The sequence below is a fragment of the Ascaphus truei genome, chromosome 1, assembly GCF_040206685.1.
Source record: "Ascaphus truei isolate aAscTru1 chromosome 1, aAscTru1.hap1, whole genome shotgun sequence".
NCBI classification, from domain to species: domain Eukaryota; kingdom Metazoa; phylum Chordata; class Amphibia; order Anura; family Ascaphidae; genus Ascaphus; species Ascaphus truei.
The window spans coordinates 474,074,129-474,146,217 of record NC_134483.1 but is presented as its reverse complement, the minus strand read 5'-3'; the positions used below and the strand labels follow the sequence as shown (position 1 = coordinate 474,146,217).

General features: G+C 43.7%; 1 long non-coding RNA gene across 1 annotated transcript; it reads right to left on the bottom strand.

Moving 5' to 3' along the window:
• Nucleotides 1–21,275: 21,275 nt before the first annotated feature.
• On the bottom strand, nucleotides 21,276–41,742 carry LOC142472020 (uncharacterized). The gene is made up of 3 exons (XR_012789568.1): nucleotides 41,367–41,742; nucleotides 26,614–26,704; nucleotides 21,276–21,745 (listed from the first exon to the last, which is right to left on the bottom strand). It is a non-coding gene; the product is annotated as an uncharacterized LOC142472020 (long non-coding RNA).
• Between the last annotated feature and the right edge of the window lie 30,347 nt (nucleotides 41,743–72,089).

Below are 72,089 nucleotides of genomic sequence, written 5' to 3'. Positions count from 1 at the left end.
GCCCTAGTTTTTTAAGTAGGATATTGTAATCGCTATTAGATTTGCCTCGTTTTAATATATATATAATAGTTCCATTTTAGTTACAATAATTTTAAAACCTGCAAATGAACCGAAATCTGATATTGTCCTTAATTATTGGCTATTATTTTGTCTGGATTTGATACAAAAAGTAAGATATCCTCCACAGTCCCCATTTTGATCCCCTCAAATTCCTCCATTTGCCTTAAAAAATGTCCTAGTGGTTCTATTGCTAAATTGAGCAACAGGGGAGACAATGGACATCCCTGTCTAGTCCTCTATGGAGTGGAAATGCTTCTGATAAGCAACCTGCTGCTATTGTTTTAGCCATTGGTTTGCTGTACTTGGCCTTCAGCATATTATTAAAATTACCATGAAACCCAAATTTGTCTAATGTAAACAAGATATGTTCCAATATATATTGTTGAAGGCTTTTTTTAGCATCAATTGAAACAAGTGCAGAATTTTTTAGATTATGTGATTGTACCCACTGTATCACTTATAGTACTTTTCTAATATTTTTCACCGCATATCTACCCTTTATAAAACCTAATTGATCTGGGTGTACGAGTGAAGGTAACATTTTGGCCATCCTGTCAGCCATAATCTTTGTAAATAGTGTAATATCTTGATTTATCAAAGATATTGTTCTGTAAGATTCCGGCAGAAGAGGATCTTTTCTGGGTTTATGTATAGTTTTGAAATGAGCCAGATCGCTAGTGTTCGTGGTTGTATTACTGTACCTTCCAGAGTTTCCTGAAAACCCTTCTGCAAAGGGAGAGTTATTTCCTCTTTACGTATTTTAAAGTATTCTCCTGAGAACCCATCAAGCTTTTTAGATTTTCTATTGTAACAAGGTTGTTCCAAGAAGGATCAGAAAGAGACCCCACAAATTGCACTCATACTGATATTTGTAATATGTAGTCGGAACTAAGTGGATCCCTGAGATATAATATCTCTTTGAGGCAGAGCTAATGACATATGGATCAGCAGATAAAGAAAATAATAACATTTTAATTACATATATCAAATATTACAATGTGAAATATATATGCAGTGATATTTAAAATCCCCAGAGTGGATTGGAGACACACATGAATATCAAGGTAGTCTATGCCAATAGGCGCGTTGTATACTATTATAAATGAAGACTATCCAAGTAAATCTAGTTGATGTCCTTTTTGGTGAAATACACAGCTAGTTAGTGTGCAAAATCTATACACAGTCTGTCTATCTGGTCTAAGCACTCTCTCACAGTCAGAGCTACAGTATGTGCCAGAAAATCAGGAGACCAAGTATCAAATAAATAGCTATGTAACAAAACATAGATAAATGTGTATCTAAGTGTGAGTGTATGTAGTGACAAGGGTGGCATACATAGTCTCTAAATAGAAAATACACTCACTGGGTATAGATGTAGCAATGGTGCAAAAGCAAACTACCATACAGGTCTACACATAATATATAGCTCTCAGGGTGCAACAGTGTCAACTAGCCTTAGCCCAGAGGCACCGTGGGATACATGTTATATAGGGTACAGTTGTCGTAAGGTAATTGCAAGATAGCTTAGTACCAACAGGGCTGTTATTTGGTGTAGTGCGGTCATGGAGATCCCTGAATGGAGAAGGAAGAAACCGGTATACAAGCCATGTATGGTCAGGGATGTCAGGACTGCGTCACCCCTCCACGGATGTCACCATCATGATGCGTCTACTGCAGACCTAGGTTTCGCGTGAAAGCCACGCTTCTTCAGGGGTGTGTCTGATATTACTTTTGGGGTTATTGGAGAATTTACTCTTTCCATTTGTTCTTTATTTATTTTTGGAATATTAAATTTCCTTAAAAAAAAAAACATTTCTGTGTCAATAATTCTGGTTTTATCGAGTTCTTTATAGTAGTTTTTGAATATTAAGCTAATTTCCTCCGGGTCTGTTGTGATTGATCCTCCTGGCGCTCTTATTTGGGTAATAGGTTTCATGTTATTAAAACCTCTCGTGAGATTTCCCAGAAGCCTCCCTGATTTATTGCCATATTTGAAAAATAATGCTTCTTTTATTGATTTCTTTTTTATTTCTTGTTTTTATAACCAAATTTCACCTGCCCCCTTTTTTTGCCAATATTTTTCTCTATTGATTTTCAAATCGTTCATTTTGAGCTTTTTGACTAAGTTCCTTGCTAGCTACATTAAAGCCTTTCTTAGCTTTCTTTTTGTATCTGTTTACATAGGCTATGATCTGGCCTCTCATGACCACCTTTGATGTTTCCCAAAATAGACTTGTGTTAGATTTATGTTCTTCATTATTAGTTTCAAATTCCCTCCAGGCCTTTGTTAGATATTTTCTGAAATTTTAATTTTGAGTTAGGTAGTTTGGGAATCTTCAAATATTAGGGCCTTTTTTTAGATATACCCATTTCCAAGTCTACATATACTGGGGCATGATCTGAGATAATGATTTCTCCAATTTCTGGGTTAGAGACTCTGTTTAACATCCCTTCGTTTATCAGTATACTATTATTCTTGGAAAGGAGGAATGCACGTTAGAGTAAAAATTATATTCTCCATCTATGGGGTTAAAAGTTCTCCATGAGTCAACCATCCCTAAAGAGTCTTTTATAAATGTCATATTTTTGGTTTGGCCCTAGTTCCTGATCTGTCCATATAGGTGTCCTGGATAGCATGCCAGTCCCCCCACAGAATCAAATTGTTACATTTGCAGCTCTACAGACATTGTGCGAAATTTTTAAAGTATTGAGGATTATGGTCGTTAGGTCCATAAACATTTCCCAGCATATATTCTTTTTCCAGTACTTTAATAATAATAGCATGTTCTTGTATAGCGCTGCTAGTTTTACGTAGCGCTTTATAGAGACATTTTGCAGGCACAGGTCTCTGCCCCGTGGAGCTTACAATCTATGTTTTTGGTGCCTGAGGCACAGGGAGATAAAGAGACTTGCCCAAGGTCACAAGGAGCCGACACTAGGAATTGAACCAGGCTCCCCTGCTTCAAACTCAGTGCCAGTCAGTGTCTTTACTCACTGAGCCACTCCTTCTCCCTTTGCTATCATCAGTCTACCCTCTTTGACTCCTTTTGCTGACAAGACTTCAGCTGGGAGGTTTCTATTGATTAGCTACTCCAGCACTTTTTTGCTTTACTGGGGAAAACAGGCCTTGTCCCACCCAATCTCTTTGGTGCTTTAAAGATTCTTTGGCATCTAAATGGGTTTCCTGCAAGAACGCTATATCTATCTTTTTCAGGTACAGTAATTCAATACGTTTTTCCGTTTGATAGGATTGTTAAGGCCCTTGATGTTCCTTGTAATTCTTTTTACAGGCATTTATAATTGTTACTGGCATTCACTTTGTATGGCTTTCCACTGTCCCAGAATCCTAGATCATTTTTTTAATATCCATTATAAACCCAGATTAAAACACTTCTAACAGGAAAAAAATTAACAACCTTAACTTTAACAATTTTAAATTTATCCATGTGGTGGACTTCTCTTTTTTTTCCAGAGGAGTGATCCCCCTAACATCATCATAGCCTCTGCTACTGATGATCTTTATCTCCGCGTTCCCATGGAGACTTAACTACCCTTATTTCTATATCTCTGTTTCTACTATTCATCAATTTAATTTCTTTATTTTCTTGTTTAAGTATTTTTTCCCTAAGCCAGGCACCCCGATCTTCCTAATAGGACAGGGTGTTTATTTCTCGGATTTTTAAATCTCTCCCAACTCCTTTTCCCGGCGATTCCTTGACAGGTTAATCACTATGAAACATGAATTGGGGGGGGGGGGGCAATGTTTACTTGCCTCATTGACGCGCTCCTATCTCTCAAGGTCACCGCCACCCCCAACCTCTTGCTCCCCTCGCCCTCATCCCGCGAAATCCCTATTATTATACAATAAATTTAATAATGCACTTTGCTCGTAGGCTATTAACTCTTTAAGTATGTGTTTTGGATACATATATTAGACAGCCTAATTAAATTAATTGGGATTGATATGCTTATCCTCTCTGCCCTTTAAGGATGAAGTCTGTTGTTAATCCCTGTAGGAGGTCTGATCATAGAAGAAGTAGAGAATTAAAGAAGGACAAATGGGGCAAGCGGCAGTAAATTCACCCCCGCCCCCCAAAAGGCAATTCCAGGGAAGGTTTCTTGTGTATCTGGTCTTTTATTAGTTCATCTTTTATCCAGGAAATCTTTAATATTCTTCCCTTTCTCTGGGTCCCTTCTCCCTCTGCAGATTACACGTGCGCGTTCTTCACAAGCGCCTCAGCTTTCTTGTGCGAGGTGAAGATTTTGAGTGTTGCTGGGTATGTTAAGGCAAATGTCCTTTTCTTATTATATAGTGTTGTACACACTTTTCCAAATTCTCTCCTTTGTAGGGAAACATTTGCGGAATAATCTTGAAAGATCATCAGTCTTTACCCCTCATATAGCAGCTGCTGACAGTTTGTAAAAGCCTTTAGGAGATTAAGGTTATCATTAAAGGTCAGACTCTTCGCTATGATGGGTCTTGGTTTAATGTGCTGATCTTCTTTTGGTTGGCCCTGTGTGTGGACTCTTTCTTACCCCTATAATTGCGGATATTGTTCCTTCTTCAGCGATTCTCCAGAACATCTAGCTTTTTTGCACCCAATTTCGGCCAAGCTTTAGCTGTCGGACAGATGGCCTCACATTTGACTCTAGAGTACTTTGGTATACACAGGAGTTCATGGTCGACTCAATGACTGCAAGATTCCCAGGTCCTGTGGCTGCAAAACAAACCCCAAATCATCACTCCTCCACCACCGTGCTTGCCAGTTGGTATGAGGTGTTTGTGCTGATATGCTGTGTTTGGTTTTCGCCAAACGTGGCGCTGTGCATTATGGCCAAAAATCTCTACTTTGGTCTCGTCTGTCCAAAGGACATTGTTCCAGAAGTCTTTTGTTTTTTTTCAGATGCAACTTTGCCAACGTAAGCCGTGCTGCCATGTTCTTTTTATAGAGAGAAGAGGCTTTCTCCTGGCAACCCTTCCAAACAAACCATAGTTGTTGAGTCTTTTTCTAATTGTACTGTCATGAACTTTAACATTTAACATGCTAACTGAGGCCTGTAGAGTCTGAGATGTAACTCTTGGTTTTTTTGCAATTTCTCTGAGCATTGCACGGTCTGACCTTGGGGTGAATTTGCTGGGACGTCCACTCCTGGGAAGATTGGCAACTGTCTTGAATGTTTTCCACTTTTGAATAATCTTTCTCACTGTAGAATGATGGACTTTAAATTGTTTGGGAATGGCCTTATAACCCTTCCCAGATTGATGGGCAGCAACAATTGCTGATGTCTTTCCTCCTTGGCATTGTGTTACACACCTGAATGCTCCTGACCAGCAAACTGCTAAAACTTCGGCTTTTATAGAGGTGGTCACACTGGCTGATGATCAATTAATCAAGGGCATTTGATTAGCAGCACCTGTCTGCTACTTAGCATCTTGCTTCCTATGGAAGCAGTAAGGGTGTACTTAGTTTTTCACACATAGCTTCTCCATTTTGGCTTTATTTTTGTTAAATAAATCATGACACAGTGTAATATGTCATGTGTTGTTCTTCATCTGAGGTTGTATTTACCTAATTTTAAGACCTGCTAAGGAACAGATGATTGGCATTATGTCCTGATATGTAAAACCAGAGAATTCAAAGAAGGTGTACTTTCTTTTTCACAGCACTGTATATTATAGAGAAAACATTCCACAGCACTCCTTCTCAATTTAAAGTAACAGTTCAGTTTTATCCATCAAAACAGAACATCAAACAAATGGGCAATGTTTCGGGCCAAAAGGACATTTGTCAAGCTTTGTGCGCAATCTCCTTGGCCTGTGTTTTCCTTGATTGGGGAGCGGGACAGGTTACAGGGAAGTGGGGGTACTGCCAGGGCTGGACAGTGATATTTTGATGGCCAATGACCTAGCATGGTTCGTGGGTGAGTATGCAGCCAAACTCAAGCCAGGAATCTCTGGCTTTTCTGGAGATGGAGTCCGAGGTCATTGCTCCTTGAGTTTTGGAGCCAACGTGGTTACATGTCCCAGAGGAGACCAGGTATTTAAGCCAAGAAAAGTCTAACATGACGGACCCCCCCATCCCCTTTGTGAATAAGGATGAGGGTACAGAGCAGAGCCATGCTTTATGGGAGGCCCAGCGGTCTGACCCAAGAAGTGAGCTGTGTATGCTGTAACATCTGCCAGTGCACTAAATAAACTGATCCTGTCTAAAATATATCCTCTTGCCTGAGACTGCAATCTATCAAGGGGCCCACTTGGTTACTCCTGACCCGTGTTTTGGGGTCCTAGAGTGTCAGCTCTTGGGCCCAGGCATTGTGTATGCATTACTATGATTGTGTGCAAAATATGAGACAACTGCCATTTTTGTGTTTTACCTTTTCCAAAGGTGCTGGGACCAGGCGATGTTCAGGAGGTAAGTTTCAGGGTGGGTTTGATGGAGAAACTGGTTGCAGAATGTTGCTATGTATCGGGGTGCCGGAGTTACAGAATTCCCCAAGGGTGTACCCAGGAATCAGGTACGATTCTTGGATACACTAGAGCACATTGCTCCGGTCAAACTTCCATCCTGAAAACATTCCTGCGACTCACCACTAGGACGCCCTGCTTCACACAGAGCAGGAAAAGGTAAAAAGGAGGCACAGGGGTTCCTGGTATAGAGGAAGTTTGTTTTATTAACATGGGGACACAGGGGGTTAATGAATCCCCACATTCTACACAGGGTCCCTAGGATTAAAGGGACATGGCCCAAGTAATGCCCAGGTACCCTGAATCCAGGATAGGGGTTCAGGGGAGAAATCATATCATGTGTTAAATGAATGAATTATGGTAGCTCCCGCTAATGATAAATCTGAGAGTTTATTGGGAGGGTAAGGAAAATGTTTAATTCATGTTAAAATAAAACTGTGTGAGCTAGGTTTTAAAGTATAGCAAGGATGGGCTCGTAAGTGTAGCAACAGTTAAGGTTTTCATTCTCTCTCACCCCAACAGACTTAGTGCATGTTAATACAGAATTGTAGAAAAGTATAGGTTATTGAAACCAGTATATTTTTAAGCAGCAGTGTTTTAAGATATGGTTAACCTTTATGCATTAAATTAGACAGGATCTTTAGTCTACAAAGACCCAGTGGGGGGGCTGAGGGCTAATTGTTCAAAGGGACATTTGTCCTAGAAGTGTGAACCATTTGTTAGCCTTCCGAAGTGAAGTGAAACACTAATATTCGCAGCTTCAAAGAGTCAGTTCAAACGCAAGGAACTAGAGGTGTGAATCATTTGTTAGCCCTTCCATGCTAATTGAGGCCCGTATCCTCAGATCAAAGAAGCCATGTGGCCAAGGCCACACTTAGTGGCATTTGAGCCGGGGGGGGGGGGTTTCGAATAGTGAGTGGGCAAAATGGGGGTTCGGGCACATGTTCTCTTACTACTCTGAAGCCAGGTAACAGGTGGGGGAAGATGAAATTTTTGTTGCACATGCTCAGTTGCAATACTGAGGCTGTGTGCCAGCTGTTGCAGTACTGGAAGAACCTGACGATAGGTGGAGAAATTGGTTCCCACGCCAGAAATTGGCTGTACATTAGGGAAATAGGAGAAAACACAACAAAAAGGAAACACACTAAGTGCAGACAATATTGTTCAAGTGTGAGATAATATGATGCTTGGCCTCTATGTGCTGCCTACTCACAGAATGTCAGTAGGATAACTACAGTGGCGGGATATGTAGAGTCTGGTGGGTCCCTCTGGACGTAGACCGGAAGCAGCTGGGACTGGGATGTCAGTAGCAAGTGTACATGGAAAGATAAAGACAGACCTCCATGGTGCAGATCAATGGTAAACAGATAAACTTTATGTAGTAATAAAAAATGTGCACTCACAATGTATAAAATCAATATAAGCGTTTTGTCACTATATAAGTCGAAAAAGAGTGACACGAATCCAGATAGCTGGCTCCAAACGGGAAAAGGTTTTTTCGGCTGCAACAAATGCAGGGCATGTGAATTCAAAACAGATAAAAAAAACTGAGTTCTGTTCAAATGTGACAAACGAAGTCTTTCAGATAGAATCATGTTTAACATGCAGGACAGATCACGTAATCTATGTCCTTGAGTGCCCGTGCAAGTTGCAGTACGTGGGTAAAACAGAAAGACCAGTAAGAACCAGGATACTAGAACACCTTAGCAGCATTAAGAGGCAACTAGTCACTCATAGTGTTCCGAACCATTTCTTAGAAAAACATCAGGGGGATCCCAAAGGACTAACGTATATGCCCATAGAATTAGTCAAACAGCACTGGCGTGGAGGAGATAGGAACTTAGAACTTATCAAAAGAGAGTCCTTCTGGATCCACAAATTGAGATCCCTCCATCCCAGAGGACTAAACATGGAGATAGACGTGGCCCCCTTTCTGAAATAAAATCCTTGCACTAATTTTATATGCTTTTTATATTACATTTTTTATACGAATTTTATACGAATCCTATATGTATTGTCATATGTATTCTAATGTGGCTTTCTTTCCTTTCCATTCACCCCCTCCCTCCGTACTGCTGCGGCCAAGTTTATTCGAGCATTTGCCCGTTGTTGGCCGCAGCAGTAGCCTGGCGCGCGCCCGAGAGTGACGGGCGCGCGCCGAAGCAGCGGAAGAGCGCCCTCCGATCGGGGCGCTCTCCCTACCGCTGCCGGGTCCGCCGGGTCCCCCGGAACCCCCTGCCGCTGTCCCGCGATCGCGGGACACCAGGGCTCCCTCTGGGAGCCCCTGGACGCGCGTGCAGGGGGCGCACGCTCCCGAAGACGCGTGACCGCGCATCTATGACGCGCGGCACGCCGAGGGGCGGCCACTAGCAAGCCGGGAAATCTCCCGGCTTGCGGTACCGGCCACACTTTAATAAAGTGTGTCGGTAGTGTAGGTGAAAAGAAAACTCCGTTTCCATATGCGTCGTTTATATGTTTATATGCTGTTTACATGTTTTTTATATATATAACATTTTTAATCTCAGTGTCATTTAGGAAGAGTCTGTGTATTAGGTCCGGTTCAGAAAGGATCAGAGTTTTTTTGAAGTATTATATAAACATGTGCAATAAGCAGAACTATTATAACCCAACCATTAGGATTGTAATGAACCTCTATGCTGCTACTACACTATCCCTTTAATAAGAGCTATAACTATGCTGATCATTTAGTGTGCTGGAGCATTGCCTTGGGGTGTATTCACATCCTCATTATCATGCAGATGGACTCAGATCTATTTACACTACTGAACTTTATTTAAACACTTTTAAAAATTGCTTCACATTTTTGATTAAGTATATTTATTTATTTTTTAGTCGACACATTTTTGCGATTTTTGTATATCTCGTATCTTTTCCCCCCCACTCCAAAGAGCCTAATTAATAAATTAATTAATTAATATAATCTGTGGACTTGTATTTCATATCCCCCAACTTTAACCCTGGTTTTTTTTCAATGATAATGTGAACACATCCAACCATGCTCATAGACCTCATACCAGCACTGCAGGGGTTATTAATACCATCAATTTAAAAAGGTATATAAGGTAACACTAGAAGGGGGGGGTCCATACTCCTGACGAAGCCAGCCATTTCATTGGCGAAACGCGTAGAGTGGACCCGCCCAGGAGGTGAGAGGATTGGTGCCCGCAAGCTGTCAATCTGCTGCCGAACCGGAAGTGACGCGACGGAGCTGATCGTGCCCACCGGAAGTGACGTGACGCGCCGGAGATACCGCAGCAGGAGATCCCCACACTGTTATGGTGTAGAGAGGAACACAGGGAGCCTGCGGAGAAGAACTGTCCGGGACATCGGCAGTGCGGTGAGCTGCGGCAACCACCCTTACCTTCCTATCACTTATATAGTGACAAAACGCTTATATTGATTTTAAACATTGTGAGTGCACATTTTTTATTACTACATAAAGTTTATCTGTTTACCATTGATCTGCACCATGGAGGTCTGTCTTTATCTTTCCATGTACACTTGCTACTGACATCCCAGTCCCAGCTGCTTCCGGTCTACGTCCAGAGGGACCCACCAGACTCTACATATCCCGCCACTGTACTTATCCTACTGCCATTCTGTGAGTAGGCAGCACATAGAGGCCAAGCATCATATTATCTCACACTTGAACAATATTGTCTGCACTTAGTGTGTTTCCTTTTTGTTGTGTTTTCTCCTACATGCTCCCCCTGGGTTGAGAAAATATCGTTTGATCATCTGGGACCAGTCAAGACAGTCCCTTCCAGAGGGTCTGAGCAGGGGGTTACAACCTTTATTATATTTTCACTATTACACTATTTTTAGTTAAAAATTTTTTCTTTAAGATCACTATATGTGTGTTATATATATTCACTGTATTTTAAGTGATCACTAGTATTTAATTAGCGCCAGTTTTTTCACCAATCACGTTGTCACATTATGGAAATAGGACATTTGGAGTTTTTAAAAGTTGGTGCAGTCAGTCAGACAGTTAGTTCCATCTAAGAGTTCCATCGGTTATATCATGTAAATAGATTCATCAGTTCCATCTTGTGTGATTCACCTGAGATTCAGTCCCATTTGAGAAGTTCCAGCTCTGAGTAAATTGTCTAAATTTCTCAGAGGATAAGTGATCAGATTCCAACAGCAAGAGGCTACGGGAATGAAAAGTGGCCGGGATTATTTTGCTGTGTGTTTGCAACTAAGAAAGATTAGTTTTGTTATCCCAGTTTCCAAAGTAAGTGTGTCTTTTTCCTGTAATTTTTGTAATATAGTTGTGTACGTTCTTTATGTGAATAAATCGCAATTTATTTTATCTCGCTGCTTTCTCAATCAATGATCCCGGTAATTAAGAAGTTAATAAGCTTGGTCTACCATGACAGAGTGGAAGTGAGCTCTCCTGCAGGGATTGTATCCACATCCCTGGAGCCTGCAAGAGATGGAGGCACTGACATCGAAAGAATCAGATCCTACCCCAGAAGCCTGTCCTGTTCTCCTCCACAACACCGCTGGAGACGAAGATCTACTGTAAGCCAGCAAGTATGAACCACACGACACCATGTAGTAGTGAAATCTCCCAGAGGGTGGGGGAAACACTGCTACACATAATTTTGTTTATGTTCCTTTATGTGTTTTATTGGGCTTGGGATCGGAAGTGTTTGAAAATAATACAGTAGTCTCGGCAGGATATTCATCTTAACAGATATGATACGGCTCATCCTAGAAATATGATATCCATTCCATATTAAAAGATCATGTTTGATTTTGGTGAATAGCTCTGGATAATTATATTTATATAATTATTGATGATTTTTAGTTAGGAAAATTCCAAGATATTTTGTGTTTCAATTTATTCCAGTGATAGCTAAAGTTCAATTTCATTAGTTTCACTTTTGTTTCTGGGAGTATTAGGTAAAGGGCTTCAGACTTTGCTGTATTTATTTTGTACCCAGAGAGAGTGCCATATTCAAATAACACTTTTTGCAAATTAGGGAGAGACGTTATTGGATTGGATACGGTCAGGATAATATCATCCGCAAATACTGTAGAGACAATTCAAAATTGTCTCGGCCAATCTCAATGCCCTCTATATTAGTGTTTTTCGGAATAGTCATTGCTAGCGGCTCAACCGTTAAAACGAACAGCAGAGGGGACAGAGGACAAACCTATTTAATTCCATTTCCGATTTTAATTTGAGTTGAGGTAGCCAGCGCTTCAAAACCAAAAGAACCCTTCATAGAAAACTAAGTACCGCCTGGACCTTGGCACTGTATGGGGTAAATTATGTAGCTTCCCTTGCAGGGGACAGGGATGAGTGCCTAGTGCTCACAGGCACACATATATAGCACAAACTGTACCCCAAATGCTGACTTAGTAATAAGGTGTAAGCCCATAATGTAACTCACAATTAGTTGTCCCTTGTATCCTTCAGTGCGGTCCTATGCGGTGTATCCTTAGAGCGGCGTGCGATCCACCAGTAGAGTTGACCATATGAAGAAGAGAAAGCAGGCAGCGCACTGCCAAAAAAGCAGGAGGAGGCTCACAGGTTAAAAAAGAAAAACCTTTTATTTCATGATGGGATCAAACAAAAAAAGCCCCTAGACAACTCCAACAGCACCTGTTGGAGTAGTCTGGGGGCTTTTTTTGTTTGATCCCATCATGAAATAAAAGGTTTTTCTTTTTTAACCTCTGAGCCTCCTCCTGCTTTTTTGGCAGTGCGCTGCCTGCTTTCTCTTCTTCCGATTTTAATTTGGTTGAACTCTCTACCTGGCATTTTTAATGTTGCGGTTGGGGAATTGTAAGAGGCCTGAACCCCTCTCAGAAATGGGCCAATGAAACCAAACACCTACATTGTTCCATCTAGGAAATCCCATTTAATCTTATCAATCTGTTATATCTATGATCTTGCGTGTAATATCTGAAGCTTGTTGAACGATTATAAAGCTGACTTGATCGCTACGTACAATATTAGTCGACGAAGAATTGGATTGATTCTGTTCCAATTCTTCGTCGACTAATATTGTACGTCATACTTTACTATACATTGTTACTGTAGGTCTGAATTTAGGAGGGAGATTGGCCTATAGCTGGGACAGCTCATTAGGTCTTTGCCTTCTTTTGGGATAATTACTATATTTGCTTTTAACATTTGTGTTGGAATTTGTGTTCCCTTAAAAAAACTATTAAACAAAGCTAACAAATGTGGGGCAAGAATTTTGAAATACTTTTTATAGTAGATATTTGATAGCCCGTCCGGGCCGGGGCTTTGATAGACCACCTGGGCCTGGGGCTTTAGAGGGTTTCAAAGCCTTAATGGACTCTCCCAGTTCTATGAGACATATTTGCATTAAGACCTTTCAGGTCTTCTGCAGACAACCTAGGAAGATCGTAATCCTTCAAATATTCATCAATTTAGATGCTTTTTTTTTTTTTTAGCATTTGGGGTCTGTCGAGTCCAGGTTATACAATTTATTATAGAATCACTGGATCTGGAACACTCCAATATTTGTCTGTAAAATTCGATCAAGAAGATTAGCTGTAACAAATATGTAATCTATTTTAGATTAATAATCATGAGGGAGGATACATTTTATAATCTCTTTGATTCTTGTTTTTAACGTGCCAGGAGTCTTCTGGTGTTAATTCCTTTGTTAGGTTCCTAAATTTTGCTGCTTTGTTGTATGCTTCTTTGAGAGGTCGTTGGTTTGGTGACGTGGTCTTATCTAAGTCAGGATTTTGGATCATATTGAAGTCTGCCGCAATTAGCATAGTTCCTTATTGGGTTTCCCTAATCTCTTCTAGTGTCGATTTGAAAAACTCAATTTGCTGATCGTTCGGGACATATATGTTGACAAGAGTCATATAACTCTCGATAGAAGACCGTTTACCATGAGGAATCTACCTTCCTGGTCTCTCATAACTTCTCTCATTTGAAAAGGGACATCATGTTTTATTAAGATGCCTACAGTACTCCTCTTTTTTTCTTTGTATAGGATGAGTAATATGCCATTGGGTATGTACCCCGAAAGGTATTAGGAGGATCCTGATTATCAAAATACATCTCTTGAAGAAACAAAATATCACCCTGCATTTTTTAAACTCTCTAAGGGCCAGTCTCCTCTTTTTGTTTGAATTGAATCCCTGTGTCTGACCAATTCTTCATCTAGAAGGACGAATCCTTTTGCACCCTCAAGTCTGGGTGATGGTCTCAGGCCCTTTCGATCTTTCACCTCTCGCTTGTCCCTCTCCTCTGTTTGCATCTCTTGATGCACTCCCGGTTCTCTGTGCTTTTGGTCTCATCTGCTAAATGCAGGCCCAGGGCCTCCAGAATGACTTCCGCCTTTTCCTGGTATCTCAGTGAAGCTTGCTTCATGCCTTTGCTTGCTACTTGGTGGAATGGAAATGACCATTTATACCAAATCTCATTTTCTCTGAGGTTGTAATTTGGCAAAGGCCTCTTCTTCTCGAGTTAGTGGATCTGGAAAGGTCTTGGAATATCTGTAACTTAGAATCCTCAAAGTCTAAATATTCTTGTTTCCTGCATTCATTTATTATTTTCTCCTTTGTAGTATAATAGTGCAGTTGCACTATTACACCTCTGCTTTTCTGAGGGTCTGTAAATCGTGGCCCTGGGGTTGGGTATTACTTGGGTTCAACAAAGACCTTAAACTTTAGAAAGGCAGATTTTAATAAATTGAGGATTAATCTACAAGTAATACATTTGGACGATGTTTTTGCAGGGAAAAATGTAGAAGATAAATGGACAGTCTTTAAAACATTGTTACAAAAGCACACTTATCAGTGTATACCCTTGGGTAATAAGTGTAACACAGGTACCCCCCCCCCCCCTCCTCTGGGAGATACATGGCTAGTTTCTGTCTCTGTGTGGTGCTGAGGCATACCTGTTAATCCAGGAGAGCTGAGTGGATCTGCGATATAGTGGAGATCAGGACAGGCTTTTGATGTCATCTGGTTCGGTGTCAGTGCCTCCAGCTTCAGGGGGTATCCTGGAAGTACCAGGAGCCGTTCCCTCACCTCCTCATTGACTCAGTCCAGGCAGGTATATCATAGAACAGGGACTTTATTGCATCACTGCATAAATGTTACATCAGCGGTTACAGGGTCTCAGAAGATTCCAGGCTTCTGGAGGATGCATGCTCTCTTTGAGTCTGGAGCCTTAGATATTGCAGACCAGTCAGCCTTGCGGCCAGACTGGCCCCTCACACTCGCAGGAGGGGAGGTGAGGAGACTCACGTCCACTCCTTACAAAGGGTGAACACAGACTAACTCCTAACCTTTGGCTATGCCTCTTCCTCAGGAAGCAGGGGCGGGATCTTGATCTTTACCTATCCCTTATAGGCTGCACACAGGCCATGAGTCATCACCGCACTCCTGTCCATCAAATAGGAGCACAAGGGGGCCAAGAGCCCACAGATTTAACCTGTTACTGCCTGCAGCTAGCAGGGCTTACATAACAGTGAGGGGAAAGAAAGGTATAATGGGACATACCCTGTTACATAAGTATAAAAGAAATAAGTCAAAACCAATGTATCTAAATAATTAGGTAGGGATGGAAATGGAAAAGAAGAGGCAGGCATTTAGATTCTTTAAGTCAGAAAGGAAGGAAGCATTGTATCAGAATTATAAGGATTGTAACAAAAATTGCAAAAGGGCAATCAAATTAGCAAAAATGGATAATGAAAAAAAGATTGCAATAGAAAGTAAGATCATCCCTAAAAAGTTCTTTAACTACCTTAATAACAAACAAATTAGAAAAGAGAATATAGGACCCTTTCAGTGTGAGATGGGCAGGCATATTATTGGAGATAAAAAAAAAGCAGAGGTTTCAAACAAATTATTTGCGTCTGTGTTTACCAGGGAAGAATCTTTTTCAATAGTAGTGACACACGAGGAAGCCACAACCTCCATATTAATGGAAGAAGTTCATAGGCGGCTTGAAAAAATTAAAGTAAATATGGTACCTGGCCCCGATGGCATACATCCAAGAGTTCTCAAGGAGTTAAGTTCAGTAATAGCCAAACCATTACATTTAATATTCAAGGACTCCATTTCCACAGGCTCTGTACCACAAGATTGGCGTAAAGCAGATGTGGTGCCTATATTTATAAAGGGAGCTTGATCACAACCGGGGAATTACAGACCTGTAAGCCTGACTTCAATAGTGTGGAAACTACTTGAAGGTTTAATACGGGATAATATTCAGGCATACCTAATGGAAAACAAAATTGTTAGTAATAGTCAGCATGGATTTATGAAGGATAGATCATGCCAAACTAACCTTATTTGTTTCTTTGAGGAGGTAAGTAGGAATTTAGACCAGGGTAATGCAGTTGATGTGGTCTACTTAGATTTTGCAAAGGCTTTTGATACGGTTCCACACAAGAGGTTAATGTACAAAATAAAGTAAATTGGACTGAGTAAAAATGTATGCACCTGGATTGAAAGGTTGGGCTAAGGTCGTGAGTGGAGTACCTCAGGGATCAGTTCTGGGACCCCTGCTTTTAACTTGTTTATTAATGACCTTGAGGTTGGCATCGAGAGCAAAGTCTTCATCTTTACTGATGATACTAAGTTGTGTAAGGTAGTAGAATCAGAGCAGGATGTAATTTCTCTCCAGAAGGACTTGGAGAGGTAAATGCCAGATTAGGTTTAATACAGATAAATGAAAGGTTATGCATTTGGGAAGCAAGAATAAACAGGCGACTTACAAATGAAATGGGGATAAATTGGGGGAATCCTTGACGGAGAAGGATTTAGGAGTGCTTGTAGACAGCAGGCTTAGCAATAGTGACCAAAGTCATGCAGAAGCTGCAAAGACAAACAAGATCTTATCTTGCATTAAACGGGCAATGCATGGAAGGGAAATAAACATAATTATGCCCCTTTACAAAGCATTAAGACCACACCTTCAATATGGAGTACAATTTTGGGCACCACTCCATAGAAAGGACATTATGGAACTAGAGAGAGTGCAGAGAAGAGCCACCAGATTAATAAAGGGGATGGACAATCTACCTTATGAGGAGAGGCTAGTTAAATTATATTTATTTACATTAGAAAAGAGGTGTCTAAGAGGGGATATGATAACTATATACAAATATATTTGGGGACAGTACAAGGAGCTTTCAAAAGAACTATTCATCTCAAGGGCAGTACAAAGGTTGGACATCTTTTTAGAAAGAAAAGGTATACAGGGATATACCAAATAAGTAAACATGGGAAGGATGTTGATCCAGGGTGTAATCTGATTGCAAATTATTGGAGTTAGGAAGGAATTTATTTTTCCCTTTATGAGATATCATTGCATGATATTTCACTGTACGGATATAGGATAAAGTATCTGTCTTCTACATTTAGCACAGGTTGAATTTGATGGACGCACGTCTTTTTTCAACCTCATCTACTACGTAACTATGTGCTCTGTTCATGTATATTGCGTTTGTTTGTAAGTAGGGGTCTATTTGTGTAAATAGTCTTGTTAGTATGGTTGCAATTCGTCTAAGTCGATTGCTTCTGGGATGTTTCTTACCCTTAGATTCTACCTTATTTCATGATTTTCCAGATCGTCAATGTTGTTCTTCAGGTTTCTCATCCCATCGTTGAGTCTGAACACCTCATCTTCTGTTGAGCCCTGGCTCTGCAGGGATTCCTCCATCTTATTTTCAAGCTGTTGTCCTTACCGTCAGAGCAGTCAGATCTGACTTAATTTCAGCCACAGCCTTGTCCAATTCTCCCCCCTGCTGACATCACTCTCCTGGCTTCCTATCAAATCCCACATCTTATGCACTTCTTTTTACCAGCCTCAGTATGTCTCTAACTCTATTCATATATCTCCATCTCTCCTTCCTTCACCACTTCTCTTTTCACATGAACTCCTTTCTTACCTGCGTCCTCTGACACCACACAGCTATATCCCCTGCACTAAAACACACCCTTACAAATCATCCTCACACATCCTCTTTCTATCCATGCTTCTCCTCCTTGCTTCTGGGGATATCTCTCCCAATCCTGGTCCCTGTCTTATTCCTACATGCGCTCGTCCTCGCCTGCCAACTGCAACCTCTACTCCTTCTGGTGTCAACCCCTCCAACCTCACACCCATCCCCTGCCACCCTCCCTCCTCTCTCCCTTTCTCCTGTGCCCTTTGGAATGCTCGCTCCCTCTCTAACAAGTTCCTCTCTGTGCATGACTTCTTTCTCTCTCACTCCCTGCTTCTCTTTGCTATAACTGAGATCTGGCTCACTCAGTCTGACTCTGCTCTGGAAGCTGCCCTCTCCTACGGTGGCCTTTACTTCTCCCACACTCCACGCACTGATGGCAAGGGTGGAGGCGTGGGGCTCCTGCTCTCCTCTCTCTGTCGTTACCGAACCCTTCCTATTCCTCCCTCTCTTGCTTTTCCCTCCTTTGAGGCTCACACTGTCCAGATTTTCTCTCCTCTCCCTGTTCATGTGGTGGTCATCTATCGCCCACCTACCTCTACTCATCCCCCTTCTGCCTTTCTCTCTCACTTTGAATCCTGGCTCTCTTTCTTCCTCTCCTCAGACTCCCCTGTTCTTCTCCTTGGGGACTTCAATTGCCACATTGATGACCCCTCTCTCCCTTGGGTTTCCCGCTTTCTTTCCCTAACCTCTTCTTTTGGCCTTCAACAGTGGACTGCAGCCAGCACCCACAAGGATGGCCACTACTTAGACCTGGTTTTCACTAAAAACTTCTCTCTCTCCGATTTCACAATTTCCCATTTTCCTCTCTCTGACCATCATCTCATCTCATTCTCTCTATCTCGCTTCTCCCCTTCTCCACATCCATCTACACCCCGGTTCTGCAGAAACCTGTGCTCTATTCACTTACCTGACTTTGAGTCCACTTTACGCTCCTCCCTCTCCTCTCTCAGCTCTGCTACAGACCCCGACAACCTGGTCAGGAACTACAACTCTGTCTTGTCCTCCTCTCTTGATCTACATGCCCCACTTTCTCTCTGCCGCACTCGCCCTTCTAACCCTAGACCCTGGCTAAATTCCCACACACGCATGCTGCATTCCTCCACTCGTTCCTCTGAACGCCTCTGGAGGAAGTCTCACACTCTCGCAGACTTCCTTCACTACAAATTTATGCTATCCTGTTTCAACTCTGCCCTCTCGCAAGCTAAACAAGCCTACTTTTCTGCACTAATCAACATGCACAAGTCTAACCCACGCCGACTGTTCTCTGTCTGTGATACTCTACTCAAATCACCCTCAGCTGCCTCTCCTTCCTCCATCTCCGCTCAGGACTTTGCTGACTATTTTAAGGAAAAGGTGGAATCCATACGTCAGAACATCCCCTCTGTTTCTTCTTCCCATCCTACACCTCTTCCTAACTCTCCTCCTGCCTTCCTTGACTCTTTTTCCACTGTCTCAGAGGAGGATGTGTCGCTGTTGATCGCCACTTCTCCCTCTACCACTTGCCCTCTTGACCCCATTCCCTCCCATCTCATAAAACCTCTTGCTCCTACTATAATCCCTACGCTCACACACATTTTTAACTCCTCCCTCTGCTCTGGAACCTTTCCATCCTCCTTCAAACATGCAACAGTCATACCATTACTCAAAAACAGCAAGCTTGACCCTACCTGTCTTTCTAACTATCGACCTGTCTCCCTCCTGCCTTTTGCCTCTAAACTCCTTGAACGTGTTGTATTCTCTCGCTTGCTCCATTTTCTCAACACCTATTCTGTCCTAGACCCTCTACAATCTGGCTTCCGCATTGCTCACTCCACGGAAACAGCCCTCACTAAAATAACTGACGACCTCCATGCTGCCAAAGACAGAGGTCATTACACTCTGCTCATATTACTTGACCTCTCTGCAGCATTTGACACGGTGGACCACCCTCTTCTCCTTCACATTCTCCATACTGTCGGAACAAAGCTCTATCCTGGATCTCATCCTACCTCTCCCATCGTACTTTCAGTGTCTCTTCTGCTAACACCTCCTCCTACTCTATTGATCTCTCAGTGGGGGTACCCCAGGGCTCTGTCCTGGGACCTCTTCTCTTTTCTCTGTACACACTCTCTCTAGGTGACCTAATAACATCTTTTAGGTTTAAATATCACCTCTATGCTGACGACACACAAATATACTTTTCAACACCTGACTTTACACCTGCTATACAGACCAAAGTTTCTGAATGTCTCTCTGCTATATCATCCTGGATGGCCCTCCATCACCTTAAACTCAACATGGCTAAAACAGAGCTCCTCATACTTCCTCCCAAACCTGGCCCTTCTACCTCCTTCCACATTACTGTTGGAACTACGATCATCCACCCAGTAGCCCAAGCACGCTGCCTAGGGGTCACACTCGACACCTCTCTCACATTCGCCCCTCACATTCAAAACATTTCTAAAACTTGTCGCTTTTTCCTCCGCAATATAACAAAGATACGCCCTTTCCTCTGTTGCTCGACTGCTAAAACTCTGACTCAGGCCCTCATTCTCTCCCGTCTTGATTACTGTAACCTCCTGCTGTCCGGCCTTCCTGCCGCTCACCTGTCTCCCCTACAATCTATCCTAAATGCTGCTGCCAGAATCACTCTACTCTTTCCTAGATCTGTCTCAGCATCTCCCCTCCTGAAATCTCTCTCCTGGCTTCCAATCAAATCCCGCATCTCACACTCCATTCTTCTCCTCACTTTTAAAGCTTTACACTCTTCTGCCCCTCCTTACATCTCAGCCCTAATTTCTCGCTATGCACCATCCCGACTCTTGCGTTCTGCTCAAGGATGTCTTCTATCTACCCCCTTTTTATCTAAAGCCCTCTCCCGCCTTAAACCTTTTTCACTGACTGCCCCACACCTCTGGAATGCCCTTCCCCTCAGTACCCGACTAGCACCCTCTCTATCCACCTTTAGGACCCACCTTAAGACACACTTGCTTAAAGAAGCATACGAATAGCACTGTGAACATTCTGAACACATGATACATAAAGCTTGGCCCCCTGCAGACGCACTTACCAGAACTCCCTCCTACTGTCTCTGTACGTTCTCCCTACCTACCAATTAGATTGTAAGCTCCTCGGGGCAGGGACTCCTCTTCCTTAATGTTATGTTTGTCTAAAGCACTTATTCCCATGATCTGTTATTTATATTATCTGTTATTTATTCGATTACCACATGTATTACTACTGTGAAGCGCTATGTACATTAATGGCGCTATATAAATAAAGACATACTGTACAATACAATACAATACATCTCACACTCAATTCTCCTCCTCACTTTTAAAGATTTACACTCTTCTGCTCCTCCTTACATCTCAGCCCTAATTTCTCACTATGCACCATCCTGACTGTTGCGTTCTGCTCAAGGAAGTCTTATCTCTACCCCCTTTGTATCTAAAGCCCTCTCCCGCCTTAAACCTTTCTCACTGACTGCCCCACACCTCTGGAATGCACTTCCCCTCAATACCCGACTAGCACCCTCTCTATCCACTTTTAAGACCCACCTTAAGACACACTTGCTTAAAGAAGCATATGAGTAGCTCCGTGGCTGATACTATACACATGATACATAAAGCTTGGCCCCTTGCACTTACCAGAACGCCCTCCTACTGTCTCAGTATGTTCTTCCTACCTACCAATTAGATTGTAAGCTCTTCGGAGCAGGGACTCCTCTTCCGAAATGTTACTTTTATGTCTGAAGAACTTATTCCTATGACCTGTTATTTGTATTATTTGTTATTTATATGATTGTCAAGTGTATTACTATTGTGAAACGCTATGTACATTAATGGCGCTATATAAATACAGACATACAGTACATACATACAATGCTGTTTGAAAGACCCTCTGTATCTCTTTGAATAGCTCTCAGAGCTCTTGGGATGATTTGTGTGTTTTCCACTCTTTCCTGCTCCTGATCTTACTCAGACTCACTTGCGCATGTGCGTTATGCGCACACGCGTACCGCCGCCATTTTTGGGTTTACTACCGTCTGGCTGCTCTTGAGGAAGAAAGGGGTCAATTCCGGTGGCTGAATTTTCTTCTCCTTCTTCAGTGGCATCTTCGCTAGTTCCCACGTCGGTAGATGTACTTTTAAAGAGCAAATTCTTAGTTTTGGAAGGTTATTAGTGGAGTCTATGTAGCCGAGTCCACAGAGCTGTTTTTAAACACTCCCATTCGCTCTGACGTCAGGTGCGCGCCCCTACAGTTTTTTTTTTAATCAAATAAATGTAATTTTTTACTGCCCCTAACAATGCAATCTCATTTTTATTCAAGCAAAATGAAATAAACTAAAATGAATGCACACCCTTATAGACATCTAACTTACTCATACTTAATGCTGCTTAAAAGCAGGCAATGCAACTGATTATCAACAGCACACCTATAGAAGCTACACGGTTTGGCATTACTAATTATTGGTTGAGCTTACCATACTGTGCATTCGAAAGCCTCGCTTATAGTCCCGGCTACGGCGACGGCACGGCGTGGCGTCATCTGTCGCCGTTGTAATAGAGATTTTAGCTTATAGTGTAGGAGACAAGAGATGGCGACCAGGGGGAGTGGCGGTGGCGTGGGCGTGAGCGGTTCACCCTCATTGGCTGAAATGCTCACGTGCAGCTGACGTCACGCGGCGGTCGACGAAAAAATAAATTTCCATTGACTTCACCGATTTTGGTCGCTATGTCACGCCGTCGCGGTTGTGCCCACTATAGGTGCACACGCCAATTAAATCAACTTGTTTTGACATGACGCGCCGTAGCCGAAACTATAAGTGCGGTCTAGGTTGTATTAATTTTTCACTATCTCTTATGCGCTTACAATGTTTTGATCCTGTGTTACAAGCTGAAGTGCCACAATAAATGAATATCTCTCAACACAGCTAACAAATCGAACTGTTTGTCTTTATAACAGCTAGGGATTGAGCTTGTCGCACTGTGATCAGAGGCCTCAATACGAATGGTGTCAGGAACCTGCTTGTCAGAACACAGTCTTCTCTGACATTCTTATACATTCTAGTCTGAAATAATATGTATTATTTAGTATGGTTAATTGTTTACTTCCCTCGATGAAATTTGCTTAGTTACCTAGTATTTGTTGTACTATACTTCTGAATCGTTAACATTTACAATACCATGATATTTCGCCCCATATAGGTATATAGTTCTGCTAAGCCACTTTCAAGTAAAGGCCATAAGGTGTCTAACAGCACTGTAAGATATTTTAGGAATTAGCCCTGTTTAGTAAATATGGGCCTTTATGTGTCTGCTCTTTTCTTGTGTGTTTCACATCTTACTTGTTAAAATAACGTGGAGAATGAGAAATCACATTTTTTGAGCATGAAGAATGACAATTTCACAAGTTTGTCTAGTCAGCTCTGCTGATCTACCTGTATCTGACATAACTAGCTAGTTTTACTACAGTGTGATAGCCATTGTTGGTTGTTCACAGTCATTCAATTGTACAAGCTCATACCATTCAACTATATCTATTTAGCAGGTACAGTACCAGGGATGGGGACAGAAATGACAAGCGCAAACACTCATGAGAATAAACTTTAGTATAAAAGTGGTAGGAATATCAATACAACAATAAGAAATGAAAAACAAGCCGGTATAGAGACCCTCAATGACATGAGGTCACCGGACTCCCATGAGCATCACTAGAATGAGTCTCAGAGATGAAACCGCCAAGGTGGCAGTGAGCAGAGGGTAAGTAGGTGCCCAAATTTAGATGAAAATCTGTTCCGGTGGGGAAAGCACCTGCTCCCGGTCTCTAACAGGCAGGCTGTCATGGTCTCACGGTACTAGAGAGCGAATAGGCTCCGGTGAATGAGGCACCCGTTCCTGGTCTCAAACCAGCAGGTAGTCACGGCACTGCAGAGGGCATATGTTCCAGTAGGGAAGGTCAGCTGCACGGGTGTTACTGAAATCACCTCCGTTAGTGTAGCATCTATAGCAGGAGCGCTCGGGTGACGTCACACCGTGACGTAGTACATAGAAACAGCTCAGTTGAATAATAGCACACAATCTCAGAGATTATATTCTGTGCTATTATTCAACTGAAGGATTGGATTGTGTGCTCTTCGCAGCAGACAGCAGTGATCCAGTTTTCCCGTCAAATTGTGAGCTTGCTACTTCCGAGCCCGGACTCATATTGTTCTGATTGAATTTAGCCTTTACCTTTTTTGGACTCGTTATGCATATCAGTCATAGCGGGACTCTGTTTGGCAGCCATGTCTTACTGAGCTTGACTCATTAACCAGTACTATTGTAGTTTGTAATTAATCTGGTAGATACGCTTGGGCTTATTCCCTCATTAAGATGGTTGAGTTATCTGTTCCCCTGTCATGCATTTTGTTGGAGGTTAGTATAAAGGGAGAGGGAAGTACCTGTGGTCTTATAGACCGTAGGGCAGGCCTGCACAACTCGTAAAGCGAGAAGGGCCGAACTGCTCCAAGGAACAAAATTTTGGGCCACACGGGTAAAATCATCATCATCATCTCTCCTCCAGCACCTTTCATCATCATCATCCTCATATATCTCCCCCAGCACCCCTCATCATCATCCTCATATCTCCCCCAGAACCCCTCACTATTAACCTTTGCGATACTCCCCATCTATCTCTCATAACCCCATCTCTCCCCCTCACCCACACACATAATACTCCCCCTCCACATCAAACACACAATACCCCCCTGCACACCACACACATCCCACCCGCCCTGCACCTCACATTCTTCTCCCCCCTGCACCTCACATCATTCTCCCCCCGTGCACCTCACATCATTCTCCCCCCTGTACCTCACATCACTCTCCCCCCTGCACCTCACATCACTCTCCCCCCCTGCACCTCACATCATTCTCCCCCCTTGCACCTCCAATCACCCCCCTGCACCTCCAATCACCCCCCCTACACCTCCAATCACCCCCCTACACCTCCAATCACCCCCCCTGCACCTCCAATCACCCTCCCCTGCACCTCCAACCACCCCCTGCACCTCCAATGACCCTCCCCTGCACCTCACCCCCCTGCACCTCACCCCCTGCACCTCACCTCACCCCCCTGCACCTCACATCACCCCTCCTGCACATCACCTCCCCTGCACATCACCCCCCCTTCACATCACCCCCTGCACATCACCTCCCCTGCACATCACCTCCCCTGCACATCACCCCCCTGCACATCACCCCCCCTGCACATCACCCCCCCAGCACATCACCCCCCCTGCACATCACCCGCCCTTCACATCACCCCCCTTCACATCACCCCCCTTTCACATCACCCCCCCTTCACATCACCCCCCCTGCACATCACCCCCCTGCACATATCCCCCCTGCACATATCCCCCCTGCACATCACCCCCCTGCACATATCCCCCTGCACCTCACATATCCCCCTGCACCTCACATATCCCCCTGCACCTCACATATCCCCCTGCACCTCACATCACCCCCTGCACCTCCTCACCTCACATCAGCCCCTGCACCTCCCCTCACCCCCCTGCACCTCAGATCATGGCGGCAGAGCAGGCAGTACTGAGTGCGATCGCAAGCAGCGGGCACCGGAAGTGCCGCACTGCAAGAGCGTGCAGTCTTGAGAGCGGGCTGGGGGGGAGGAGGGGGAAAGCGGGCTCGGCTCGTGGCGAGTGGCGGAGAGGGAGAGCGGACTCGGGGGAGGGAGAGCGGACTCGGGGGAGGGAGGAGGAGACCCGCCGCGTGTTGTGCAGGCCTGCCGTAGGGAATGGGCCAGAAGAAGGGGTTTATCCCCAAAACATTGCCCATTACCCATCATTTTATCCTTCTCGTTTTTGCCTTTCACCCCCCCACCGCCCTCCCTTCCTCCCCCACCCCCTCCCTTCCTCCCCCACCCCTTCCCTACCATTGTTTCCCCTTCCCTTGTCTTTCCCTGTCCTTATCCTCCATTGCACCCTTTCCCTTCAGGTGCTATGTAGCACCTTGAGTAATGTTTACTCCCACATTCTCCATTCTATATCTGTGTATGATTATACAGTATGCTTTCCCATGAAATATTCATTTGTTGTTGATTACCAGTTCTTTCTATTATTGTGTGCTGGGAACTATTGTGTTTAGGCTATATAAGGCTGTAAAAGTTTTTATAATTTGTAGTCTAATCTCAAATAAGTTACCCCGCGTAAATTGTAGGACGTTTAAATAATTAGAGATAAGACATATCGTCCTTTTCGATTGGGGGGCTGCAGCATACCCCCCCCCCCCGAGTCTCAGCACTGGGGGCTTGAGCCCCCCCCCCACCGCCCAAGAAAATAAGATGTTAGAAATTAAGGACCTTTGTAAATAAGCTATTGTAGAAATGCTCAGGATGTTTATTAATATAATGCTGATGTACCAGCTTTACCAATAAAGAGGCTATGATTATCTTCCAGACTAAACATGAAAGAGGCCTTAGATAAATAGGCCTCCCTCGGGGCAGTCATTATGGAGACCTTCACAGTAACATGTCTCCATAGTAAGGATTCATATACCCATACGAACGGTACTTTGACCCACTCGGGTGTATGCACATTAAGGCAAGGGGGCGGGAGATCCTCCTTCAAGACACTGTGATCAGGGTACTTAGACATAGGGACTAGTTTTTCCCAGTCCACAGTTAGAGGCCACTGTTCTAGTAGTTTAATATATGTATTGATAAAATCTGTTACTGTTTAAATCATATGCTATGTATGACAATGGTGTGTAAATAAGTGTTTGGAAACCCGGGTCAGTGGGGATCATAACAAAGAGTTTTTGGTGGCCATGGGCCTGAATGGAGTTTGGGAAAGTGGATCCCCTGCTGGTAGGGGGTGGAGGACTTCCTGATAGGCCCCAGGTGACGTGTTTGATTTAAAGCTGACATGGGTCTGAGAGTGGCTAGCAGTAAGATGCCCAGATATGCACATCTGCGATGGCCCCAAAGGGTCTTATACCGATTTGGCTAACCACACACAGGGTTGGCTAGTATTTTTCTGGCCATTACCTTCTGTAATGGCTTTCCCTTTTTGGGTATTTTTTTTTCTATTTCCCCAGTTAGTCCCCCCTCCCCACTTTTACTCACCATTCCTCTCTCACCCCAATTGTTCTTTTCTGGGTACCCATCTTACAACCTGGTAGAAGTTCCATAACCAAAGAATATTCATGTATTAGCACTGGAGTAAGGATACAAAAAGAGAAGCAGTATTATCCACCCCACCCCCAAATGATAAAAAATATGACGTATCAATCCCCAATCAAACTTACCTCAATGAATGTCAAAGGTCTTAACGCCAATTTTAAATGTAGACTGGCATGATCGATCTGAGTTCAAAAAACATCAAAGAGATATTCTATTCCTTAAGGAACTCATTTTGACTCTCTAGCCCAGTGGTTTTCAACCTTTTTTTTGGTTAAGGAATGCCACAATTTCGATTATGAAATTCTGGGGAACTCCAACCCTTGCCCCCTGTCTCAACTCCACTTGCCCAACCCCTCCCCCGTCTCTCGTGTCTCTCCCCCTCACACTCTCTCCTTTACACTCCCTCTCCCCCACACACTCTCCCTTGCGTTCCCTATCACCTCTCTCTTCTATACACACACACACGCCCCTATCACTTACACACACACACTCTCCCTCTCCGCTCCCACACACACCCACTCCCCTCTCTCTTCTATATACACACACACACTCCCCCTCACTTACACAAACAAACACACACTGTCTCACACACACACACACACACACACACTCCCCCTCTCACCTACACAACCCCCCCCCCACCCACACACACACACTTTCTCTCTCCCACACACACTAACATTTAAATGTCAGTTTATTTAACTTGGTAATTTGACATGTAATAATAATCGCAATATTCAGCTCCAGCAAGGGATAATGTTATTATTGAACAATGTGTGCAGAACGTTATAGGTTTCTATGTGAAGGGGCTGGTGTCTGCTATATTTACATGGATAACAGCAGCATACTAATGGAAGATTCATTCTATAGTTGTGCATTTTTTTACTTGATCATTTTTTTCTCCCTTGCCTATTGTACTACAGAAAGCATACAGCATTTGTTTTCTATTTGAAGTTCCATATACTTTCACTAAATAGCTAATATTGTTCCAATCATGATTACAGCTGACTGTATTTGTGTTCTGGAAAGACTCATTCATAGCCAATGCTGGTTATAATAACAACTCTTTGAAGACAGCTGCCAAAAAGGGAGATAAACAAACAACTATATTTAACTAGCTCATTTACCTTCAAAAGCGAAATGCAGCCCATGAAGTTTACATCACAATGAACAAGGAAGTGATCACACACACACACACACACACACACACACACACACACACACACACACACACACACACACACACACACACACACACACACACACACACACACACACACACACACACACACACACACACACACACACACACACACCACAGTGGTATTTTACAGAAACGGGGTGTCAAGAATAAAAAGGGACCCGGAAAGGAGATTTGTTGCAGTTCACGGCCTACTCTCAGGGACTGCAGTTACTCTTGTAAATATTTACACCCTCAATGATAACCAAGTGAGTTTCTTAAAAAGGACCCTGGAGTCCATAGAAGATGACCCCTCACCCCTGATTATAGCAGGGGATTTTAAAATGGTCCAATACCCAGATGTGGACAGATCCAACATATTGGGTAAGACACATTCTGCAGAGGTAACAACGGAATTTACCTTCGCACACTGACAGGATGGTATCATCAATCGTGGTAACCTAAGATACGTTCTGCCCAAATATATAAGAATAGCTAAAATGTCAGAGAAATAATGAGGGCATACTCTATAATTGATTTGAGGAGAACCTGAAACCAAGATCAGATGGATTATACTTTTTTCTTCCCCCCACAACTCATACTCCAGAATAGATCATGTCCTAGTCTCTACAGATATTCTGGAAGGGGGTTCCCAGTCAAACATAGGGCCAATTACATGTTCAGATCATGCCCCTGTTGAGATAGTCCTTAGAACTCCCTTTGTCCACTTGAGAGGTGGTCAGGAATGGCTCAATGAACCCTTTTTAAACTTTCCAGAAATTAAAGAAAAAAGAAATGACTCACTTGAGGATTTTTTCAGATTAAATGAGGGCTCTGTTGAGTTAGCATCCATTATGGGAGGCACGCAAAGCAGCAATTAGAGTGACCTTCATTTCGTTAGCTTCCTATAGAAAACGATCCAAACTAAGTTCCATTAAGAGCCTTGAGGTGATGATCCTGACTTTAGAGCGAGATCATGAAAATAACAGTTTAAAAAACTCTACAGGGCCCTCTTGAGAGCTAGGGAGGGTCTAAAACAATCGGAGGACACTAAGAAGAAACTAAAATAGATGAAACAATTGTACTATGACAAAGACAACAAAGCTGATCGTATACTTGCCAGTAAATTGCAAAGGATTCAGTCAAGAACCCAGATCAATGCAATTAAACAAACGAATTATAACATCATGTACAGTACAATGCCCTCTTGATTGCAAAAGAGTTTCATAGCTATTACACTAATTTATATAATCTGAAGGAGAACTTCTTGCCCATCGAACCCCCAAATGCAAAGATTGAAAAATACGTAAAATCCTGTAATCTCCCCAAACTAACAAAAGAGGATATATAACAACACTGAATGCAAAAATCACAACATTAGAGCTGATGGGAGTAATCAAAGATTTGAAAATCTAACAAGGTGCCTTGTTGATGGTTTCTCCAACCTGTACTACTGTATAATTTAAAAAAAAAAAATAATAGCCCCATATCTCCTAAATCTTTTTAACTTCTTCCTAGAAGGCAAACTGATCCTGAATGCATCGCAAGTGCAAACATGGCTATTTTTCATATAAGGGAAAAGATCCACCAAATTGTGGGAGCTACCGCCCAATTTCCCTTTTAGACTTTTAGACTTGTATCTCAAAATATACAGTAAGATTTTGGCCAAAAGATTAAATAGGAAACTCATTCACAATTGCCCATTGGGATTTATTGGCAAAAGACAGGCTTCTGACAACACGAGAAAGATCATAAATATTATTGACCATATTAATACTACTAAGAACAAAGCGATTCTGCTGAGCCTGAATGGCATTGAAGGCATTGACGGAATCAGCTAGCCATTCCTAAATAAGACTTTAATGGCCTTTGTTTTTAAGAGCCCTTATCTGAAAGGGATTGAAGCACTCTATAAAAGTCCATCGGCAACCCTAAAATGGCCTGGGGGGAATTTAAATAAGATTATAATTTCTAACGGCACTAGACAGGAATGTCCCCTAAGCCCCTCTTTATTGCACTAACTGTCAAGCCACTAGCTTGCTCTATAAGAGGGGTTTCAAAAGGCCAAGGCATACTGTACCATTTGACAGTGAAATTTACAAAGTGTCCCTATATGCTGAAGACATTATACTGACTAGTTTGAACCCATTAACATCCCTCTCAAAGTTCCCTGCAGCCCTCTCAGAATTTAGAGAATTGTTGGGCTATAAGAACAATTTAGACAAGTCTGAGGCCATGACCCTGACCCTAGTGAAACATGAATTGAAGCTATTGCAGTTGAACTTTCATTATAAAATGGAGAGATTCTCAGATGAAATATCTAGGTATTTTCATCACTAAAAACTAGCAAGAGTTGTTTGGGTGAATCTTCCTGGGACTGTTGTACAAGATTAAGAAAAGGTCTTCTAGAATGGAATACATTTCAGATCTTATGGCTGGGTTGTATTACAGCAGTCAAGATGAATATCTTGCCGAGATCAGTTTAGCATTTCTAGACCCTACCAGTAGCAATTCCCTCTAGATATGTTAAAGATATTCAGAATGCTATATTTAAGTTTATATGGGGAAATAAGAGACCCAGAAAGCCTAAATCTATCCTACTTTCCTCAAAGACAGGAGGGGGCCTCGTGGTTCCAGATATATAAAATATTATCTTCCATACCACCTAAAACAGATGACCTACTGACACTACCCCCCAAAGATGTATTCTTGTGTAGATGTCGAATCTTAAGTTAAGGCCCTTATATACCTCCCGGCGCTAATTTGATTTAAAGAGAAAGAGGGTCAAGAGGGAAACCCAACAATTATCCTCAGAACTAATTAACTTCACACTAAACATGTGGTACTTGGTCAAATCTAAGCTTAGACTAATCGAATCCCTCTCAAAGCTAGTTCCTGTCCTAGATAATCCAAACTTTACCCCAGGCTTCAACTCCAGACTATATGATATCTGGAGAAATAGGAATATTGTGGACTTTGGACAACTCCTATTAAAAGGCCGAATTCTTACATTTGAGGAAATCAGGTTAAAATACTCCCTTTCTAATACAGAAATGTAGAAATATCTCCAGGTTAGACATTTCCTCTTAAGTACATACCCTAAACCAGTTTTTCCATCCTCCATGACATTTGAAATCCTATGTAGAAACAGGAGGTATCAAAAAGGGCTTGTGTCTACTATTTTCAGACAGCTCGTCTCGTGGGGGGGACCTTTCCGATCATGGCTATATGAAAAAAATGGGAGATAGATCGCAACATCGAAATAACTCAAGAGGATTTGGAGGATATATGGGTAGTAGCCTCAAAGACTTCCATATGTAGAACAACAAAAGAAAATATATACACAAGATAATTTTAAGGTGGTATCTGATGTCCACATGTTTGAGCTTAATGTTTATTTATTACATTTTTCTTCTAACGCGCTACTCACCAAGAAACTCAGTACTAGAGCGTGTGTAGGAACTTAAGGAGGACCCCCATTCCAAACCTGAGACCGGGACCTACCGAAAAAAAACCATATAGTGGAACGACAGGGAAGGCCAACAGTGGCGGGAAACACGAATGGGAGCAGGTAAGCTGACTGCCAGGGTATTAGGTTCTGTTTGCAATGTTTTGTTTAAAAAGGAAGGTTTTTAATTAAAATTTCTGAATGGAAGCTTTCACTTGGATCTGTCAATCATTATCCTAGCCAAACCCATGGAAAATATCAACCTCTCCAGTAGGAAATTGATCTCCCGCATTTTAACTGCCGCAACATGCTTGATTTCTGCCATGTGGAAAAACACCTGACACCCTCAAACAATGAGGTAGAACAGAGAGTAGATGAAGTATTTGGGATGGAAAGGCTAACTGCTTTCCTGAAACACAGAGTCCACAAAATCTGGAACCCCTAGACCAACAGATAGCTCTCCCATTTGATCTCTAGGGGCTGTGAAGGGGTTCTCTGGGCTTGTTTAACAACATGTCTGTGTATGGCCCAATGGCCTCTTGGCTCCAGGTTATTGAGTAAATATGTAAATATTTCTTTTTCATTTTATTTATTTATTACATGTGTTTATTTGTGCCTTTTTTTATCTGTATTTCTGTTTCTATTTTTATTTTCATTTTCTCGCTTGCTGTGCCTTCATGCTTGTTTTTGCAAATTTGGGAATATCTCTTTGAGTGCTGGTTAGTATTTTTTCACAAATATACTGTATAAATATGTCCAAAGGCTTATATTTAATATGCTGTAAATATGTCTCCCAGTGCTGGAGAAGAAATCAGCACCATTCAACTGAATGGGACTAAAATCTTCAAGCGTATTGAATAGAGGCCAGGGTAAGAAATCCACAGATTCTGGTTTAGGCTGAGTCCATACAGACTTCAGCCATGCGGAGGCGCGCGGAGGCTGAGGGAAAGCGGGTTCTTTCCCTGGCCTTAGTTTGCGCGCCGTCCGGGGGCATGTCGGGGGGCGGGCCAGTGATGTCACGGAGCTGGTTCGCCCTCATTGGGCGAACCGCTCACATGACCAGCCCCGCGCTTCCGTGAGCGCTCAAACTAAAAAAAATTGCCAGCTACGCTTCCAAACGCCTGCGGAAGCGTGCGTGAGCCCCTGCTAAAGTCGCTCTCATTGCGGCTGCAGGGGCTCACTGACGAGCGTCAGCGCACCTCAGCGCGGGTCAGCGGATAAGCGCTGACCATGGACTCAGCCTTATGAAGAGCTTTCAAAACAGCACAATTTTTTTAATTAACATTTACCAATGTCTTTAAAATAATGGCTGAAAATATAAATTGTAATTATTTGTGGAACTGTGACTGTTGGGGGCTTAGGCCTTCTCTGCCAATAAGTGAGATAAATCTACTGTAATTGTATGACCTTGAGACCTAAATGGAGCGGTTGTTCCCCATCTACTGCACTGACACACTTTATTCGAGCAAATACCCAGTATGTACCTGGCAGATACCTGGAATGCACCGCTCCTCACCTCTGACAAGCCCTGTTGCGTTTGCCTTCCCAGCCTGGGTTCATGCCTGGCTGATGGGCGGCTGATCTGTTAAATGATAATGATTAGGATTTAATAGGCTGCAATGCTTCGCGTGTCTACCAGATGGCATAAATTCATGAATTGTAATGCAGTATATATATATATACTGTGCAGTATTGCAGCCAGCGGGAATAAAATGCTTCAATCCCTGCCTGGAAAATACCTCAATGCACTCGGGCAGAAAACAGTCACAAACCTCAATACACCCGGGTATACCCGAATTCGTGGGACTAGCCGAGCTCGAATAAAGTGTGTCGCCAGTGTATTTGTTGTCTGTTGATGGTCTCTTTTTTCTTTGTTCAATGTAAAACCATGGATACTTTGGACCTAAATAGAGTGAAACATCTCGTTCTTTGGAAAGCATTAGGTAAGGTTATTTATAGATAAGGCCGGAAATGTCCCTATTCTGCTGCTCTATGCAGTAGCTGCCAGAATGGGGGTTTGAGAAAAGTCTTAAATACCAGGTTGAAAATTCCAATGTTAAACTTGATCCTTAATTACATGTCTTATTTTTTAAGATATTTGTGTGCTTGTTTGAAGATCTGCCTTTTTCTTAGAATACATCTTTTGTTTTCTACTCTGTCGGTTGTGTTTTATATAGACTGAAATGTTTTATTGGAGCTTTCAGTGAGTCTCAGTGGGCATTGCGCATAATCTTGTGATTCAGCACTTATTGTACTACATTTTCTTCTCTTTTTATACTCAACATTTATTGGTATTTAATGTCAAATATGGGGGTAGGGAGGAACAGAAGGGAGAACTTTTATAAGTTATAAAATTACAAAGTTACAATCCGACCAATGAATGTGTACTGTACACAGATATTTTCTCCTTTTAAATGTAGCACACTTTCCCCACCCCCTGAGATCTGAGTCTCCGCTACTGGGAACCTGGGGTATACCTGAGTCGATGTTCGGTCGGTAGCGCCTCCACCTGTACAGGATTCTATGATGTAGAATAACCCCGCTACAGGACCCGCATACAATAAAACACACACTTATGAAAGATTACAGTTTTACTGAACATAAATAACCTAGGATATATATATAGAGGAAAATTCAGTAGCGCCACTTGTGAAACAAAAATGATATAAAATAATATGAATTAAACCGTGCAAATATTGTGTATAATATTAAACAAAATATCAATCTAGTAATACAAAAAATGTGAAAAAATGTTACAAATAAGTGAAAAAATACATAAAATATATATATATATATATATATATATAAAAAAAACGTGCAAATAAAACAGGGAAGAAAAGGGACAAAAAATGGAAGAAAGTCCAACCCTTGGTACAAGTCCAGTGGAAATACAATGGTGATTGGAAATGCTGCTCGGGGATCCACGGCTGCTCTCAGAAGGAATAACCAATTCCAACAGGAAAACTATAGAAAGAGAAGAACAGAGAGCGCACGTCCCATAGTGTAAAACAGTACATTTAATCAATAAAAAAGAGGACAAGGGGATTAAGAACACTCACAAAGGTACAAGATAAAAAGGCAATTTGTGATATATAATCACCACCAACAAGACCACACCGTCCTGGAACACATCAGATGGTAGATTGTCCCTCCGGTTCACATCCAGCAGTGGTCGGGTGCTTTGAAACAATATCTCTCGGCGTCAGTGCAATTTAGAGATTTTTCAGCCTCAGATCAGCTCCATGCGCTCTCCGGCCGTAAAGCGCGCACTGCGTGATGACGTAGTGTCGTAATAACGTGCCCTGACGCGTTTCGTCACGACAGTGACTTTCTCAAAGGGAATGACAACTAGGGGGAGGGTCCTCTTTTTTATTGATTAAATGTACTGTTTTACACTATGGGACGTGCGCTCTCTGTTCTTCTCTTTCTATAGGATATATATATATATACCACCAACCAAGCACGCACGGCCGTACCCTCCAATGCTCCGCTCCCCCACCCAAGGTGTGTGTGACAGCGCTGCCCCACTATAGTGTTTTAGTTGGTGCACTGATGCGTTGGGTACCTGTCGGGTGATGCCACACCCGGGTGCGCTGATGCCACGATGCTGGGATCGACGGATCCGATGCTGATACTGCGAAGCATCCTCCTCTACATTGGGTGGGTCCCTCGTGGATTGTACCACCGTAAACAATGCCTTTATTAATGTAGGGCGATCTGGGTCCTGGACCACAGGCCGCAGCCACTGTGCGGCGTCTCCCTGTGTCCCTAACACTAATATTGCTAAGCAGGGCAGGATCTCTATCTGAGGGGCAAGTCCCTATCGCAGCCACAAACTATGTGGGAGTCGGGGCCAAGCTGGGGCATAATACGGGGTATCTGGCCTAGTGCAGATACCACTGATATCTGCACATATAACTTACTCCTTCCTTTTCCCAGCTCCAACTGCCACTCTCCTAACTGTCAGCTCAAACTTCAAGCACACCCAAAGTTCCCATCTCCCCTCAGGAGATTCTAGCAGCTCTATTGGTTTCCTGGCTACGTGTGGTCTGCAGCCCCAATTGAATCGTACTGCACCGACACACTTTATTCGAGCAAATACCCAGTATGTACCTGGCAGATACCTGGAATGCGCCGCTCCTCACCTCTGACAAGCCCCGTTGTGTTTGCCTTCCCAGCCTGGGTTCATGCCTGGCTGACGGGCGGCTGATCTGTTAAATGATAATGATTAGGATTTAATAGGCTGCAATGCTTCGCGTGTCTACCAGATGGCATAAATTCATGAATTGTAATGCAGTATATATATATATATACTGTGCAGTATTGCCGCCAGGGGGAATAAAATGCTTCAATCCCTGCCTGGAAAATACCTCAATGCACTCGGGCAGAAAACAGTCACAAACCTCAATACACCCGGGTATACCCGAATTCGTGGGACTAGCCGAGCTCGAATAAAGTGTGTCGCCAGTGTAGGTCATCCTATTTGGAGGATGTCTAATTCTTTGGCTCCGTTAGAGCGGTTCTTCCACAACTCCCTCTGAGGAGTAATAAACAAAGTCCTGAGGCTCATCCTCTCCCATTGAGGGTATAAATGTCTCTGAATAGTCTCTCTGGAGCACGAAACACAGGCTTCTAGGATCTAGATGTTGACTCGTTGGAGCCACCCTGGTAGGCGTTGGTGGTCGGGGCCCTTTACCCGTAGCTCCTCCGGGATGTGCTCCTTGAATTTGAGGTCCCCTTTGAAAGGGTCCCTCCATAGGATCCTCTACGGTCTCGTTGACAGTCGCATCACCATCAGTAGGGTCTTTGGGGGTCTCAGAGATAGTTTCGTTTATAGTCTCTTGGCTAACTTCTGATTGCTCCGGCTGACCGTCTAGTGGTGTAGCCGGTATTTTGGGCTCATCGTCTCCCACTTGCAGGATAGGGAGAAGGTGGTTACGGTGCCAAACCCTTACCCGGTCATCCGCGTCTTTTATGCTGTAGACCGGGAGGCCCGACATCTGCGATTCGACCTCAAATACACAGTCCCACCAATGGTTGGCTAATTGATGTTTCCCGGCGATGCCCAGGTTGCGGAGAAGCACAGCATCTCCAGGACGGATTTCACGGTGTCTGACCTTGTGATCATAGCGCCTCTTGTTATTGGCGTTGAGCTGAACAGAGAACTTCTCGGCCAGCTGGTAGGCATGTTGCAGACTCTCCTGAAGCCTTTGCACGTATTTGAAATGCATCGTGTTGGGTACCCCATCAGTTGATATCCTTAGACGCACATCCACGGGTAGCCTGGCTTCTCGCCCGAATATGAGAAATTACGGGGAAAACCCGGTGGACTTGTGGCGAGTACAGTTGTATGCGAGTACCAAGGTTTCCATGTGTCGGCTCCACTCTTCTGAGCACCTTTCAACGTGCCGAGCATATCCAGCAATGTCTTGTTGAATCGCTCCAGCAGAGCGTCACCCTCTGGATGGTACGGAGTTGTCCGGGACTTTGTGATACTAAGAATCTTCAGCAGTTCCCGGATCAACTTGTTCTCAAAATCCCGGCCTTGGTCGGAAGGAAGGCGATTGGGCAGGCCATAATGTACAATGTACCTTTCCCACAGTATTTTCGCCACCGTGATGGCCTTCTGGTCTTTAGTGGGGAAGGCTTGTGCATATCGCGTGTAATGGTCCGTGATGACCAACACGTTACAGACACCTTGGAAATCAGGCTTGATGCACAGGAAATCCATGCACACCACGTCCATGGGGCCTGAACTCTTCAAGTGAGCCATTGGTTTGGCTCGGGTAGGATGTATCTTGCGCTGGATACATCTGGAGTCCCGACGACAGTGTCTTTCCACCGACTCGTGCATCTTTGGCAAAAAGAATGGGTCTCGAACCAACCCAAAGGTCTTCTTCATGCCAAGATGTCCATGCTCGTCGTGCAAGGCTTTCAGAACCATATGTTGTAGGTTACTAGGCAGAACCAATTGTCTTCTATTCGGTGGCTCTGATACTGTACCACCCGATAGAGTAGGCAGTTATCCATTTCAAATTTGTCTGCTTCGGGTATAAGTATAGCGACCATGTCACTGGGGGCACACTTCAGAAGTTCAGGCTTGTTCTCTGGATGGCCTGGCGAATAATGCCCGCCACAGGGTCCCACATCTGGTATTCTACCATGTCTTTCCATCTAATGATCTTATCATGAGGGATATTCATCCCTTCAGGGTCACAATATGCGGCAGGTATGGCTTTGGAGTGGCACCCTAAGGAGTCTACGATCCTTAACTCTGAGAAGGTCACTCTATCTTCTATGATGGCCGTGGTATGGCACATGGCTCGCATCCCTGGTCCAGGGATCTCCTCCCAGAGGTCATCATCGGGAGTGGTGCTCAGGCCTGGTCTTCGGGATAGGGCATCCGCTCCAATATTCAGTGGCCCCGGTTTACATTTTAGGGTAAATTTGTAGTTTGATAAGGCCGCCAACCATCGATGGCCAGTACCATCCAACTTGGCTGTGGTCAATATGTAAGTGATCGGATTGTTATCCGTCCTTACTTCAAAAGTGACGCCATAGAGGTAATCATGGAGTTTATCCACGATTGCCCATTTGAGAGCAAGGAACTCTAGCTTGTGTACCGAATAGTTCTGCTTGCTGGGAGTCAGACTGCGGCTGACGTAGGCTACTGATCGGAGTCCTTCCGGGTATTTCTGAAGCAGGACGGCACCCAATCCATTGAGACTTGCGTCTACATGAAGAATGTAGGGCTGTTCTAGGTCGGCATAAGCGAGATCAGGTGCTTCTGTTAGACTTTTCTTCAGACCCAGGATGGCCCGCTCACATTCAGCCGTCCATTTGTCATCGAACGGCTGTCTGGCAGAGGTGGCCTTTCGCCCTGTGTCCTCGGGGTATATTTTAAGGAGATTGTTGAGAGGCTTGGCCTTGCTTGAATACCCCTCCACAAAGCATCGATAATAGCCACAGGAGCCGAGGAAAGAATGCAGCTCCATGACGTTCTCAGGTTGGGGCCAATTCACCACTGCTTCCACTTCAGCTAGATCAGTGGTGATCCCACCAGTGGACACAATGTGTCCCACGTAGGTCACCGAGGTGTGGCAGAACCGGCACTTGTCGAGTGAGTTTCAGGCCTTCTCATCCCAGACAGTCCTGCACTTTGAGCAGTCGTTCTTCATGTTCCTCTAAGGTTTTACCAAAGACGATAATATCGTCCAGGTAGACCAAGCATTCCCAAGGATTCATGTCACCAATGGTTTTCTCCATGAGACGTTGGAATGTGGCTGGAGCTCCACATATGGCTTGGGGCATACGCGTAAATTGATCGAAACCAAGGGGACAGACGAAGGCAGTCTTCTCCTGGTCTTCTGCACTCATTGGTACCTGGTAGTACCCGGATCGCAAGTCCAAGATACTGAACCATTGACTCCCCGTCAGGGCGTTGAGAATCTCTTCGATGCGGGGAAGAGTGTACTGATTGGGAACCGTGCGATTGTTCAGTGTCTGGTAGTCGACACACAATCTTACCGACCCATTTTTCTTCCTCACCACCATGATGGGCGAGGCATAGGGACTATGGGATTTGGTCACAATCCCCCTGTCTCCATCTCTTGTAAGACGTCCCTTACATCGTCCACATCACGAGGGGCAATGCAACGAGAACTCTCTCGGAAAGGGGTGGTGTCACTGAGACGGATTGTGTGTTGGGCTTTTCGGCTGCAGCCCACATCCATCTCACTTGTGGAGAATACGGCCGATGTTCTTCTAACTTGGCCGTGGTAGGTTTTTCCATTCAGCCGGTAGATCTGAATCTCCGAAGTTGAACTTCAGCCCAGCTGGTGGCTCTGACACAGCGGAGGAATTCACTTGGTGCATATCCTCCTAGGGAGTAACAGGGTATATTTGCCCCAATTTTCAGCCTTGGTCAAAGGCCATGGGGTAGGGAGAGATATTTGGGATGAATACTTAGATTTTTCCAGGAATCTTGGAGGTCTATTCCCACACTTCAGGTATCAGCTTGTAGCCTCGCTGGGCATCCTCCTCGGGAGTACTCTCCAGGGAGAAGAGGTGGTCGGCTTCATCCCGGTCGGGGTAGCAGCACAATGTGACCATATGCCTCACTCCCCCTGGTGGAATTTTTGTTAACCCGGGTTGTAAGTTGAAGAGGTCTCCATATCTGTCTTGGGCAGATATCTTGCTACACTCTTCCAGCAGGAGAGGATGGATTATTAAAGAATCCAGGGGTAGCTCGCCAGCTTCTCGCAGGTAGGCCTGAATCACGGCCCGCACTACGTCGGTGTTGGTTCCTAGTATTACCGGGATGGTGGGGTGCTCGTGAGGCTCGGGGCATATCAGTGCCTCCACCTCCATAATTTGCGATTTTCCGGTATTCAACTGGGGTATCTGCATCTGAACTTTCACTATCCCATCAATGGATAATCCTCATTGCTGAGCTCCCTCACCTTTATGTGCTCAGCCGACTGCAAGGGTCAATGTTGGAGATATTGATTGTAGAACCCTCGATACACAATGGTCACTTGTGAGTCGGTGTCCAGCAACGCTGACGAATAGACACCATCCATGATGACACGTATGAGGGCGGTGGGTCCTACCCGACTGTAAGTGTCCAATGGTAGGGTTCCATCGTTGGGGCTTGACTCAGGAGGGGTTTCAGAGGGTAGGGATGCGGTTTCTGCTGTCGGTACCTTGCAGATCATGGATTGCGAATAGTTTGTCCTAATTGGAGGTTTTTTTTATCCTTCTCTGGGCATTTCTTCGAGAAGTGGCCCTTTCGACCACAGCCCTAGCAAATGACGTCACTGAGGTCAGTGCGAGCTTTGTACGTAGGGGATGTTCTCCCTGACGGTTTGACTTAAAGGAGGGAGGCTTGGATTGAGAATCCTCCCCCATACTATAGGGTTCCTTGATCTTTTCTTTTTGGTAGTCTGCTCTCTGAGGCTCCTTTGAAGAGGTTTAGGGCCTGAAGAGCCATGTCCAAGCATATCTCATGTTCCGTGGTCAATAGTATGGCACTAGAATGGAAATCCGCGTCAAGTTTGCAGCCTAAGACCCTGTCATTGGCCAGACCAGGAAAGTTTCGTGCATGGTCATGGACAGCAGTTCTTGAGGTAATTATGGTTACTCCTCCCACCGCGACCACGTGGCACAGGGACACGCGGTACTCTACGGCCCAGTCATGGACCTGTTGCCGGATGGGTGTGAACATGGCAGTCTAAAGGGTTTCACAAATTTAGACTGTTGAGTAGGGCACCCCAGGTCTTATATCTCAGCAGTGCCTCCAATTGTAGCGCCCTTTCCCCACCCCCTGAGAGATGTGTGGCTACAGTGTGTGTATATGGTGCAATACCTGTGGTGCACAGGAGATCTGAGTCTCCGCTACTGGGAACCTGGGGTATACTGCTGCGGCCAACTTGACTCTAACATTTGCCCGTAATTGTCCGGGGCTTTTTTTGGCTGGCGCCGAACTTGGCCGCGCGCCAGCCGCATCTTCCCCGCATCATCCCCTCCCCGCGTGCGCATTTTCGTAGCGGTTCCTCTCCCCTTGCGACCCCCTGGCTGCTCCCCCTGGCTGCTCCTCTGCTTCTCATAGCTTCGTGCAGCTTCGCGCATCTTCCCCTTACCCCTGCTTACCCCTTCAGCCTACGGGGATGCCGGGGAACCCTGGCACGTGTGACCGGTGCCACAGTGACACGCGGCGCGCGGCAGGAAAAAAAAAACAGCCGCGTCTGCCCGCACATTGCGGTGGCGGCCGCAGGAGAATGAAGGCGGCCGCCACTGTACCTGAGTCAATATTCGGTCGGTAGCACCTAGACCTCTACAGGATTCTATGATGTAGAATAACCCCACTACAGGACCCGCATACAATTAAACACACACTTATGAAAGATAACAGTTTTACTGAACATAAATAACCTAGGATATATATATATATACCACCAACCAAGCCACGCACGGCCATACCCTCCAATGCTCCGCTCCCCCACCCAAGGTGTGTGACAGCACTGCCCCACTATAGTGTTTTAGTTGGTGCACTGATGCGTTGGGTACCTGCCGGGTGATGCCACACCTGAGCGCACTGATGCCACAATGCTGGGATACACGGATCCGATGCTAATACTGCGAAGCCTCCGCCTCTACGTTGGGTGGGTCCCTCGTGGATTGTACCACTGTAAACAATGCCTTTATTAATGTAGGGCGATCTGTGTCCTGGACCACAGGCCGCAGCCACTGTGCGGCGTCTGCCTGTGTCCCTAACACTAATATTGCTAACCAGGGCAGGGGCAAGTCCCTATCGCAGCCACAAACTACGTGGGAGTCGGGGTCTAGCTGGGGCATAATAGGGGGTATCTGGCCTAGTGCAGATACCACTGACATCTGCACATATAACTTACTCCTTCCTTGTCCCAGCTCCAACTGCCACTCTCCTAACTGTCAGCTCAAACTTCAAGCACACCCAAAGTTCCAATCTCCCTTCCGGAGATTCTAGCAGCCCTATTGGATGCCTGGCAACATGTGGTCTGCAGCCCCTGAGGCCCGCTCACCAGCTCACAATCTCCCTGCAGCAACCCCCTCCCCCTCACGCAGCCTGAAGGTAAGAGAGAGACCTGGCTACATATATTTTCTAAAATCTTTATAATCGCAGGAAATGGAAGAAATATGTACAGAATGTTAAATGCCTACATATTTTATACCTACATATTAAGACTAATGTAGGCTTGTAGATCTGAATGGACCTTAAAAATAATCATTTTATTTTGAAACTGAATACCATAAAGTCTGCATTTTTTTGTTTCTTAAAACATTCTATTGTGGTTGTTCCCTTTTAAATTAATTGCTAAGATCTTTATTATACTGTATGTATCTTGATCTATTACAAAATATTATTTTATCTTAAAGATATATAAATATGTTTTCTTATATGGTGATGAAATGTAACAAATGACTACTGTTTCATGACTTACAGTACCTACTCCTGCTCCTCCTACGAAATATTTTGTTACCTGTTTCAGTCCCATGGAAGCCCTCCCACAACCTGGTCCCTGCTTTCCCAACCACTATTCTCTCCTTCCTGTAACTGTCTCAGCTTTTATTTCAGAAGACCATACCTAGCATATTTGTATTGGTTAGACAATTGAAGGACCTAGAGACCTTCTTTATAGCAATGCCTCAAAAGGAAGTATAAGAAGAGACCCTTCTGTCAATATTCCAGTTATCCTCTTTGTGTTAATTTTAGATTCTATTTTAATGAAAGTGAATATAAATAAATGCATATTCATGCATTGCAGGCTTAATTATTTAATTTGTGTTCTTTCTCTACTGAATTAATTTTTGTAATCAGTAATTCCATGGTTAATTTTTGTTCCCGTAGACAAAAAACTACAGTCACAGGAACAAAAAGTCAGAATCTTATTACCTAAACCTACTTTTGGAATTTCTCTCGCTGTGTTTGTATTTCATTCCATCTTTGTTTGTATTTCATTCCATGGTTGATTCTTGCTTGGGAAATCAGTTTCTATGTGAATTATTCTGTAAGACAACATTGTAAGATTTATTACGGTCTGGAACATTGAGTTTAAAAAACTCCTTAAATTATTGCTGTCTAGTGATCAGATAAAAAAGCACCCTAGGACATTGCACAAACATGCTTGGATATCTCTGAAAATATACCAACCTGGTGCAATGTGGGATGTATTTTTATTCAGGGATAAAGCTGGATACACAGAGTTGAATATACGCCTGGATTTAATGCTTCACTCCCTGCCTTTTCTAATCTATTTGCATTTTGTGGGGTCTAGACCAGGGGGGCGCAAACTTTTTTCCCTGCGCCCCCCTGACGGCTGTCCCCTCACTCCCGCGCCCCCCCCAACCCCAACTTACCCACGCTCCGGCGTAATGACGTCACGTTGCCATAGCAACGTGACGTCACATGACCTCGCAGCGTCATTTTGACGCCGCGTTGCCATGGCGCCGCAGGGAGGAAGCTGCCGGAGCCACGGTAAGTTAGGTTTACAGAGGCCCTGCAGCTCCCCCGGCACTTAATTTAAGTGCCTTCGGGAAGCGTGCGGGGCCTCTGTAAACCCCGCGCCCCCCGTCGGCAGTGTCGCGCCCCCCCTGGGGGTCGCGCCCCACAGTTTGCGCACCGCTGGTCTAGACTTCCATCAGATGTTCACATGATATCTCGTGCATTACATTATTGCTATAGGATTTTAATAAAGTGAAGCATCATGCAATCCTTTAAATAATGCTTACATTTTATCCCCCTCTATGCCAGGTAAAAGAAACAAAACACTGCGCTAGTACTGAAAAAAGATGTTCAAAGCTTTCACCTGATGATTTGAAGTCCCGTAAAAAGTTAGTGAAACTGTCAATATCCGACAGTATTCATCAAGCATTAGCAACTAATTAAGCTTTGAAAACTCTGGTGATAAAAGTGCCCACTTCATAAAATTTGCTCGAAATTCACTTACTGCAAATAGCATAGTCACACAAACATACCATTTGCCTATTGGAGTTGGTAATGATACCGGGTGTATCTATGGATTGTAATTGTAAGTCTACGGGTCTCAGGCAAACTGTTTGCAGTGCATCAATTATCCCGGTCGTGATTCTCAGTAAACATATCAGTGACATCAGGATAAAGGATGAGGAAGTGAAGTGTATTTAGCATAGGTGATGAAGATTATTGGGGTTATCACGGTCGTTGCAAGGGAATGTGCCAGCCAATCCAAACTTTCAGTCATTTGACTTTAGAATACTTTGGTATACAGAGGAGTTCATGGTCAACTCAATGACTGCAAGGTTCCCAGGTCCTGTGGCTGCAAAGCAAGCCCAAATCATCACCCCTCCACAACCGTGCTTGACAGTTGGTATGAGGTGTTTCTGCTGATATGCTGTGTTTGGTTTTCGCCAAACGTGGCGCTGTGCATTATGGCCTAACATCTCCACTTTGGTCTCGTCTGTCCAAAGGACATTGTTCCAGAAGTCTTGTGGTTTGTTCAGATGCATCTTTGCAAACCTAAGCCGTGCTGCCATGTTCTTTTTAGAGAGAAGAGGCTTTCTACTGGCAACCCTTCCAAACAAACCATACTTGTTTAGTCTTTTTCTAATTGTACTGTCATGAACTTTAACATTTAACATGCTAACTGAGGTCTGTAGAGTCTGAGATGTAACTCTTGGGTTTTTTGCAATTTCTCTGAGCATTGCACAGTCTGACCTTGGGGTGAATTTGCTGGGACGTCCACTCCTGGGAAGATTGGCAACTGTCTTGAATGTTTTCCACTTTTGAATAATTTTTCTCACTATAGAATGATAGACTTTAAATTGTTTGGAAATGGCCTTATAACCCATCCCAGATTGATGGGCAGCAACAATTGCTTCTCTAAGATCATTGCTGATGTCTTTCCTCCTTGGCATTGTGTTAACACACCTGAATGCTCCAGGCCAGCAGCTAAAACTTCGCCTTTTATAGAGGTTGCCACACTTGCTGATGATCAATTAATCAAGGGCATTTGATTAGCAGATGCTACTTAGCATCTTAATTCCTATGGAAGCAGTAAGGGTGTACTTAGTTTTTCACACATGGCTTCTCCAGTTTGGCTTTATTTTTGTTAAATAAATCATGATATGGTGTAATATGTCATATATTGTTGTTCATCTGAGGTTGTATTTACCTAATTTTTAGACCTTCTAAGTGTAGCCCTGGTAAGAAATTGGGCTATAGTTATATCCTTCTCCTGGTATAATCCCTGCTAAGGGCAGGTTGCCAGGAATTATCATTGGTTTTCCAAGCACTTGCCCTGAATGGTGGAGGTAGGTCACCTGACCCTGTGTCCAATCAAGAGACACAGGGGCGGTGCCTGCTGAGATCATAAAGTGCAGTGCAATTCCTATTTAGTGTGTGATTCTGACTAGAGAGTCAGGAGTAAGAGTTAGTGTTAGGGAGCAGAGGAGTGAGCAGCTCATGAGTAGAGCTGATAGGATATAGTGAGGTGGACCAAATACCTCTCACCCTGCTTAGGGGGTGAGGGAAGAGCTAGCCCCACTCTGGATGGCCCTAAGGTCCAGAATGGAGGCAGGGACCATCACTAAGGAGAACAGCTGGTGGCATTGTAAATCAAATGTACCTGTCTGCTGCTGCGGGAGACTGAGTAATAAAGGAGTCTGCTGTTTAAAGAGAACCTTGTGTGAGACTGGAATCTCTCATCCCTGGGAGGGAAATTTCTGTGGTAGGAATTCCACCCCGCGTCCCTGCGGCTTACTACAGATGGAGGCGCTGCACCATTGAAGGAGAACGAAGGCATCCACCCCAGTAACCTGTTCCTGTTGTCCCCCATGTCATCGCGGGAGACTCATGCCCTCCTGTTGCCAGCAGGTGTGCACCACACAGAGACATGTAGCCAGACCCTAGAACACCTTAGGGGGTCCGATCTGCGACCGGGTGGGGGTCCATGGGTTATAGTTGGAGGCGCTGCTGAGATAAACAGGACATGTTTTCAGCGAAGCAGAGCTGAAAGTAGTATGTACACTTTCAAGGCAAGTGCTGCAGAAGGATGGGCATTTTTGAAGACTAGGGATAGTCAGGAGAGACAGTCCTCTCACATAGTACACCCTAGGTGCCCTAAGAGGGTGATGTACATTTGGGTACAAGTGGCTATAGCTGTTCTAGTCGCCTTGAGGAAGATAGTGTAGGATTCCTGTGGGGGTAACCTGTTAACAGAGGTCAGGGACTTCAACATTAGGTCTGCACTATGTGTTTTAAATTTTTTTTTTTAAATACTTATATTGTCTAATCATTTATTTCTGTCAATCAGGCACAGGTAAGTATGTTACTGTATAGAAATTCGTTTGTGCAAAAAATAAATAAAAGGTGTTTTTACATGTATTTTTTTAAATCAAACTAACCATGTCTGTTTATTTACAGTATACAGGATTTTCAGCAGCTGCAGTGAAAAAAGGAAGGGGGGGGGGGTTGTAAGATTACAGTACTGTGTTTACTGTAAGTACAAACAAGCCTGTATCTTACACAAACCCCCCTCTCCCACCCTCTCTCAGTGTTCCAGTACAGTAACTGTATAGAAATCCTGTTGGGGTAAAAAAAATGTGTAGTGGTGATGACAGTATTGTACAATTTAAAAAAAGAATGTAATATTAAAACAACAGCATACAGTACTGTATAGTATAAGGTTTTCTATAAAGCTCACAATTGTTCTATAGATAGATAAAAATGGCACTGTCACTAAATGTTTGCCCACTTGGCAACTTTTAAAATAAGCGATATTAGAGGTCCATCCAAATCCCTTCTTTTGTCTTTTTGCGCTGGATGACATAGTTTCGTTTCTGGGGAAAAACAAAATAATATGATATTATTATTGGTATTGCGCATGCGTCAAGTCGCTTCATTGGGAATTAAAGCAGCCGTTCACCCGTTGTGGACGATGAGAACAAACTTCTGATTGGCTCTGACTCTTGAGCCCCACCCTCTCCCTACATTTGTAAGCTGCACTGCAGCAGCGTCACGTACTTCAGCGGCCAATCAAATCATTCTTCAACTTGCACTCAACAGAGAAACATCCCCTCAACTCGCATACAGTAAAGTACTGTGTTGTACTGATGCACATAAGTACAGTAGTACTAGTACAGTAATGTACTGTAAAATACATACAGTACTACTGTATTGTTTTACAAATAAATTTTGTTTTTGACACACGGCAGCTTGAACTGCAGCTAAAAACTTAAGACTATCATGTACATTATATTGTAGTACAGTGTAATATAGTGTAGTACATTACTGTATACTTTACCTTCTTTATAAGCTTTGCCAAACGGGTGGTGATGACTCACTGTGACTCCTCAAGTCGCATTATAGTTGACAGGTGACAGCTGGCTTGCTACACTTGTAGTTGACAGCTGATGATGCTGGAAAACATTTTGGTAAGGGTTCTGGTACATGCAAGCTTGCTGGTACCTGAACGCGAAATCATGGTCAGCTGGAAATTTTCCAGTTATTCTAGCGGGGACAGGTAACAGTAGAAAGGATTGCCGTTCACAAGGTTATCACTGACGGTCGGACCGGACACCGGTGCTGGTGGTGCTGTTGCCGACACATTGCTGGATTGGGATTGACGAATCTTGCATGGGTTAAAACCCACTTTTCTTCTTTTGAGATTGCCATGATCAAACATTCTGTGAAATTCTGGCATGACACCCCAATACCTGCAAATCTCTCCGGCAGGAGGGGCAATACGAAAAAAACACTGATCGTTACTTAAGGTTTTTCTTATCGCAAGCTGCCACCCATGAACGTCAGGTGCAAACTTGTAAAAATCGTAGTTCGATATTAAATATTCATATATTTCAGATACAGTCGCCATCTTTTCTGCGACTAGGAAACAACAACCGTGTAAGAGCTCCAAGAGTATCGGTGAGTAATGCCAGGCAGGGCAAAATCAATAATAAATAAATAATAAATGGAGTTGACACTGTCAAAGGTCTTTTAGGTCTTTTTTCCATTTTTTTATCTACATTTTTTTCAATTAATTTTTCAGTGTTCTTTTTCTGACTTTTCTTTTTTACCTCACACCTGGCACCACCATTTCACCAATGGAAGTTCAAATGTCGGACTCCTGCCCTGTTACAGCTATGCCCACAAACTTTGCTTTTAACTATTCAGACCATACCGCAAGGTCAAAGAAAGCAGGTTCTGTGTTTGATAAGGACTGTGCCCTTGTATGCGAAGCAACAGAGGATCTCAAACCCCATTTTTTCAGATTAGAAAATTATATTACACAAGACATAAGACTCTGGGGGGACTTGATTTCTCTTGAAAATTATGTTAAAGACAAGAGGATACCGCGTGGTTTACGAATTAAAAAGCACCCTCTTTTGGGTTTGATGATAGGGATTTTGAGGCACAATGGATTAAGATTTTGGACCATTGTTCTTTCAAGCTTATTGAACTAATAATACAACGCAAACTTAAAGAAAAATCTATTGCAGAGAAGCAAGTTAAAGAACTTCAAACCAAATTACTTGCGTTCACGCATATGGATAAATTCAATGAGATGGATACCAAATTAGCCCAACGTGTTAATAACATAGAAAATGGCATCATGCTGGCAAAGCAGAATAAATATGAACGTGATAAGGCAGACTACCTTAAGAACCAAATCTATATGTGGCAAAGACCCAAGAGGCCTAAATCGTCCAACAAGAGCAGCAATTCAACAAGTAAAAAACAAGAGCAAGGGAATAAGACAAATAAACCTATGAAGTCTATCCTTAGGAAATCCTCACAAACAGGTTATCAAATAGGCAAGAGCTTTGAGTCTGATTTATCTGATAATGATTTCGTGGGTCCAAGTGTTTCTTTTTCAGAGAATGAGTCAGCAGTTTCCTCAACTGATGAAAGAGGCAATCCTGTCCTTCAACCAAAGACCACTAAACAACCGCCAAAAAACGAAGAAGGAGACGGAGAAGATCCAGACATAAACTGGTGGTCAGCTCCGTCAAAGAAAATGAGGTACCAGAGCTAGAGGAAACTAATGTGATTAACATCTCTCAATACACGCTAAGCAAATCAGAAACAGAAGTTCTTGATCTTGGACTTACTAAAAACTTTGACTTGTTTGCCACAATTGTGGACTTATATAAATTCACAAGAAAATTATCTTTAAAAAGATTTTTCAAACAAAAAGAAAGCAATGTTGATTCAGGGGGGTCTCTTAACCTAGTGACATCAGACATCCACCTGTCCGAGACAGTCCCTATTTTCGACATCAATGCCCAATTATCATTTAAGGAGCAGTGTCATTTACAGGACCAATCGGAACTATTGCTCGAACAAGAACCTATCTGTGAGGATTCCATTCAGAACTTTCTAGGAAGAAAAGACTCTGGTTTGAAAATACAGTCTACCTTTTGTCCCACTTTTCTCAGAGGTCACGCCATAGATGTTTTTCAAGCATCAGTTCAGAGAGATCTGAGACTCCTATCACAAGGCATCTCCACAATGTGTTTCAATAGACAAGCCACTGCCAATCTCACCCTTGTTCAGCGTGATGCACTTAGAAGCATTCAAAATAACAATGCCATTATAATCAAAAAAGCTGACAAGGGAGGTGCGGTAGTAGTGGTTGACTATGATTATTACATTAAAGAGGCCTTGTGCCAGTTAAGTGACCAGGATTCATATGTATTGTTAAAATCTGATCCTACTAATGCCTTTTCACTTGAGCTAGATGAGCTCTTGGATTTAGGCAAATTACTACAAGTTTTGTCAGTCAATGAGTTTGATTTTCTGAAATGTAAATGCCCTGTTATCCCAATCTTCCATCATCTACCCAAAATACATAAGTCTCTCTCGGCTCCACCCGGAAGACCCATTGTGTCAAGCATCGGGTCTCTAGGTGAGAACCTTTCAATTTATGTTGACCATTACTTACAGCCTCTGGTTTCTGCTCTCCCCTCTTATCTTCTGGATACATCTCATGTATTGTATTGTATGTCTTTATTTATATAGCGCCATTAATGTACATAGCGCTTCACAGTAGTAATACATGGGGTAATCAAATAAATAGCAGATAATATAAATAACAGATCATGGGAATAAGTGCTTTAGACATAAAAGTAACATTTCGGAAGAGGAGTCCCTGCCCCGAGGAGCTTACGGTCTAATTGGTAGGTAGAACGTACAGAGACAGTAGGAGGGAGTTCTGGTAAGTGCGTCTGCAGGGGGCCAAGCTTTATGTATCGTGTTCAGAATATCCACAGTGCTATTCATATGCTTCTTTAAGCAAGTGTGTCTTAAGGTGGGTCTTAAAGGTGGATAGAGAGGGTGCTAGTCGGGTACTGAGGGGAAGGGCATGTACTCTCTATATTCTCAGAGTTCACCTGGGCACCTCATTATTTATGGGTCACATTAGATGTGACCTCGCTTTACACCAGTATTGCACATGCACATGGTCTCACCTCTGCACGTTTTTTTTTGGAGACACATTCTGATCTTTCACCAGCACACATCACTTTTTTGTTGGATAGTATTTCTTTTCTCTTGACACATAACTATTTCATGTTTGCGGGAAGTTTTTATCTCCAAACGCGTGGCACAGCAATGGGAACATGCTTTGCCCGCTCTTACGCCAACCTATTCATGGGTTGGTGGGAACAGAGCCACGTGTTTGGGGATGGAAACCCCTTCAGACATCTCATAGTTACTTATCACCGGTATATTGATGACCTGATATTAGTTTGGAAGGGTACCATCACTCAATTGCATGCCTTTATTTCACATCTCAATAATAATTCCTTCAATCTTTTATTCACAGCCCAGCACCACCACCATCACATTTCTTATCTCGTTCTCTGTCTTTATGTTGATCTAGATATGAGAGTACATACAGACATTTATAGAAAGCCCAATGCTCGTAACACTCTACTACATGCCAAAAGCTCCCATGATAAGAATTTGTTTAAAGGCATACCTCGGGGCCAATTTTTACACCTTCGTAGAAATTGTTCTAGCATTGAGGATTTCGAAATTAGATCATTAGAGATGATTGAGAGATTTGAGGCGAGGGGTTACGATCCCTCTATTCTTCAAGAGGCCTATCAAAGTGCAAAATTGGAGCCGAGAGAGAATCTTATCTAACCGCGTGGTACTGTTTCATCTGCAAAACTCAAAAGGAGTATACAGTACTTCGTAACAAAGAAAATAACAAACTGCCACCTTTTTTCATTACCAGTTTTAGCAACCAATCGTATGACATCAAAAGGATTATTAAAAAGAACTGGCACATATTGGCCACTGACCCTCTTCTTAAAGATATGGTGACCCATGACCCTAGAGTGGTCTTTCAAAGATCTCAAACAATGGTTAATCTAATATCACTAAGTGTGCCTAGATTAATTTCTAAACCTAAGGAATTTTTTCCTAATCTTACCGGTTGCTATCCCTGTCATCATTGCAAAATGTGTAAATATCTTGTAAAGCATACTGGACACCTAACAAGCTCCTATTGAACCCCCAAAATGACCACAACATATATATAAGCATATGAGTGTCACAGAGGAGTGCTACTGAGCATGGCAATATATATTTTAAAACCAGAGACACAACATAAAACACAGACAAAGCTCAGTTTTTAGCACATCCAGTGAGACTCATACACGGTACAGTGCCTAAATATATATGTATAGTAATGTACAGGTTAATAAAAGCTTCAGTCAGACTCATAACTTTGCAACTAATATTGACAGATTTACTATAAATCATTCTTCCTGTTATTACACAGGTTATTAAGAATTTATATTAGCGTTAGGGACCCCTGATATGTGGTCTGCCTTGGCGTTGGCTCAGGGGCTTACAACAATTTTGGCCAAAAATGTCAAACTAAAAGACCATTTTACTTATTAGATATTTATACATATATATTTAGGCACTGTACCGTGTATGAGTCTCACTGGATGTGCTAAAAACTGAGCTTTGTCTGTGTTTTATGTTGTGTCTCTGGTTTTAAAATATATATTGCCATGCTCAGTAGCACTCCTCTGTGACACTCATATGCTTATATATATGTTGTGGTCATTTTGGGGGTTCAATAGGAGCTTGTTAGGTGTCCAGTATGTTTTACAATTCTTGTCCAGCTAGTCATGGCTGATTGGAGGGTGGCAACCTCCTTCCTAATTTAAGCTCACCCCCTCCCACATTTAAATGGTTATGGGCTCACTCCATAGCATCTTCCACTCAGGGGAACTTGCCTGCTTGCAATTTGGCTGTGACATCTCTAATACAGAGTGCTTTTCCTGGTAATGTACAGGTTAATAAAAGTTTCAGTCAGACTCAGAACTTTGCAACTAATATTGACAGATTTACTATAAATCATTCTTCCTGTTATTACACAGGTTATTAAGAATTTATATTAGCGTTAGGGACCCCTGATATGTGGTCTGCCTTGGCGTTGGCTCAGGGGCTTACAACAATTTTGGCCAAAAATGTCAAACTAAAAGACCATTTTACTTATTAGATATTTATACATATATATTTAGGCACTGTACCGTGTATGAGTCTCACTGGATGTGCTAAAAACTGAGCTTTGTCTGTGTTTTATGTTGTGTCTCTGGTTTTAAAATATCTTGTAAAGACCAAAACGTTCTCAGGGTCTGATGATACTAGGGTGTTTAAAATATTGTCATGCATTACATGCAACACTGATCATGTTATCTATATGCTCATGTGTGGTTGCAATAAACGATACGTGGGATTAACCACAAGACCACTAAAGCCACGCATACTTGAGCATATGAGATTAATTATCAAAAGAGATCAGTTGCGCCCAGTCTCTAAACATTTTGATATATGTCAGAAAGGGAGTCTGATGAACTTCAAATGTGTTGCACTGGGGTCTGTCAAGCCACACTACAGGGGTGGAGACAGAGGTAATTTGCTTCATAGACGTGAGGCATTTTGGATATTTACACTCAATACCTTAGTACCCAATGGGTTAAATATTGACTGGGACTTGAAGAGCTTTTTATAGCATTGCACTGTAGTTATTATTTATGGTCTATATATCTAGACTGTTAAGGAGTAAAATTTGATTTACTTCTCATAGTGCATTCTTTTCCCAGTTCTTTTCTTTTCTAGTATCTGCCTCCACCAGTGGTATGTGTGTACAGACTCCAGCCTTATCTTTTAATATCTCTTGCCAGGTTGATGTATTTTGTCTGATTTGAATTATGATTGACATTGATTGCCTTTTCTATATAATATCCCTCCCAGAATTTATGTGCATAGAACCATTTGTTAACGTTTTGTGTGTATAACTGATTCCACACATGAATGGGTTAACTTTGCACTTATTCCTTTTGATGGACTTTTGCTAATGGCCGGTTATTCTGTGTGAGGTATGATAGGATGTTCTATCAATTAGCCAGTATTTAGTTATTGGACACAATCATTGTCTAACATTTTTTATGTATTTTTTATTTATTTTTTCATTCATTTTATTCAATTAAGTTGTATTGTCTGTTTTCATAGATAAGTACGTTTTTCTTTTTCTTTTGTTTTTCTTTCTTTTTGTTTCTCTTCAGTTCTTCCTGCAATACAGAATTAAGTGGTTATTCATAACAGCTGTTTTGCATGATGGGGAGTGTGTTAAATACCCAGAGCCTCCCCTTTCTCGGTACTCCTTGAAAAAGCGCCATAGTAGGCGTGAAACGCGTGGGAGAGTTTGTTTGTGCTGTCTGTTTTTTGTTTTTTATGTAGTCTAATAAAATAGTATTTTTAACCTCTTTGCTGGTGAGTTCCTACCTTTTTTTCGTGGAGCGGATGGACCACCGATCCTTCCCTTTTTCTGCAATCTTTTCTGCTGCAGCATTAATGGCTGAATATATTAAAAAACGCATAACTACAGTCAGGGTTTTTTTTTTTTAATCTTTTTTTCCTTTATTGGTATCTTGCAAGGTAAATACAGATAGTAACAACAGTCACGGCTGAACACATAATATTAAGTCATAGGCACATGACTGCGAAGCGGATTGAGATACTCAATAAACCCTTTTTCCTTTTTTGTTGAAAAAGATGGGGAGAGACAAGGGGCGGGTGGATAGGTGGGAACAACATGGAGAAGAAGGGGGGGAGGGTCGGGTTGGGTTGGGTGGGTCTCTGGTCCCTTCTGAGCTACAGGGTGTCATACCTGGACCAGGGCTTGTAGTAGAGACGGAGCACCTGAGCCCGGCCATGGTTCCCAGGTCTTGTAGAAATAGTGCATTTTCTGTTTCAGCATGGCTGTGAGTCTCTCCATGTTCATGACCATGTCTATTCTATTTATTACTGTTCTCCTGGAGGGAGCCGTCATTTGTTTCCAGGCCACCGCTACACAGCATCTGGCGGCCATTAGGATCGCGGAGATCAGTCTGGCCAGTGGGGCAGTGAGGTCTTCAATATGTTTTCCCAGCACGTATGTCAGAGGGTCCAGGGGGATCTCCAGTCCTAGGGTTTCAATCAAGAGTCTCTGGATCCTAGTCCAGAACCTCTGGATCTCCGGGCATGACCACCAAATATGGGTCATGTCCCCCCCTTTGACCACATCCCCTCCAGCACAAGTCTGTTGTGCCGGGGAAGATCTGGCTCAGGCTACTCGGGGTTAGGTACCACTGGAATAGGATTTTATATATATTTTCTTTTGTGATGGAGCAAATTGATGTTTTGGAGGCAGCTTCCCAGTCTTCCAGGTCGATTTGTGGGTTTAAGTCGGCGCTCCATTTTTGCATATACATGTGAGAGGGGGGGGGGGGTGGGAGGCCTCTATCGTTCTATAGATTTCGGAGATTAATCCTCTCTGATATTCCCCTTTTAGGTAGAGAGATTCCAATCTGGTCTGTGCTGAGAATTTAGAGTTTGGGGATAGAGCTCGCAGGAAGTGCCTTATCTGCAGGTATTTGAACATGGGGAGGCCGGGGGAGGAAAATGTACTTTTGAGCTCTTGGAAGGACAGTACCTCATCACTTTCCAGCAGATCCGCAACCATTCTGATGTTTAGGTCTAGAAATTGACCAAATTGGTTACGGGCGCATCCGGGCGGGAAATCCGGATTCCCGAAAAAGGGGGTGAGTTGAGAAGGTGATGAAGCTAGGCCATGTTTCCCTTTGGTTTTAATCCAGGTAGACCACGTGCATCTCATCGCCCAAGCTCGAATCTCCGGGGTCTCCTTTCTTTGTGCGTCTGAGACCATAGTAAGACCGGGAGAGGGGTGGGGGCAGCATGGTGGGACTCTATCGCCAACCAGCAGTTAGAGGTCGGGGAGTTATTCCAGACCACCGACTGCCTCAGCTGGGCTGCCTGGTAATATCTGACCACATCTGGGGCCCCCAAGCCCCCTCTCGTCTTAGAGGATAATAACACCGATATCGGTACCCTCGGTCTGCGCTGTTTCCATATGAAATGGAGGGTATGTGACTGTATGTTCCGTAGTTCTGACAGTGGCACTGGGACTGGAAGAGTTTGGAAATAATAAAGTAAATGAGGGAGGATGTTCATTTTAGTGGACACTATTCTACCAAACCAGGAGATCTGGTGGGCGTGCCATGCCTCCAGGTCTCTTTTGATCTGACAGAACAGGGGGCGATAATTAGCTTGATATAGAGAGCTGTATGAGTTGGCTATTTTTATTCCTAGATATTTTATATGGGAAGTATTCCATTTATATTTATAGTTGGACTTTAATAGTTTCCATATGGGGTCTGGGAGGGAGAGGTTGAGCGCTTCAGATTTATCCATGTTTATTATGTAGTTGGACACCAGACTGAATTGGTCTAATAGTTTCTGAAGATTGGGGAGGGAGATATGGGGGTCCGCCAGGGTCAAAATGACGTCATCGGCGACAAGGGAAATTTTGTATTCAGTATCTGCAATTGGGATGCCTTTTATGCTGGGTTCGGCTCTGATCCGGGCAGCCAGTGGCTCAATCGAGATGGCAAATAGTAGTGGGGATAGAGGGCATCCCTGTCTGGTTCCATTTTTGATTGGGATTGGGTTTGAGTGTCCACCCGGGAGTTTTAGGTAAGCGGTGGGGTTATTATAAAGGGCTCGCACCCCCTCTAGAAATGAGCCTGCAAAACCAAATCTAAGCATAGTTTGGTCGAGAAAGGACCATTTGATTCGGTCAAATGCCTTTTCGGCATCAAGGTTTAGAATCATGGCTTGGATCTTGTTGAGGTGGACGTGGTCTATAATATCAATAATTTTGTGGGTGTTGTCAGAGGCCTGTCTTCCTGACACAAAGCCCACTTGGTCTATATGAATTAGTCTGGGGAGAATCGGGTTCAGTCTGTTTGCTAAGATCTTGCTGAAAAGTTTGAGGTCTGTATTAAGTAGGGAGATCGTCTATAATTACCGCATTGTAGCAGGTCCCTTCCCTCCTTATGGATGATGGCGAGGTTGGCGGCCGAAACTGTACCTGGGATTGGCTCACCTTCCAGGAAGGAATTGAACATGTCCAATAGATAAGGGGAGAGGGATGCTGCGAACTTTTTGTAATACGCGTTAGAAAACCCATCTGGGCCCGGTGTTTTAGCTATTTTGAGGGAGCTTATGGCTTGGGACAATTCCTCCTGGGATATTTTTTGGTTAAGGAACTCAAGCTCTTCGGCTGTTAGGGATGGGAGGTTGCATTGGGTCAGGTAATCTGCGGCTATTTTGGCACTGTTCTGCTCTTGGCCAGGTGGGTGGAGGTTGTAAAGGTCTTCGTAGAATTTAGCAAATTCCTGCGCTATTTCTTTCTAAGTTATAAGTCTATAAGTTAGTTGTCCGTTCCTGTTACGGATTTTTGTGATGTGGGCTTTGGCCTTACGCCTCTAAGTTTTGAGGCCAGGAGTTTGTCTGTCTTGTTGCCCCTGTCGTAGAACCTTTGGTTGGTCCATTTCAACGCCCTCTCTACCTCATCAAGCTGCAGTAGTTTAAGTTCTGTTCTTGTTTTATCTAGGGTTCTGAAGAATCTTTTAGATAGGGCCTGCTTATGTTGGTGCTCAAGGGCCAGGATCTTGTCCATTAGTTCTTCTTGTGCTTTGAGTTTCATTTTTTTCTTATGGGAGGCTAATGAGATAAGGTCCCCTCTAATGGTAGCTTTATGTGCTTCCCCGAGCATTGCTGCTGCCGAGACAGAACCACTATTTATTTGGAAAAAAATATTTAGGTTTTGTTTGATCGACTTAACTACCTGTGGGTCGTTGAGGAGAGAGTCGTTTAATTTCCACTTATATGCCGAACTTTTGACGAAGGGTAGAGAGAGGGTCAGTTCGACAGGGGCGTGATCTGACCATGTTATTGGACCTATGTTGGAATGGGAGGATGCCTTGAGAACATTATTGGTGCCTAGAAAATAGTCAATCCGCGAGTAAGACTGATGTGGAGCCGAGAAGAACGTGTAGTCCCTCTGACCCACATGCTGGGTCCTCCAGATGTCCGAAAGGGAGTAGTTTTGCAAAACCTCACGGAATTGTTTGGCTTTTTTCTGTGTTTGGGTAGTGTGGGGTGTTGTGGGCAGGGTGGATTTGTCCTGGTCTGGGGAGAGGACCATGTTGACATCTCCGACCACCAGTAGCGAGGAAAGCATGGATTGGTCCAATGAGCCAAGCAGGTTCTGGAGAAATTGGACTTTGTTGTCATTAGGGGCATATATATTCAGTATAGAGATGGGGGATCCTGATAGGGTGCCTTGCAGGAGCAAGTATCTTCCCTCAGGGTCTTTTATTATCTTTGTCAGGGCAAAGGGGATGTTCCTCACTTAGACATAGCGGGTTCCGGGGGGGGGGGGGCATTAAGGGGGGGGACCCGTTACTGGGCTTGAAGAGGGGGGGGAGGGTGGATACATGATCAGAGATATATACAGTATTTGAGGAATATATGGAAAACACATTTGAGTTAAACACCATATCTGTGAGTCCTCACAGACTCTGTTTTCATTAGACCATCCGGAACAGTCATTATAGATGCATACATAGGTCAATATTACTGTTCCTCATTCTGGCATAGGGGGGAACCTGGGGGAGTATCAGGGGGGGAGCCGTTGTTGGGCTGGGGAGTGGGGATGGGAGAGGGGGGGAGACATGGGGAAGGTGGATCACAGTAGTAAGGAGCATATACAGGGAGCTGAGCATGATTGTACATAGGTGAGATGCTTTGGAGGGGGGGGAGGGGGTTGGGAAGCTGTGTTCTACCCAGATCATACGGATAGGGCAAAGGCATATATAGCACAGTCCAGGTTAGCACGATTCGGGTATGTTCATCACCGTTTTAGCAGGGGGTATCGGGGGGCATAGTGGGAAGGGGGGGATGGGGGGAAAGGTGGGGATGGGGAGGGGGGGAAGCATTTGTAGCTTGACTTGGGGGGGGTGGGGGGAGCGGGTGAGAGGGAATCAAGACGTTTATATACAACCTGGCCACCGCGGTTCGGTATGGAGGAGACGCGGGGAGGTAGTCCCTGCTAGTAGGAGTGCTTCAGGCACGAGCTGGACTCTGAAGAGGCATCGGTTCTGCCGTAGATAATCCCGGACCAATTAAAAAAAAAAAAAGAAACGGGAACTGTTCATCCGGGTTTTGGAGCTGGCCTCACGGCAAGGAGGGGTCCGGTGCAGACCGGCGGGGAGCATCTGTCGGGGAGGCCCCAGCCGAATGGATGGGGGGCCTTCTTTGCAAAGCTGGATCTGGGAGGGTAAGTAGTGGGGCTTCTTGGGGGGGGGTGGAGGGAAGGGTGAGGGGGGAAAGGGGGAGAAGGGTAGGGGGGGAGTTGGAGGGGGGCAGGAGAGTGGGAAAGCTTGCAATGGACCACTAGGGAGACAGGGTTCCTCTTCTGCTGCTGGGCGGTCTTGGGGAGTCAGAGGTTGCGGAGGGTCCATGGCGGCCATCTTTGGTGTGAGCCAGGGCTTGTGCGGAGGTCTCCCTGATGGAAGCTGCAAGGCAGGTTGGAGCCAGTTGCTGATCCTGGGGAATCAGTGATGTAGGTAGGGGGATGAGGGCTGCTGGCATTCAGTGCAGTTAGGCAACCTAGGAATGCGCGACAGGTCTTCATCCTATTGGAGAGGCAGGATCTTCCGAGGGGGTAGTCAGCTCGGTCAGCATTGTTTTTGGCTGGCTAGCCTTTCAGACGCTCAGGGTGGGGGGGTTGTCGCTCAGTGGGGGGGGGATCCCCAGGGCTTTGAGAAAATCCCTCGCGTCCTCGGGGCAGAGATTGTGAAGTGATGCCCGTTGCGGAGCACCACCAATTTGAAGGGGAAGCCCCAACGATACTTGACCCCCTGGTCGCGGAGGTAGCTGATAAGTGGCTTCATCTCGTGTCTTTTGATCACTGTGGTCCTGGAGAGATTATTGAATAGTTGGATGTCCGCATTGTCTGTCCGAATGCTGCGCACACCCCTGGCGGCTTCCATGATGCGTTCTTTGGGGGAGTATGCGTGGAGTCTCACCACTACGTCTCTGTGTCGGTTGGGGTCTGTCGGCTTTGGACCCAAGGCCCGGTGGGCTCGGCCCATGAGGAGTTTGTGTTCAGTGAGGCCTGGCACCAGCTGCAAGAATATCTTGCGTAGGTAAGCTTGGAGAACCTCTGGGATGCTTCTGAGCCGGATGTTCTGTCTCCTCTCTCGGTTCTCGAGGTCTTCTAGAGCATTTTGTAGGTCTCGGATTGCATCTGGAGACCTCGTCGTGGGTCTCAGTCTGGGTGTTGATGGCTCCGTCAATTTTGGCCTCCAGTTCTGCTGGTGAGGGCTCCTAGGTCAGCTTGGATGCCCTGCAGGGCCGTCTCCATGTCTTCTTGCACCCCTCTCCTCATTTTGAGGAACTGGGATTCAAAGAACTCTTTATTAAGATCGGGTTGATCAGGGTCAAACTGCTCCTGGAGTTCATTAAGCGCCGCGTGCTCCGGCTCTTCGGCACTATTTTGGGATCCAGGGCTTAGCTCTGCCTGGCGCGGTGCCGGGGTGAGTTACTTTGTAACTGTGTTCTGAGCTTTTTTTGCTTTCGCCGCCATCTCCTCCGTGCTAGGTACAGCGATAGGAGTTGAATTCGGATGGTTTGACGTGGGGGGGGATCGCTTATTCTGGTCAATTTCTTCAGAGGGTGTCGGGAGCTCTTCTCCTAGTCAGCCATCCATGGTGACGTCACCGGATGTCCCGATACAGTCAGGTTTTGTATACATCTTTGGTGTAGCCATAATGTCCACTCAGCAATTGTGCGGGGAAAGAATGTTAAAAAAAAGGCACACATTGAGTATTTTAATGCTTTTTATTAAGAACGCCTAATTTGATAACGTCTTCGAAAAAACAATGTCAATTCACAATGGACCACTGTAAGTATGTACACCAGTATCTGTTTTAAACACCTGCACCCTTACAAAGTAGCAAAGCAATGTTGCAAATACACATTCCAATTCAATCCAATTCATTAATTGCATACATTTCTGCTACCTGGTGGATACGCAAAGAATAGCACCCAAATTATAATTCATTAACTCTGCCACATGGTGGATACGAGAAGAATTGCATCCAAAGAAACAATAAACCATTAAATTAAACAGATCTACCGCGTCCGGTTGCCCGGTGCCGGATTGCGCGAACGCGGCATGAATAGTGAGAAAATGAGAAAATACCGAATGGAATATAGCGGTCAACACGAAAACTGATTTGCGGCGCGTTCGAATAACGGCCGCTGCATCAGTATGCCTCATTAAAACAAAGACCCTTTAATTGTCCCGTACAAACTGAAACCAGGGTAACCCCAAAACACATACACACATTTATATCACCACCTTTTTTGATATACTGTTAAAATAGTGAATCTTTCCATTTTTCTCGGCATTACGTTTGCATTACAGTAAGTCCATTTTATTTTGTTGCTGCGTATGGAAAGACTGAATCAACAAGAGAATTATAAAGGTTGATGGTGAAATCACTTGTTCCAGGGCAGACAATGGGACAGTGATCAACTAAATGAGAAATTAGCAGTTACAGAGAGGTTTTTCAGTTCTGTGCTCTTAGTTAATAGGTGTACACTGGCCTGTCTCTTGCTATTACAAGATATGTCATCTCAGGTAGAGCTTGTGTGATAGGACTGTGAAGCAAAGCAGAGTCTTTCTTTTACGCAAGCTACTGTATGTGAGATGACATTCCTGATAATCGTAACTGACAGGTCCCTGTACCTATTGACAACTATAAATCACATTGTGTTCATAGTAAGAAAATTGCACTTATTTATTAAAGCGAAAATAATAAAATCCTTGTTTAATAAATACATAGAGCCTTTGGTGAATTATTTAAACAATATAGTGAAAATGGGAAATGAATCCCCAATAGGTGCTTCTAATATCCGGAGTCAGATAGCCATATAGCATAATAGTCCAGGAAAAAATGTATCTTCAATAAGGGTATATGTGCAGAATAGGCTTAAATGCTCACCTTGTAGCCATAGTATGGGATAACAAATAAAGGTTGAGGAACCCCACAGTGAGTGTGTGCAATGAGCACTCAATGATGAGAGCCCACCCCACACCCACTAATGGAGTAAGACACCTATATCCCTAGGCTTGAGCAGAACAGTAGCCCAGTAGTATATACAAACTGCATATTCTTGAAAAGAGATTTAACTCACGGTTAGCACATGTCCTGGAAAATGCAGCGTGCCTCCTTCCGGTAGTGGTGAATCACAGTAGAAAAGAATGGTGGAGCACTGCTGGAAAAAATGAAGGGCTGGAGGCTAATGGCAAAATTAAAAATGCTTTATTTTAATGCATGAGTAGACAGCTACAAAAAAAACAGGTCCTCTAACACGTTTCGCGCTGTCATAGCGCTTTGTCAAAGAGTAACCACAGTGTGAAAAAAATCACCCCTTTATGGATGCACAAATGAGGAAGTGAATTCGCGCCAAAAAACACCGCCCGATCACGTGGTGTGTTCAACCTTGAGGCACTCGTAGTTTTTCACCTGACCACGTGATCGGGGGTGTTTTTTGTCGCGAATTCACTTCCTCTTTGACAAAGCGCTATGACAGCGCGAAACACGTTAGAGGACCTGCTTTTTTTGTAGCTCTGTCTACTCATGCATTAAAATAAAGCATTTTTAATTTTGCCATTAGCCTCCAGCCCTTCATTTTTTCCAGCAGTGCTCCACCATTCTTTTCTACTGTATTTAAACAATATGCCTAAAATCTTCTCTATATTGATCTTAATTACCAGCATGCCGTAGGTAAGGGCAAAGGAATCCTTGTTCCCAAAGTTGCCATATTTGTAATGAAATGTAAAAAGTTCCCTCAGGGTATGCACAAATACAGTATGCTGCAAGTTGCAATTAGGTAAGTTAGTTAGGTAATGCTAGATACAGTAATTGAAGGATTTAAATTTGCCCTTGCACACATTAAAAGTGGAAGTACTCTTCAAATGAGCACTTATCACCGGGAATGAGCTGTGCATTTGGAAACAATTGGCCAATGAAACAAGATAACCCCCAAGGACCTTCAGAGGGTCAGACAACTCATGCACCCTCATAAACCTGGCAAAAAAACAGGTGAACTCCAAAAACTGTCATATACACAAATCAATAAAAAGTGAAAGTACTTAATGTATCTGAGAACATGTTAACTAAATGGTCTCCTTCAAATGTCTTGGCTGGACTGAAGTATGTCTTTATTGGGTCGCTGTCTTTCAAAATCGAGAGAAACGTCATAAGTTTCTTGCTGATATGACCTTTTGCAAAGAATAGAAGTCCCTTATACAGTATACTTCTTCAGGAGGCTGTGGAAAAAGGACTTTTATAGACATAGGAAAATAAAACACTAAACATTTTTTTAGCGCTTCTTGAAAATAGAAACAGCCCTGCCTGACCGGTTTAGGTATATCTGATGCCACGTTCAAGAGCTGTATATACCAGAAGTAACTCCCATCCTATGTATTATCATTAACAACAATTCTAAAAAAATATTATAGAAAAACACCAATCACATTCTCAATTTAATACAGAAGAGCGAAATCAGCGTTTCTCAACCAGGGTGTGTGAGAATCCTAGTGTGTTGCGACCCTTTGCCAAGGATGACGTAGCCCCATGGGAAAACCTGTGCTAGCTCCTCAGTGAGCACTTCCTGCGCTGCCTGGAGATGTAGAGACAATGGGGGCGATTCACTAAGCAGTGATAACTGCTTTTAAGTAAGCTAAATGGCTTTTAATTCCGATACAGCCTGTTGCGCGATTCACTAAGCAGTGATAACAGTGCTTTATCGGCCGTAAAAGGCATTTTTTCAGCTAAAAAAAAAAGCAAAAAAAATAAATACATTTGACCAGGCAAAAAAAAGCAAAAGCGCCGTTTTTTGCCAGTCAGCGTGATTCACTAAGCATTGATAAGTGAATCGTACGTTAAAAGCATGTCAGATTTTTGCACCAGCTAAAGGCTGGCGCAAAAGAAATGGAGCCATGAATAAAATAAATGAATAAATGGAGCCATGAATAAAAACAATCACAAACAAGATCCAATACATTCATTCAAAACTATATCAAACTACCACGGTGGGTGGCCCTCGGGTGATGCCAGTGGGAGTCCGGGGCCCTCGGGTGATGCCAGTGGGAGTCCGGGGCCCTCGGGTGATGCCAGTGGGAGTCCGAGGCCCTCGGGTGATGCCAGTGGGAGTCCGAGGCCCTTGGGTGATGCCAGCAGGAGTCCGGGGCCTTCGGGTCATCCCCGAGTGACAGAGTTTTTTGTGAAAGGATGTGACGTCATCCAAAGGGAGTCACATACAGTAGTCTACAACCAATATAGGGAATACAGTTCTCACAATCTGATTGGCTGAAGTACTGTACCATGTGACGGCAGCATGTTGCTTTTGGTGACGTCATGTTAACGGGAAAGGAAGCACAGACATTCTGATTGGCTGGCTTCACTTCCTTTATATGACGTCACCGAAAACAAAAACAAAAAAACCCACATGTTTTTCACAGCCAATCAGAGGCGTGTGAACCATTTGCACTCAAATGTGACATCACAGGCCTAAAAAAGCCTGTGCAGCCTCATTTTTATGGCAAGAAGCCGATTACAAGGGCGTGCCTGCTGAAGATGGATGAAGGTGAAGAAGAAGATACAGAAGAAGAAGAAGATAGAAGACCCCGAAAGAGCCAACATTGGATTACAATTTACAGATGAAGAAAAAGAAAGAAGAAAAGGACTTTGTATTTTTTTTATCTGTGGCCCGTTGCTATTTGGGATCGTGGTTTGGTTCGAGACCTGCGGTAACGACGGGAATCGGAGGGTGAAGACATCTAAAGGTAGGAAAAAATTGAATGTATGTTGTTTTTCATTTACAGGTTTTTTTTTTATTGTATTTTTTTGGGATTGCACTTTTTTTTCCCGTACTTTTTTTTCCCACACATTCATTACAAAGGTATTTATGTATGACCCTTTAGGGCTATACATACAAACAGTAAGAAGCAATGGTTGTTTTGGCAAATGCTTGCTTGTATGTATTTTAAATGTACTGTATATTGGTTCTTTGTTTTTAAATTTGCATGCTATTTATATTGCATATTGATGTAGTGTTCAGGAATTTTTTGAGGTGTTTTAAATTGTTTATTTCTGGCTTTTGATTGGTGTTTGCTTTTTAATTTTGGATAATTTTTTTCACTTGATTTTGAATGATGCAGTTTATTTAGATATTTATTTTATTTATTCATGGTTTTGTTTTGATGTTTTAATTGTTTATTCTGGTCTTTATTTTGGATTTGATTAATTGATTGGTGGTCATTTTGTTCTGTTTACTTGTTTATTTGTTTTTAGTTTGATATAGTTTTGAATGAATGTATTGGATCTTGTTTGTGATTGTTTTCTTTAGGTTGTGCATTGACTTGCATAGTGTTAAATCATGCCTATATTATATGGGCATGATGTACCCACTGTGCCATTCCATTGTTTGATTGTCATTAGTAATGTGTTCATTTTGCAATGTAATGTTGTTTTATTTGGGCCTGTTTTTTTATTCCTTCACCATTTCTTGCCATAGTGGTAAATCATGCCCATATTATATGAGCATGATTTACCCACTGTACCAATGAATGGGTGAAGGGTTGTAGTTGTCTGGGGAGGGTGGTTAGGCCTCCTGGGTGGGTAGTGGGAGAGGGTGGGTTAACCCCTTTAATTACTATAGCGGTTAATAACCGCTAAGGTGATTAAGGGGTTAGGGGATATTAGTTTGTATTTTTGATTGTACTGTATGGTTTGTGGCAACGGAGGACATGGACGGTGATCAGGATGAGGACGGCCTTCATCGTGGCAGCCTGGCAGGGGTGAGTGCAAGTTTTATTTATTTTATTTCTGCAGCTTAATGTTTTACATTTTAAATGGGCAAATGCACTATTATCCATATCTGGATATCTGGATAATAGTAATTTTGCCCATTACTGTACTGTATCTGTTATGGGAGAGGGAGATTTATTTCCCGTTTTTTTTTTAAAGCACAGGATTGGTACCACAGGCCAGAGGGGACCCCCAGACGCCTGCGGGGACCACCCGGGGATCCCTGGACACCTGCCAGGACCACCCGATTGCCCCCGCTGGCCTATAGTAACATTCCTATGCTTTAAAAAAAATGGAAGGTATGTTAGGGGGATATAGGGGTTGTTGATGGCACAGGGGGTGGGTAGCACATATTGCAAGGTTTATTGGGGGTAATTGCCACCAATAGAGCTGGTATTGGGCCTTAACCCCTTCATTGCCTTAGCGGCTAGCCGCTAAAGTAATGAAGCTGCTTTAATGTATTTTTTTTGAATAGTGTGCGGGAGCAGAGGGTCTCCTGAGCTGAACCGCTTTGATTTTTGGCTCAGGGACCCCCTGCTTTTCAAGTTACAGAGGGTGGTTTAACCCTGGCATCGTATGCCAGTGTCACAGCCATTTTTAAAGCGCCCACGTCACATGACGCGGGACATTTAAATAATAGAGGAGATACCGGCACCCCGTATCTGGGCCTGTAACTCAGGAAACAGGGGGTCCCCGGGGCTCAAATCAATGCGGTTCATCTCGGGAGACCCTCTGCTCCTGCACACTATTAATTAAAATTACATTAATGTAGCTTCATTACCATCGCGGATATCTGCTACGGTAATGAATTATTTTTTATTGATATGTGTTTTGATACTTGTCTACATGAGCAGAGGATCTCCTGAGCTGAACCTCATTGGTTTCAGCCTCGGGGAACCCTACTTCATGAGATACAGGCCCAGTTATGGGGTGCCGGTATCCCCCTGCAGGATTTCAATTCCCTGGTCACGTGACGCGGGAGATTTAAAAGCATAGGAGATAACGGCACCCCATAATGACCCCCTGCATATGTACACTAGTATTAAAATGTATATTTATACTGTACGATCGCCTGTAAGAGCCGTGCATGTCCATGCAGCTCTTACAGGCTGCTTTTTTTCCCCTATTAGCTATCGCGCTTTCGAATTTTAAGCACGATAGCAGGGGGGAGAAAACAGCTTGCGCGATCGGGCATATTTTTGCCCGCAGCTAACCAAATGCGCTTCACTTCTTAGTGAATCCCGCGTCTGGCTAAATTTTATATCGTGGAATTACAAATTTCCCAATCAGGCGCAAAAGCTCACTGCTTAGTGAATCGTCCCCTATGACCCATATCTCCTCTCTCAGCCCGGCACAGACGAGGGAGAGAAGCCTCTTCATCCCCAGACAGCGCAGGACGCATCCACTCAGCAGCTGACATGTTTGAGGTGTGTGGGAAAGCGGGAGGAAAGAGGGAAGGAGTGAGGGGTTTGTTTCGGGAGGAGAGTGCAATGGTTTTGTGTGGTAGGGTGTGGGAACGTATGTGGTGTAGCTAAGGCATGGTGGGGGGGGGGGTTAAAATTAGTTGTTTATGATTGAGAGAGGGTGAGTGTTCTGTGTGAGAAGTGGGAGATAAATGTGGAGTGTGTTGAGTAAAAGGCTGAGTATGATGTATGGGAGTGAATGGGGATTGTGTTAAGAGGGTTGGTGAGTGTGTTCGTATGTGCTAGTGAAAAGAAGGGTGAGTGTGTATGCGGGGAGATGGATGAGTGAGGTCTAAAGAGAAGGGGTTCCCGAGATGTTAAAGATCCTTATATGGTGTTCCTGCTCAAAAAAGCTTGGGAACCACTAAGCTAAATGCAATGAACTTTTGCATCCAGTGTATCTCTCTTTGCAACATTGTTCAAGCTACTGTACTGTATGTTGCCACCTCCATGTTTAGGTAATATCCTCTCAAGTGGTGTGACGTTATATATACAGTATGTACATATATGTAGATGGGTGCTGTAGAGCGGGAGTCTTCTTGTGAGTGTGATATTGATTATATGTTACAATATTAAGTTGTAAACCAAATATCAAGAATTAGTCAATTGTGTGTCCAGCAAATTAACATATCTAGCCCCATGCGGCCGTATTAAAAAGCAGGGGTGTAGCTATAACCCGGGGAGAGATGAGGAGGAGGGGGAGGAGAGATGATGAGGGATGACGGGAGAGGGGATGGGGGGAGGGAGAAAAAAAAATTGCAGTCTATTAATATTAATGGGGCCCTTAATCCCTGAACAAAAGGTTGGACAGGTATTAAGATGTAGCTATAACCCATCTCACTCTCCTAACTCACTCATCATTCTCTCAGCACCTGTTCCCTGATTCGAACTAATCTCCTATCAGTAGCAGCCATAAATGTACAGGTAACCAACACTGCAGAGCCTATCAAATTGTGCAATTATAATCTGATGTGTAGCAACCCATGTCATTCCTCCATTACTGCAAGCATGCCAATCAATGAGACAGGTGATATAGAAGCCAATTATATTACCAGAGCATGATTATTTTTATTATAGGAAACTCATGACAAAAAATATCTTCAAATCTTGAAATATTTAACTAACACATATATTTGTAATGCTTGCATGTTTTTCTATTTACATTTTACAGCAATGTATTTTCTCTGTGTTGTACATGAATATGAATAAGATTAAAGCAAATACTGTAATCTAAACACTGATTGTCAAATAAAAATACTGTAGCATGGCTGGCCAGACTGCCTCTCTAGCTCCTGTCACGTAAGCCAGGTGAGCGCAAACTTTTGCAGCTGCGCCCCACTGCCTTTCCTCCTCTGCTGCTCGCGTCCCCCCTTACCTTGATGCGGCATCAAATGACGCCGGTGGGTCATGTGACGTCACATCACGTGACCCGCAGCGTCATTTGACGCATGTGACGTCACACCACATGACCCCGCAGCGTCATTTGAAGACGAGTAACACCGGCAGAGTCAAGGTACGTTTTTAGAGTTGTAGAGGTCTCACGTGATCCGCCGGCATTTATTTTAAAGGCCTCGGGAAGAGCGCGGGACAAATACAGCGCACCCCCTGGAGGTCGCGCCACCCACTTTGCGCACCGCTGACGTAAGCCCTTTGTAGCTACAGGCTGTGACAGACAATCCTGTGGGCATTGACCCCCCTCATGTTGACTCTCTGAGTGACAGAAGAGGTGGTGCCACAAAGTTCCGTGTACAGCCAATCATGGCACAGACCTTATGCCCTCCCCTTCTGGAGTCTCAGAGAGGAAGTGCCAAATTAGAGTTCAGTTGTTGTGCACCCCTCCTAGGGAGAGGAGATGTGTGCTGCTCCTCCTGGCTGGGAGTGAGCCAGGCCAGTCAGTCCCTCCTGGCCTCAAGACTAACAGAGAGCCGACCACCAACCAGAGGCCTGGGATCCTCTGTGACCTATCTGCATCCGCTGTGTGACATCTGCAGTGTGCCAAATAAAGCATCCCTTTTCATATACCCCTGCCTGAGCTCTCAGTCTATTGAGTAGGGGTATGGATGGAATGTGCCCTAGTGGGGGACTGACTCTGGAAATCCTGGAGCCCACTGGAGCTGGAGGCACTGACACCATGAGTTGAACATCAAGATCATCAATAGCCTGTCCTTTTCCCCACACCATCGCTGACCACTCAGCTCTCATGGACCCTCACAGGTATGCACGCATCACAAACAGCAGTAACCAGTAGTGACATCTTCCAGAGAGGGGGAGAAACTGTGTTACAATTGGAGATGCTGCTGAGTTGGGCAGCAGGACAGGACAGGCTTTTAAGGAACTTTATAGCAGCAGCAGATGCAGCAGAAGTAAAAGAGTCTGGGGGTGGGGGGAGGGGGACCTGATGCTACCCCAGGGACCCCGGGCACCCATTTCATGTTAAGGAAGGGGGGAGCCTCTCCCTGAGTTGACACCATGGAGGGGACTACCTAGACCCTTACCCAAGACAGAACTTTGTTGGGGCAACCCCCCCGATGGGATGTTACCGGGGGAGCGCTGTTACCCTTCATCTTATTCAAAACAGAGCCAGGGACAACCCTTACCACGAACTGTGAGGAACCCTTGGGTACATGGGCACATGAACAGTGCAAGTTGGGGTTACCCTCCCCCCCTGATGGGATGTTACCGGGGGAGCGCTGTTACCCTTCAGTATTGTTAAATGGGCCAGGGCCTTCACAGTTAACCGTGAGGACCCTTGGGTACCAAGCACATAGACTGTGTTAAAGGGACGGGACCTTTCAGGCTCTGGGGCAACCCGTGCACCATGCACGACATACTGTGCAAAGTTGGGGCGACACCCTGTTGGGATGTTACTGGGGGAGCGCTGCAGGCCACTATCGCCTTGGCTAATGTGAGTGGTCATGACTTAACTATCAGACAAAGACTGCACAAGAATGGTGTTCATGAAGGATAGCCAGGAGGGAACCACTGCTTTCTAGAAAGAACATTGCTGCCGTCTAAAGATCGCCAAAGATCACATACAGTAGATGATCCACAAGACTTCTGGAAAAATGTTATATTGACACAAGAGTCAAAGATAGAACTTTTTGGCCTCAATGAAAAATGTTATTTTTGGTGAAAACCTAAACTGCGTTCGAACAGAAGAACCTCATCCCAGCCGTGAAACATGGTGGTGGGAATGTGATGGCTTGGGGCTACTCTGCTGCGTCAGGACCTGTAGGGCTTACCATCATTGACACAATGATGGATTCTGCGTTGTATCATAAGATTTTAGAGGAGAAGTTCCAGGCATCTGTCCATGAGCAGTAGCTGAATTGAAAGTGAATCATGCAGCAAGACAATGATCCAAACATACAGTGGTGTGAAAAAGAAAGTACATCCTCTTTGAATTCTATGATTTTACATATCAGGACATAATAACAATCATCTGTTCCTTAGCAGGTCTTAAAATGAGGTAAATACAACCTCAGATGAACAACAACACATGACATATTACACATATCATGATTTATTTAACAAAAATAAAGCCAAAATGGAGAAGCCATGTGTGAAAAACTAAGTATACCTTATAATTCAATAGCTTGTAGAACCACATTTAGCAGCAATAACGTGAAGTAATCGTTTTCTGTATGACTTTATCAGTCTCTCACATCGTTGTGGAGGAATTTTGGCCCACTCTTCTTTACAACGTTGCTTCAGTTCATTGAGGTTTGTGGGCATTTGTTTATGCCCAGCTCTCTTAAGGTCCAGCCACAGCATTTAAATCGGGTTGAGGTCTGGACTTTGACTGGGCCATTGCAACACCTTGATTCTTTTCTTTTTCAGTCATTCTGTTGTAGATTTGCTGGTGTGCTTGGAATCATTGTCCTGGTGATGACCCCATTTTGGCCAAGCTTAAGCTGTCGGACAGATGGCCTCACATTTGACTCTAGAATACTTTGGTATACAGAGGAGTTCATGGTCGACTCAATGACTGCAAGGCTCCCATATCCTGTGGCTGCAAAACAAGCCCAAATCATCACCCCTGCACCTACTTTTGTACATACCTTTACTCTTAATTACTCATTGTTTGTCTAATTCCTACATTTTGTTTCAAAAGACATGGAATTGGTTAATATATGAACCCTATTGGATATTTAAGAAAATACTTGTTTTGATTCAGGAAGGTTATCATGAAAAAACTATGGAATTTCTGTTATCATTGGGGTGCCCAAACTTTTTTCTCGCCACTGTAGATGATATTTCAGACACGTGGAAAAAGGTTTTGTGGTCAGACGACATGACATTTGAACTTTTTGGGTCAAAATTCCAAGCTTTTTGTCTGGTGACATATGCACCAGCGACATGTTTGGAACTTACTAATTAATATTGCTTCTTACATTGGGTGCAGATCTCTTTGGGGCAGAGGTTAACTCCACCTAAACCTGGCCGATTTATTTGATGCAAAAGAGAGCAGAAAACCGCACCACTTTTAGGTGCAAGGTTTGGTACATCTCAATATAAATTGCTCTGGCTCTCACGTTGTCTAATGACTCCTATAACCACTTCCCAAAAAAGCTATGGGAGCAAGTGGAACAAATTGAAGGAAACAATGGAGCAAAGCAGCCTGATACATTTCCGCAGAATCCTCTAGTGTTAAAATGATGCTATTTGCACTGGTATTGGAGCAATGCTTGATACATATTCCATTTACACTGACAGAAACTGAATGTAAATGTTACCCAGTACGGCATAGCTGTACAGATACATGAAAGGTTGTAATTGACATGTTTCCATGTAAGGTAATAACTGTGTGTGTTTAATATATCAAGAAAAGTCTGAATATCAATTATCTACACTAGGTTTATCGAATGATACCAAGTAATTGCTTTCTTTCTTGTGCTGCCATGTTTAGTGTTCTGATGTCCGGCTGTCCTTACAGACAGACTGTGAAAGAAACTATTAAGATAGTTAGGGATAAAAAAAACATTTTATTGAAAGTTTTTTTTTGCTACATTATAGGAACCTGGCAAAACAGCCCAATAATATAAGCATCCTGAGCAATAAATTAGAAATAAGTACACACGGTGACTCTTTTAGCAACATTCACTGCCTCTCTGATTACCTATTCTGTTTCAAATATAAACGTGTTAATCATTTTTGTTATAGGTAACAGACACAAAGCCTATTCACTAGAGACATGCTCATCACCACAGACCAACATTTTTCTCTATATTTAGCACACAAAAAAATTGTCGACACTCCCCAAATCACTGGTAAGTGCTCCCAGTGATACGAAGAGATACATGGTTTTTTCACAGCATATATTTCATATTTTGGGGTCCGTGTACAGTGTGAAAAAGTGAGTCTGCGCGCAACATTTGTATCTAATAAATGAGCATTTTCTTTGTGTTATCTGTGCCAGATGTATGAAAAGTATTACTGTTGTAGAGTTTGCTACTGGTGTAGGGATGATTCTTAGGATAGGTAGACTCTAAGA